Source organism: Hemitrygon akajei, chromosome 15 (assembly GCF_048418815.1).
Source record: "Hemitrygon akajei chromosome 15, sHemAka1.3, whole genome shotgun sequence".
In the NCBI taxonomy this organism is placed as follows: domain Eukaryota; kingdom Metazoa; phylum Chordata; class Chondrichthyes; order Myliobatiformes; family Dasyatidae; genus Hemitrygon; species Hemitrygon akajei.
The window spans coordinates 28,675,431-28,747,519 of NC_133138.1; the positions used below are offsets into that span (position 1 = coordinate 28,675,431).

Below are 72,089 nucleotides of genomic sequence, written 5' to 3' on the forward strand. Positions count from 1 at the left end.
AGCCAGTGGATGTGGTATATTTAGATTTTCAAAAAGCTTTTGACAAGGTCCCACACAGGAGATTAGTGTGCAAACTTAAAGCACACGGTATTGGGGGTATGGTATTGATGTGGATAGAGAATTGGTTGGCAGACAGGAAGCAAAGAGTGGGAGTAAACGGGACCTTTTCAGAATGGCAGGCAGTGACTAGTGGGGTACCGCAAGGCTCAGTGCTGGGACCCCAGTTGTTTACAATATATATTAATGATTTAGACGAGGGAATTAAATGCAGCATCTCCAAGTTTGCGGAAGACACGAAGCTGGGTGGCGGTGTTAGCTGTGAGGAGGATGCTAAAAGGATGCAGGGTGACTTGGATAGGTTAGGTGAGTGGGCAAGTTCATGGCAGTTGCAATTTAATGTGGATAAATGTGAGGTTATCCACTTTGGTTGCAAGAACAGGGAAACAGATTATTATCTGAACGGTGGCCGATTAGGAAAAGGGGAGATGCAACGAGACCTGGGTGTCATTGTACACCAGTCATTGAAGGTAGGCATGCAGGTACAGCAGGTGGTGAAAAAGGCAAATGGTATGTTGGCATTCATAGCAATAGGAATTGAGTACAGGAGCAGGGAGGTTCTACTGCAGTTGTACAAGGCCTTGGTGAGACCGCACCTAGAATATTGTGTGCAGTTTTGGTCCCCTAATCTGAGGAAAGACATTCTTGCCATAGAGGGAATACAGAGAAGGTTCACCAGATTGATTCCTGGGATGGCAGGACTTTCATATGAAGAAAGACTGGATCGACTAGGCTTCTACTCACTGGAATTTAGAAGATCGAGGGGGGATCTTATTGAAACGTATAAAATTCTAAAGGGATTGGACAGGCTAGATGCAGGAAGATTGTTTCCGATGTTGGGGAAGTCCAGAATGAGGGGTCACAATTTAAGGATAAAGGGGAAGCCTTTTAGGATGGAGTTGAGGAAAAACTTCTTCACACAGAGAGTGGTGAATCTGTGGAATTCTCTGCCACAGGAAACATTGAGGCTGGTTCATTGGCTATATTTAAGAGGAAGTTAGATATGGCCCTTGTGGCTAAAGGGATCAGGGGGTATAGAGAGAAAGCAGGTATAGGGTTCTGAGTTGGATGATCAGCCATGATCATACTGAATGGCAGTGCAGGCTCAAAGGGCTGAATGGCCTACTCCTGCACCTATTTTCTATGTTTCTATGTTTCAAGCCAGTGTAGGACTTGCACTGTAAATGGTTGGGACCTCAGCAGTAAAATGGAACAGAGAAACCTTGGATTACAAGTCAGTTTGTTGAAAATCGAGGATGTAATTTGGAGACTTTATAAGGCCTCACTTGGAATATTGTGAGCACTTTTGGGCCCCTTATCTTAAGAAAGGATGTGCTGAAACTGGAGAGGGCTCAAAGGCAGCTCACAAAAATGATTCCAGGATTAAATGGCTTATCATGTGAAGATCGTTTGATGGCTCTGTCTTCACTAGAATTCAGAAGGATGAGGGGTGACCTCATTCAAACCTATCGAATGGCGAAAGGCCTGGATGGAGTGGATGTGGAGAGGAGGTTTATGATAGTGGGATAGTCTAAGATCACAGAACACAACCTCAAAATAGAGGGGCATCCTTTTAGAATGGAAATGAGGAGGATTTTTATTTAGCCAAGGAGTGGTGAATCTGTGGAATTCATTGCCACAGGCAGCTGTGTAGTCAAAGTCTTATTGTATATGTAAGGCAGATGTTGACAGACTCTTGATTGGTCAGGGCACGAACAGTTACATAGAGAATGCAGGAGACTGCATCTGAGAGGAAAATTGGATCAGTCATGATGAAATGGTGGAACAGACTTGATGGCCAAATATCCCAATTCTGCTCCTAGATCTTAGTCTTAAATTAGTGTCATAGACAGAGTGCATGGTGAAAAAGGCACTTAGCCTGTTGGCATTCATCAGTCGTGGTGGTGAATATAGGAGCTGGAACATTATATTGTGGTTAGGTAAGTTATTGGTGTGACCACTGTGTACCCTTTTATAGGAAAAATATGCCTAAAATGTGCAGTAAGATTTATAAGGGTGTTGCTAGGACTAAAGGGCCTCAGCTGTAGGGAGAGGCTGACCAGGCAAGGTTTTTATCTCTTGGAACATTGGAGAATGAGGGGGCAAACTCACAGAAATATTTTGAATTATAAAAGGCATGGATAAGGTGACAATCTTTCCCTCAGGGTGGAGGAATCAAAACCTAGATGCATAAAGAGGAGATATACTGAAAAGAGACCCAAAGAGTAATTTTTTCATGCAGAGAGTGATAGGTACAGTATATGAGATGAGCTGCCATACGAAGTGGTGGAGCAGGTACACTGGTACCATTTAAGAAGAACTTGGATAGGTGTGAGGAGGAATAGGGTTTAGTGGGATATGGAAAGCAGGAAACAGAGACTGGCTGGATGCACAATGTGGTTGACATAGACTGGCTTGGAGGGCTTGTATCCATGCTGTTTGCTGTACAAATCCATGACACTAAAGATACGCACAAGTAATGTGCATGAGGTCTCTCAATGGGAGGTTCATCCAGATGATTTAAGATGCATATGATCCACAGTCACTTAGCTACTTGGATTTAGAAATGGCTTGCAAATAAAAGACAGAAGGTAGGGGTCAATGGGACTTAGTCTGGCTGGAGAACCATGACCACTGTGGTTCTGCAGGGATCTATACTGGGACCTCTTTGTGATATATCAATGACTTGGATGAAAACGTGGATGGGTAAGTTAGTATGTTTGCAGACAATACAAAGATTGGGGGCATTGTGCATTCTGGAGGAGATTGCCTAAGGATATAGATCAGTTGCAGATATGGTTGGAGAAACAATTCAATCCACTAAAGTGTGAGATGATTCACTTTGTTTGATCAAATGCAAAGGACAATACACAGTTAATTGAAAGACACAAGTGTGTTGATGTACAGAGGGATCTTGGGGTCCAAGTCCAATATTCCATGAAAGTGGCTGCACAGATTAATGGCTAATAAAGAAGGCATTGGGTTCAAAAGTCAAAAGGTAATGTTGCAGCTGTATTAAACTCTTATTAGGCTGCACCTGGAGTGTGAATTCAGATTTGATCACTTAATTATAAGAAGGATGTGGTGGCCTAGGATAGGGTGTAGAAGGCTTTATTAGTCAAAGTATTGAGTTTAAGAATCAAGAAGTTATCTGTCAGCTTTATGTAACACTGATTGGGCTGTTTCAGGAGTATTGAATTAATGTCTGGTCGCTCCATTAGAAACATAGAAACATAGAAAACCTACAGCACAATACAGGCCCTTCGGCCCACAAAGTTGTGCTGAACATGTCCCTACCTTAGAAATTACTAGGCTTACCCATAGCTCTCTATTATTCTAAGCTCCATGTACCTATCCAAAAGTCTCTTAAAAGACCCTATTGTATCCACCTCCACCACCGTTGCCGGCAGCCCATTCCATGCACTCACCACTCTCCGAGTAAAAACTAACCCTGACATCTCCTCTGTACCTTAAACCCATGTCCTCTTGTGGCAACCATTTCAGCCCTGGGAAAAAGCCCCTGACTATCCACACTATCAATGCCTCTCAGCATCTTATACACCTCTATCAGGTCACCTCTCATCCTCCGTCACTGCAAGGAGAAAAGGCCGAGTTCACTCAAACTATTCTCATAAGGGATGCTCCCCAATCCAGGCAACATCCTTGAAAATCTCCTCTGCACCCTTTCTATGGCTTCCATATCCTTCCTGCAGTGAGGCAACCAGAATTGAGCACATTACTCCAAGTGGGGTCTGAGCAGGGTCCTATATAGCTGCAATATTACCTCTTGACTCCTAAATTCAATTCCACAATTGATGAAGGGCAATGCACCATATGCCTTTTTAACCACAGAGTCAACCTGCGCAGCTGCTTTGAGCATCCTATGGACTTGGACCTCAAGATCCCTCTGATCATCCACACTGCCAAGAGTCTTAACATTAATACTATATTCTGCCATCATATTTGGATGGAAATATATACCATTATAGGAAAGACGTGGAGGTTTAGGAGACAGTACCAGGATGGTGTCTGGATTAAAAGGCATGTGCTATAAGAGGGGTTTGGGCAAACTTGGGTTGTTTTCTCAGGAGCTGTGGAGGCTGAGAAGAAACTTCATAGAAGTTTATAAGATTATGAGAGGCATAGATGGAATAGACAGCTAGGATTTTTCTCTTGCAGTTGGAATGTCTAATACTGAAGGTCATATATTTAAAGTGAGAGGGAGTAAAATGAAGGAAAATGTTTGGGGCAATTTTTTTTTTACTCAGACAGTGGTGGGTGTCTGGAATACACTGCCAGGGATGGCAATGGAGGCAAATACAATCGAGGACACAAAAGTTAGAGGTGTTATTGATAATGAAGAAGTTTAATATAGATCACAAGGCATTCTTGATCTGATAGGGAATTGGGCTGAGTGCAGCAGAATGGATTTCAAAAGAGATAAATGCAAGGAGATGCTTTTTGCAAAGTCAAGCCAGTGTAGGACTTGCACTGTAAATGGTTGGAACCTCAGCAGTAAAATGGAACAGAGACATTAGATTACAAGTGCAGTTTGTTGAAAGTTGAGGATGTAATTTGGAGACTTCATAAGGCAATTTGGAGATGTCAATGGAGGCAACTACAATCGAGGTGTTCAGCAAGTTCTTAAGTAGGCACATGAATGAGGAATATGGATACAGTGTAGACAGAGGGATTAGTTGGGAGTCCAATTATAAACTCAGAACAGCACAGAAACCTGCCCTTTGATGCATCAAGTAAGTGCTAAACTATTATTCTGCTTAGTCCCATCTACCCGCAGCTGGAGCACAGCTCTTTATACCCCTCCCATCTATGTACTTACTGCACCCAAACTTTTCTTAAGTGTTAAAATTGTATTGATATCCACCACTTCCACTGGTAGCTCACATCATTAGTGTACTTAGTTTGGTACAACAATGAAGACCAAGGGGCCTGTTTCTGCTCTACCTTCCACGTTCTATGTTCTATTAAGAATGGGGAACTATTTTTCTATCTATCTCAAATTCCCTTCCCAAAGACATCAGGATCATTAAACAGTGGGAGATAGAGAAACAGATATGTTAAAAGTTTATGGAAAAGCATTAAAGCATTTGGGTAGTTGAGAGGGTAGCTTTAGTTTTCCCAATATTGTCTGGGCCTTCTTTAGTGCCAGAGGCATAGATGGAACAGAATTTGTTAGGTGTATCCAGAGGGTTTCTTGAAATGGATCAGAAAAGAATGGATTACTTTCCTCACTATTTTAATTACTCCTCATCTACCATGTTCTCATTTGTTGGGTGAGAAGTAAGGATGTGAGCAGATGTTAAAATACTATTGTTTAATTATAAATGTCATTGACCTGAAATGTTAAAAACATAAGACATAGAACGTTATAGCGCAGTGCAGGCTCTTTGACCCACTATGTTGTGACAACATTATAACCTACTCTAAAATCAATCTAACTCTTCCTTCCTACACAGCCCTCCATTTTGTTACCATCCATGGTGCCTATCTAAGAGTTTCTTAAGTGTCTGTAATGTATCTGCCTCTACCACCGTCCCTGGCAGGGCACTCCACACAGTCACCACTCACTCACTGTGTATAGAACTTACGGTTGACATTCCCCCTATACTTTCCTCCAATCACCTTAAAAGATGCTCCCTCTCTTCTTTTCTCTTCACACCTGCCATCTGACCTCTTCTTCGCCTCTGCCATCCGATTTCTGAATGGACATTGAATCCATTAACACTTCCTCACTACGTACTTACTTTTTTCTTGCACTACCTATTTATCTATTTAATATACTTATCGTAATTCACATTTTTCCTTTTATTAAGTATTGCATTGTACTGCTGCTGCAAAGGCAACAGGTTTCATGACATATGCCTTGATATTCAACCCGATTCTGATTCTGCCGTTACTTTGTTCTGTAGACTCTGCCAGGAGGGAGACAATGACAGTGAGAGGAGAATAATAACATGGGAGTAATCTGTGGTGAGTGTAAATGGAATGTTGATGCGGACCACTTCGTCGAGCACCTCCACATCATCTGCCGCAAGCAGGAGTTCCCAAGTGCTCATGGGAAGAACGTATAAATGTTCTTACATTGTACTCCAAATTCCGATGCCCTGGAACGTAATAGCTCTATGCGACCATAATTGCTCATACGGTCTTTACTTTTTGGCTCTTAGATACAGTCTTGATATGGTGTTGCATTCTAAATAACAAACATACAATTGACAGCATCAAAAGTTACTCCACTGAAGATCTATTTTTGTAAAAAGTTATTTACATGTTGCTTCAATTCTGTAGCATCTCTGCAGTTAATCTGCAGTTCTTTAATCTTAAAATCACAAAACCAAAGATATTTATCACAATTTACAGAAAACTCAGCAACAGAGTACAGGAAGGAAAACTGGGAAGAATGTCAAGCAATGTCTAATCGTGAGGTACCTACCTTGTTAACCCACATCCCAGGATTACAAATGTCTTTTGATCAACAAATCAAATCAAAATCCTCTCAGATTGGTCATTAATTGTGGTTGATATTTAAACAGCAAACATTCAGAGTAATCTCCAAGAATGTCCCTATCAGTATTGGTATTGGTTGATTAATATCACATGTACTAAGATGCAGTGAAAAGCTTGTTTTGCATACTTGTCTCACAGACCAAACCATTACACAGTGCATTGAAGCAGGGAGAACAATAATAATGCAGAATAAGTTTTAACAGTGTGGTGAACTACATATACCTGTCTGGACATGCCCCCCCACTGCTGACTGCTCCTGTGGCTCCTCCCACAGACCCCTGTATAAAGGCGATTGGAGGCACTGCTCCTCCCTCAGTCTCCAGGATGTTGTGTGGTGGTCTCTTGCTGCTGATGGTGCTTTCTTCCAGCTAATAAAAGCCTATCTCGACTCACGTCTCTGAGAGATATTGATGGTGCATCAAACAGCTAAAGTTCAGATAGACAATAAAGTGTAAATGCATCAAAGATACTGCGCTCAGCCCAGGAGTCCTGATAGTGTAGCGGTTAGCATGATGCTGTAACAGTGCCAGAGACAAAGGTTCAGTACTGCTGCTGTCTATAAGCAGTTTGTGCATTGTTCTCATGACTGCCTGTTTCCTCCCTGTGCTCTGGTTTCCTCCCATGTTCCAAGGACATACAGGTCAGTAGCTTAATTGCCCATATAAGACCATAAGACAAAGGAGCAGAAGTCAGCCATTTGGCCCATCGAATCTGCTCCACCATTTCATCATGATCTGATCCAATCTCCCCTTTAATCCCATTCCCCTGACTTCTCAACATAACCATTGATGCCCTGACTACTCAGATACCTATCAATCCCTGCCTTAAATACACCCAATGACTTGGCCTCCACTGCCCCCATTGGCAACAAATTCCATAGATTCACCATCCTCTGGCTAAAATTTTTTTTTCACATCTCTGTTCTGAATGGGCGCCCGGCAATCCTCAAGTCATGTCCTCTCGTACTAGACTCCCCCACCATGGGAAACAACTTTGCCACATCCACTTGTCCATGCCTTTCAACATTCGAAATGTTTCTATGAGGTCCCCCCTCATTCTTCTAAACTCCAAGGAGTACAGTCCAAGAGTGGTCAAACGTTCCTCATATGTTAACCCTCTCATTCCCAGAATCATTCTAGTGGATCTTCTCTGAACCCTCTCCAATGTCAGCACATCCTTTCTTAAATAAGGAGCCCAAAACTGCACACAGTATTCCAAGTGAGGTCTTACCAGTGCCTTATAGAGCCTCAAAATCACATCCCTTCTCCTATACTCTATTCCTCTAGAAATGAATGCCAACATTGCATTTGCCTTCTTCACAACTGACTCAACCTGGAGGTTAACCTTAAGAGTATCCTGCATGAGGATTCCCAAGTTCCGTTGCATCTCAGAACTTTGAATTCTCTCCCCATTTAAATAATAGTCTGCCTGTTTATTTCTTCTACCAAAGTGCATAACTGTACAATTTCCGACATTATAATTCATTTGCAACTTCTTTGCCCATTCCCCCAATCTATCCAAGTCTCTCTGCAGACTCTCTATTTTCTCAGCACTACCGGCCCCTCCACTTATCTTTGTATCATCAGCAAACTTAGCCACAAAGCCATCTCTTCCATAATCCAAATCGTTGATATACAACATAAAAAGAAGTGGCCCCAACACGGACCCCTGTGGAACACTACTGGTAACCGGCAGCCAACCAGAATGGGATCCCTTTATTCCCACTCTCTGATTCCTGCCAATCAACCAACACTCTATCCACGTATGTAACTTTCCCGTAATTCCATGGGCTCTTATCTTGTTTAGCAGCCTCATGTGCAGCACCTTGTCAAAGGCCTTTTGAATATCCAAATACACAACATCCACTGCATCTCCCTTGTCTAGCCTACTTGTAATTTCCTCAAAAAATTGCACTAGGTTTGTCGGGCAGGATTTTCCTTTAATGAAACCATGCTGAGTTCTGCCTATCTTGTCATATGCCTCCAGGTACTCCATAACCTCATCCTTGACAATCGACTCCAACAACTTCCCAACCACTGATGTCAAGCTAACAGGTCTATAATTTCCTTTTTGCTTCCTTGCCCCCTTCTTAAATAGAAGAGTGACATTTGCAATCTTCCAGTCCTCCGGAACCAGGCCAGAATCTATCGACTTTTGAAAGATCATTGCTAATGCCTCTGCAGTCTCCACTGCTACTTCCTTCAGAACACGAGGGTGCATTCCCAGGAGATTTATCTACCCTTAGACTATTCAGCTTCCTGAGTACTTTCTCTGTCGTAATTGTGACTGCACATATTTCTCTTCCCTGACACCCTTGAATGTCCGGTATATTGCTGATGTCTTCCTCAGTGAAGACTGATGCAAAATACTCGTTCAGTTCCTCCACCATCTCCTTATCTCCCATTACAATTTCCCCAGCATCATTTTCTATTGGTCCTATATCTACTCTCACCTGTCTTTTACTCTTTATATACTTGAAAAAGTTTTTAGTACCCTCTTTGATATGGGTGTAATTGGGCAGACTCTGGGCCAGATGGGTCTTTTATTGTGTTGTATCTGTAAAATAAAATTAAAATTAAGCAAGGATAGTCCTTCTCAACTTTTCACCATATACATGAGCCATTTTTAAACTAATTTGTTTCATTCAACTCAAAAGCAAGAGATGGGGTCACTGGATTCAGTGAGGGCTGTACTGAGACACTATCCCAGCTATAGTTGAAGACATGTGCTCCTGAGGAAGCCATGCCTCTAGTTCATTTAAAAAAGCTACAATACTGGCATCTACTTAACAATATTGAAAATTGCTGTGGTACATCCTGCTCATAAAAGACAAGAGAAATCCAACCTTGTTCTTATCACCCTACTCTCAGTCATAAGCAAATTGATGACAGTCATTATTGAAAGACTAGCAAGCAGCACCTACTCTTCATTAATATACAGTACTTACCAATACCTAGTTTGGATTTCCAAGGAGCAGATGGTTCTAGACTTCATCCAACCATGGACCAAAGAGGCAAGTTGACATCAAAGTGACATTGACTGGTAAAGTTAAAGTCAATGAGTATGTTTGCCTTCACGGAAAAGATGGGTCATAGTGGTTGGTATTTAATCATTGCAGACCAAGAGTATCATTGCTGGAGTTCTTCAGGCAGTATATGGGGCCCAACCATTTCCAGTTGCTTCAGAATGACCTTCCTATCATGAAAAGTCAGGTAGAAAAACTTGCTCTTCATTGTACACTGTTCAATTTCTAGAGTCATAGAGCTATGGAGTCATATTTTTTCTCCATTCTGATGTTTGATCTGAACAATAATGGAGCCTCTTGACTATATGCTTTTATGCATTGAGTTGCTGCCATGTGATTACCTGATATTTGCATTAAGGTACAGGTGTACAGGTGTACCTTATGAAGTGGCCACTAAATGTATATATATTATCAAACCCATGACAAGGTAGATTGGTTGATTGAGGGTTCTGTTTTTGTATGTGAGAGGTCTATTAAAGGATCTGGACTGAAGCTGTTCTTGAGTCTGGTGGTAATGTACCATCAAGCTTTTCTAACTTTTGCCTGATCTCAGAGAAGAGAGAATGACAGAAGTAGGAAGGGTCCTTGATGAAGTTGCCTGTTTTCCAAAGGCAGTGGTAACTATAGATGGAGTCAATGGAGGGAGTAGAACACTTGCAATGGCTTTCTATGGTGCATATGTGAATGCAGTAACACAATGGAAATCAGATTCACGAGAATGCTTGCTCTCCATTGATCAAAATTCAAAATAAGTTTATTATCAAAGTATGCATATGTCAGCATATACTGCCCTGAGATTCATTTTCTTGTTGGTATTCACAGTAGAACAAAGAAATACAACAGAATTTATGAAAAACTATACATAAACAAAGACTGACAAACATCCAATGTGCAAAAGAAGACAAACTATGCCAATAATAAAAAAATGAACAAAACTGAGAACATAAGTTTCAAAGCCCTTGAAAGTGAGCCTATAGGTTGTGGATTCAGGTTAGCAAAGTTATCCACCCTGGTTCAGGAGCCTGATGGATTAGGGTAATAACTTCGTGAACCTGGTGTTGTGGGACCTAAGGCTCCTGTACCTCCTTCCCTATGGTAGTAGTGAGATGAGGACTGGTCTGGATGATAGGTTTCCTTAATGATGGATGCTTGTTTCTTGTGGCAGCACCCCTTGTAAATGTGCACAGTAATGGGGAGGGCTCTGCCTGTGTAACAACGATATCTATTTCATTGGTGTGCAAAATGTATTCATTTTTGACAATGGATTTTAACTCCCTTGATTGGAGTTCATTACAGTGTTTGCAGGGACCAATGGGAATAATTATTTTTTGAGGATATCATGCAAGGATCATAGCAGACTGAGCAAATGTAGTTACGAAAGTAATTCAGAACCTTGTCGCTTTAGGACAAAGAGCCTGAAATGAGAAATAGGTTTAAATTTACTCTGTTTCAATGCTATATCCGCAAAACAAATTATCCATTCCAGTATCAAAGATCCTATCAGTGAAAACAACATATTTTTGCATTGAAGTGTGACTTAGCGATAACTCAGTCATCACACAATTAATTGACAAATGATAAAATGCACTATTGCCTTATGTTGAAATTAGCCAGTTTTATTTGGAAGTAAGACATAACTTTGAAAGAGAACAAGGGAACTTCCTGCAGAGTTTTGACCAATAGATCATCCTTTAACTAAAGTTGTTATAACCAGTCATTATTAAGTTGCATAACATTTGCTGTAGGAACTCAGCCTGGGACGATGGTGGAGCCAGTTACTGCAGTGTGATATACAGGACCACAATGGCTTTGTGCTCCTGCTTATCAGTGGTTATCTCCACCTTCTCCCCACCCCACTCTGCTCTATCTGAATTCCTTTTTTTTTCTGCCCCCACCCTTCATCCTATTCTCCTCTCCCCTCCCTACTCAGCCTGCCATGTGGCTTCACCCGTCCACAGTCCACCTATCCCATCAGTCTACTATGTCACTACATCTCCTTCTCCTCTTCAGAGCCTCTTCTCAGGCCTGATGCAAGGTTTCAAACCAAAAAGTTGACAATTCCTCCCCCATCCCACTAGATAGGCAATGAGACAGTACAATAACAACTTCTAAAAGACTATTGGACATGTGCATAGATTGTAAAGGTTTAGAAGGCTACTGGCCAAATGCTGTGTAATGGTGCACCTTGGTCAGCATAGATGCTGCCTGACCTGCTGAGTTCCTCCAGTACTGTGTGTTACTCTGTCTCTCTGTTGATACAGAAGACAGCCAACTATTACATTGTTTAACCCCCATCCTAGGACTATTGGCGATCATGTAGCCCCCTAGGACAATGTAAATTTCAAATGTTTGAAAGGCTGAATTATCTTCAGTGCATCCCTGAGCACTTACTCCTACAGCCTAGAAAATGCCAGTTGGCAGAAGTTTAGACATCCTTTTATAATGGAAGACCAGCAATTTTCGGCCAGACCAAAGTGCATCTTTCACTGAGTAGATGATCTTCCAGCTGCACTTGATATTTGTCTTATAATCAGAATCAGGTTTATTTCATGAAACTTCCATTTAGAGGCAGCAGTACAGATAGCATTAAAATACTATCAGTTACAAGAAGAAATGTATAAATAAAATAAATAAGTAGTGTGAAGGGAGAGCAAAATACTGAAGTATTGATTAAGGATCCATGGACCATTCAGAAATCTGATGGCAGAGGTGAAAAAGCTGTTCCTAAAACATTAAATGTGTGCCTTCAGCCTCCTGCCATCCTCCCTGATGGTAGTGAGGAGAAGAGAGCATGTCCTGCGTCACGGGGGTCCTTAGTAATGGATGTCGTCTTTTTGAGGCTTCACTTTTTGAAGATGTCCTAGATACTTCTGATAGATTAGAGGGTATTCTATGCACAGCTAAGCGGGACAAACCACACTAAGCACCATATATCCTTTTGCACAGTCTAAAAGAGGGGGCCAACCAACTTGTACTCATTGCAGCCATCACAACGGCAGCATGCATTGAGAGTGAGACTCAACTATGTAGGAAGGATCTGAAGGGGAGGGCCGGACCCTCTCACTGCAGTCCAAGCAGGGTCTTGGTTCTTGTTGTTGAGTGTTGCCTAAGGGGGAATGTGGACATCTTGGGCTAAGATGAATGGTCTCAGACTGAAATATTGACTGATTATTTCCTTCTGTAGATGCTGCCTGAGCTGCTGAACTGCTGACTCTTGCATTCTAAAGTTCAAAGTCCAAAGTATATTTATTATCAAAGTATATGTATGTCACCATAAGCAACCCTGAGATTTGTTTTGTTCTGGGAATATTCAACAGATCTACAGAATATAACTATAATAGAATCAATGAAAGATTGGCCAACTAGGGTGTTCAATCAGAATGCAGAAGTCAAAGAAACTGTGCAAATGCAAAAAGAAGAAACAATGGTATAAATAAGCAATACATATCGAGAACATGAGATAAATAGTCCTTGAAAGGGGGTCCATTGGTTGTGGGAACGTTTCAATGATGGAGCAAGTGAAGTTGAGTGCAGTTATCCCCTTTGTTCAAGAGCCTATGGTTAAAGGGTAATAATTGTTCCAAAACCTGGTGGTGTGAGTTTTGAGGCTCCTGTACCTTCTTCCTGATGGCAGCAATGAGAAGAGAGCATGTCCTGGGTGGTGTGGGTCCCTGATTATGGATGCTGTTTTCTTGATATATTTCATAAAATAAACATCATCCCATGCTGCCATGCTGGTATGTCTCTTAATCAATGATCCAAGATTTTCCAATGGTCCAAGTCCATTAAAATAGCCACTATATTAACATACACAAGTGTTTACACAGTGGTCACAGTGGTGCAAGGGTGGCACACTGATGCTGCCAGTAAAGTTGCTGCATTAGACTCGCTCACCTCAGGTTCAATCCTGCCTGTGTGAAGTTAAGCATACTGCTTGACTTGCTTGAGTATTCTGCTGAATGACTTTGCTGGTCTACTCAGAGAACCATCCCACAAGATTCATCAGTAACTAAGTAAGTCAGGCAGCATATATGGATGGGGAATAAGGAGTCATGGTTCAGGCAAAAACCCTTCATCTCAGCCCAAAATGTCAACTCTTTATTTTGTTCCATGGATGCTGCCAGGCTGACTTGCTGAGTTCCTCTAGCATTTTGTGTGGTATTGGTCAGGATATGGCTGAGGTTGGGTATGCTTTTCCCATGTTATCGTAGGACTTATGATACTCTCCTTCAGATCAGGCAATCAAAGAGAGACTCTCTTTAGTCCCTCAATCTTCTCTTTGGTCAATGATGTAGGAGCAGAATTAGGCCATTTGGCCCATTGAGACTACTTTGCCATTTCATTATAGCTGATCCAATTTTCCTCTCAGCCCCAATCTCCTGCCTTCTCGCCATATCCCTTCATGCTCTGTCTAGTCAAGAGTCTATCAAACTCTCCATTAAATATACATAAATACTTGGTCTTCACAGCTGCCTGTGGCAAAGAATTCCACCAATTTACTACTCTCTGGCTAAAAGAATTCCTCCTCATTTCCATTCTGAAAGGATGCCCCTCTATTCTGAAGCTGTCCTCTGGTCTTAGACTCTCACATCATAGGAGACATCCTCTCCACATCCACCCTTTCACCATTTGGTAGGTTCCAGTGGGGTCACTCGTCATTCTTCTGAATTCTAGTAAATACAGGCCCACAGCCATCAAACGCTTTTCATAAGACAAACCATTCAATCCTGGAATCATTTTCTTTGAAGCCTCTCCAACTTCAACAGATCTTTTCTAAAATAAGGGGGGCAAAACTGCTCAAAATACTCAAAGTGAAGCCTCACCAGTGCTTTATAAAGTATTATCATTACATCCCTTGCTTTTATGTTCCAGTCGACTTAAAATGAATGCTAACATTGCCTTCCTCACCACAGACTCAGCCTACAAATTAGCTTTTGGGGAATCCTGCAAAGGACTCCCAATTCCCTTTGTATCTTATTATAATTACAAACAATAAAGAATGATATAAAATAATTTAGAGTTAAGCTACAGATATGGAATAGCATTTGCAGAAATACATAAATCCTGCTATATAAAAACTGGTTTACGGTAATAGAGTGTGTAATAGCATGGGTGGGGATGGAATTCTACTGGAATAACTATCAAGTTAATTGCCTGAGGGCAGAAACTTTAACAATAGTGTGAAGTCATTGTTTTCACAGCCCTGTTTTCCTTTCCAGTTGTGTATAGCCTCTATGTCTTTCTGCTTGCCTTCCAGTTTTCCTGTAGGTGACATGTTGTCCTGAACAAGGCAGTGGCTGGAAAAGAATACCAGGGTGGCATTGGCGGATCTGACTGTGACTGCCTTCAACACCAAAAGGAAGTGTGTTTGATTCAGGATGAGCCGTTCTGCTTCAACTGGCTACATTGCTGCTATTTTCAAACTGCATGCTTGCTGAAGGCACCCCGAAACATTTGCATCTCCTACCGTTTTGACCAGGGTTCTGGAGCAGACTTCCGGCCTGCTGTCATGACTGCCAGCTCACCTAGCCACTTTGACAATGCAGGTTAAGTCACAGCGAGAATGATCGGCTGAGGCATGGTGGGAACGGCTGGAGAACAACCTGCAGCTCACTGTGCAGGGGCAAGGTAGAGGCACTGATTAATTTGATCAGAGTGTCTTGGAATGTTTTAACCACTGTGAAGAGGTACCATCTGCCTCTTTGACTCTGGTGACCCTTCATTTCAAGTTCTTGATATTTATTGCCTATTTCTTAACAGTATTATTATTTTTCTCTCTTTTTGTATTTGCACAGTCTGTAATTTTTGCACTTTGGTTATTGTCTGTTCTGTTGGGTATGGTCTTTCATTGATTCTATGGTGCTTCTTGTAGCTACTATGATTGCCCACAAGAAAGCGAATCTCAAGTTTGTATATGGTGACATATATGCATTTTGATAATAAATTTGGTTTGAAGTTTGATTGAGAAGTTATCTCCTCACAATAGGGATGATATTGAATAATTGTTCAGATCCTGTGAACAAGTAAAAAGATGCTATTTTAACCACAAAAGTATGCATTAGCAAGCAAATTATGACGTAGTTAATGGAATATAATACTGTGACAACAAATTACTCATGAATGCTTATTTTTGCTGCTGCAACTATTTAGAGATAAGTTTGAAAGTGACAGGTACATTTCCGATGTGAAGATATAAAAAGTTTGATTCTAACTTCCTATGCAATGATAACTTAAGAGACGGTGTTGAAGAACAGCTCCTTCATTAACAAAAATGTTCTACATTAGTTTGATCTTATTAACCTGCTATGCTCTTGGCTGCCATGCTAACAAAATTGTTGAAGTTTTAAACCAGATTGAACAATTGACGCCAGAAACCTTCACTGTAAGTTTAATCTCTACCAATTATATTTATTTCTCACATCTGTTGAGCAATATAATTTAAAACTGCTTATTTTCTAGCTTGAAACATTATTTCTGTTTCTGTTTCTACAGATCATGCATGACTTATGTTTTAATTTCATATTTTTAGAATCTGCAGGTTTTTTTGATTATGTTTGTTAAATTTGACATTAGTATTTTGAAGGATTGAAAAGTTTGCATTCATGTGTCTTACCTCCTTTTTTATATAAAATTTTGAAATGCTTTACAGCCATTTAATTGTTATTGAAGCATGTTAGGATATAGGAATTGTGGCAGATAATTCAACAATGCCTGAAACAGAACATAAAACTATTGACACGTGACCCACTAACAGTGGAAACTGAAGGATAGACCTTCCTAGGAACAGTAACAGAAGAGATTCCACAGATACTGGAAATCCAGAGTAGCACATACAAAATGCTAGGGGACCTCAGCAGTTCAGGTAACATCTATGCAAATGAATGAACAGTCAACGTTTCTGTCCAAGAACCTTATGGACCTTCTGAGATACCGATGAAGGATCTCAGCCCAAACCGTCAACTGCTCATTCATTTCCATAGATGCTGCTGGACCTCCTGAGTCCCTCCAGCACCTTGCATGTGTTTCCCAGGAATAATGCCCTGTCCTTCCTCAAAATACTAGCATGGGATGTTTTAAATCCACAAGATAAGGAAAACAAGAAACAGTTTACCATGATGCCTGAAGGAAGGCAGTACTAGTAGCTCCAGTCTAGATTAGTGTGCTTACTTCTTCAGAATGTGACTTAGAGGCAATAGGTTACAAGCTGACCTGACAACCAGCAGACTATTGTATTGGATTCTCTTTAAATTACTCATATTTTTCATCAGCACGACAAAATGTAAATATGAATATATTGTCTCTTTTCCCAGGTTTTGATACTTCAAGTACCAAAACATGTAAGTCTTTATTTATTTGTAAATACAATATAATTTTCATGTGAGTATTGTTCTCTCAAATCAGTAAAACTGTGACAATCCAGGATCCAGATATTCTGAAATCCTAACTGGTCAAAATCTCGCTCATTCATGCATCCCGAGTGTGAACCAGGATCTGGAAAAGAATATGTCTTCGCAACCATAGTAAGGGTTGAAAGCACTAATTTATTTTATATTCTCTTAAAACACACTGAAAACTTCATTATACTGCTGTGTAACAAGTAAAAGTTATACTAACAGAAGTGTGCTGGGTATCAATAGCAAGTAACACCCAATCATCCAGAAAGCTGCTCGTATGCACTGCAGAAATATCAGGGATACAATATTTGGATAGCAATATTTCATCCATATGGATACATGTATTGAATGATTGGATTAATTCATGCTATTTGATTACAGCATTTAATGACACAGTCATTGATTGTATATGCTTAGTGTTATGTACCCCGTAACTGGGTGTCAGACCAGCAGAGAAAGAAGAATCCGTTGGAGTCTGGTGGTACCAAACTAAAGGTGTTTATTAGTAAACTACACAATACAATATCAAAAATGCAAATATACATATAAAACAAGTTAGCAGTAATAAACCTAAAAGTGTAGGAATAATAATAATCAATAATAAACAAGCTCTATCGATGTCTAGGGGTAAATGAATTGTCATAGGAAATTATAGAGTTCAGTTCATAAATGCTGAAGTAGTTATGGTTGTTGTATTGAAATCGTTGGAGAGAGAGCGAGAGCGAGTGACTTTTGTGACTTTCTTAATCCGTCGTGTCGTTGTGGCCATTCAGTTATGATCCCTCTGGTCTTCAGCTAGACGATTCTTCTGTGGTGAACTCATCACTCTGGCATGAGTGGACACACACACAAATCCCCACCAGCCCTGCTGTAACACTGTGAGCTTTACTGACTGATCTCCTGGTTTGGTCTCTGAAGCCCCACCTTTCTGTGGGTTCACAACACTCAGTCAGTGTCCACTGGTGTGTCTGCAGGGTGTCTCCCCAGACCTGTCTTTTATCCCCACTCACGGGGTCTCAGCTATCTATCAACTCTGAATGACCGTGTCCATCAAATCAGGCCACTCCTGCTATCTCCTGAGGAATGTTAACGAGCAAAGTAAAGTCCTTGTAGTGGAAGGTAAATAATCCAGGAAGAGTCAAAATACAGTAAATCAACAGTCTCTCTCCCCCTCTTATCTGTAGCAGATGTTCTTGCCTGGGCTTTATCTCTCTCTCTCTCATGAGCATCATAGCAACAGCAATAGTTCGTAGTTCTCAGGAAGGGGGTTGGGAATGGTTAACTCTGCATCCCATTGACCATCAGGTTTGTTCATCACTCATAACACCCCCATCCTTCCGGAAATTTTCACTAGAGTGAAAATTAACTAATAAAGCACATTACTGAATTACAGAGTTTAACAAAATACAGAAGTGGTCTTAGCTACAAAAATAATAATACAGATACACTTTCAAATTAACATCGGGATAAACAATCAGCAATTACATTATCACTCCCCTTTACATGTTGTATTTTAATATCGAATTCCTGTAACAACAGACTCCAACTTAATAACCTCCTATTTTTATTTTTCATGTTAGCCAAGAACACCAAAGGGTTGTGATCAGTATAAACAATTAATGGTCTCTGTGCTGCACAGATGTAGAGCTCAAAATGCTGAATTGCCAAGACATATGCTCAGTTAATCAATATGTTTGATTCTGAAAAGTAACCCTTAATAATATTTATCTCATTCACCAATCAGTTCAGATTATATTAGTTTATGGTCAAATACAGTCTACAAGCATGCAGTGTAATTCCTTGGTTGTGTGAAGCTCACAGAGTAGAGCAAGCCCTAAATAACAACTAATGCAGCAGAGTGCAAAAACAACAGTATAGCGAGACAGTGCAGTGAAAGTGAGGTAGTGCAAAAAATATTAAAGTGACAATAACAGAAGAGGTAGAACTTGAGGGTTTAATAGTGTGAACGAGTATGAAATGTGAAAGAGGTGATTGGATCAGTTTTTCACAATAGGTTTGATTCTTTGAGAACTAGGACCTATCTAGCACACGACTGCCCCATCTTTCTGGGGTTGGGACGCTCTGACTCTCCGAAATATGGATAGCTAGGGTGGCCCCTTTAAAGGTTCAGACCCGCCGCGCTAATTGGCAACCATGTTTTGGTGACAGGATTTTAATATTTAAAAAGCAACTGAACTGAGTTTCAGTGTTCAATCATCAGCTGTATTTTGGATTCTCATCTAGTGTCTAGTTTAGAACCCTGTCCTCATCTCAGTCTTGCATCAGGTCTTGATTTTAGTCTCAGATGTTCTAGCACGTGGGTCCTTATCATCCTTGCCTAGGTCTCTCATCACATTAGTCTCAGAAATTCCTTCCTATCCAACAAGTAATTGGGGAAGGTAATAAATGTTTACGGAAGGGATACACGCGGCTCCTGCAAGTGTTTTTTGGATTTTCACTTAAAACACACTTGTTTATTCATGCTTCCAATGAAAGAACATCAACTTAAAACAATAACTTCCACTCTTCATAAATATTGTCCTGAATCACCAGAACTTCCCTTTTTATTAATACCGGATTTTCATGTGGATCTCCTTTTTAAGGCATTTTAAATGCACCTTATAATTTGTTAATTTATTTGCAGTAATATTACTTCATGTGTTTGCATGTGAGCTGTGCCTACTATGCTGTGCAACTTGATTCAGAGGACCAATTCTGATTCCCATTGCCATTCCAACCTGTCAGTCCATGGTCATCACTTCTGCCAAGATTAGGCCACCTTCAGGTTTGAGGAGCAACACCTTATATTCCATCTGGTTAATCTGCAACCTAATGGTATAATATCGATTTCTCCTTCTGGTAAAACAGTTTTTTTCCCTCCCCTCCTCTCTTTTATTCCCCACCCTGGCCTTTTATCTCTTCTCACCTGCCTATCATTCCCGCTGGGTCCCCTCTTCCTTTCTTTTCTCCTATGATTCAGAGCCCACTCCTATTAGATCCCTTCTTCTCCAGCCCTTAACCCTTCCCACCCACTTGGCTTCACTTGTCACATTCTAGCTAGCCTCCTTCCCCGCCCCCACCTATTTATTCTAGCATCTTCCCCCTTCCTTTCATGAATATCAATTTCTCCAGGGAAAAAAAAAATCCTACATCTTTTGCTTTTATTCTATTTCCCACTCTGGCCTCTTATCTCTTCTATCCTGCCTATCATCTTCCACTGGTGCCCTTCCTTCTTCCCCAGCCCTTTACCTTTCCCACCCACTTGGCTTCAGCTATCATCTTTTAGTTAGCTTCCTTCCACTCCTCCTCCTTTTTATTCTGGTGTATTCCCTCTTCTTTTCCAGTTCTGAAGAAGAGGTTTGGCCTGAAACATCGACTGTTTGTTCATTTCCATAGATGCTGCCTGACCTGCTGAGTTACTCCAGCATTTTGTGTGTGTTGCTTTGGTCCAGAGGAATGTTTGTTTGGAGGAATATGGTTGAATGACAATAAACTTGAACTTGAACTTAAACTTGATTTACAACACATACTGACTTTTGCTTGTTATGGGATCTTGATGGGTAAAGATGTAATGCTGAGGCTTTATAAAGCACTGGGGAGGTCTCATTTAGTGTATTGAAAGTCGTTTTGGTCCCCTTATCCCCATGAAAAGGATGTGGAGCTGGTTCAAAGGAGGTTCATGAAAATAATTCCATGATTGAAAGGCTTATCATATGAGGAACATTTGATGGTTCTGGGCCTAAAGTCATTGGAATTCAGAAGAATGGGGGGGGGGGGATCTCATTGAAACCCATTGAATGTTGAAAGGCCTTAATAAAGTGGATGTGGAGAGGATGATGGTTGAGTCTAAGACCAGAAGACACAGCTAAGTATAGAAGGATGTCTATTTATAAAGGAAATGAGGTGGAATTTCTTTGGCCAGAGAGTGGTAAATCTGCAGAATTTGTTGCCATGGGTGGAGGCCAAGTCTTTATGTATATTTAAGGCAAAGGCTGATTGGTTTTTGATTAATCAGGACATAAAGAGACACAGGGACAAGGCAGGAGACTGGGGTTGAGAGTGAAGTGGATCAGCTATGATGAAATGGTGGAGAAGGTTTGATGTGGCAAATGGCCTAATTTTGCTTCTATATATTATTGTTTTATAGTCTTATAACTTGTATATCAAAAAGAAACATCTGCAGATGCCAGAAACCTAATCAAAAGGAATATTGGAAATACTCAGCAGATCAGGCAGCATCCAAGGCAGGGAAACAGCTAATATTTCAGGCCAAAGACCATTCAACAGAACTGAGAAGGAGTTAAAATAAATATGTTAAGCTGGAAGGTGAATGAGTCTCTTATACCATAAAACAGGGGTGACCGTGAGAAAAGCTGGTTCGAGTTGCTGCTCTTGGAGATGTTATCAAAATTCTGAGATTTAATCGGGACTGTAATTCAAACTAACTATAGTTCATATTGGCCTCTTTCAGTTCTATGTTCTTTTTCTGTGTTATCACTCTTTCTTTATTGTTGCTGAGAGTGGGCTGAGGATTTGGGATTTGATGTTCTTGTTGCTGTTTCTGCATATGGGTGATCTGTTAGTATTTGTGTGGGAGGGTGGGGTTGGGGTTTGTGAGGTTTTGTTTCTTTTTGTTTTGTGCGGAGGGAGGGATTCATGTCTTTCTTTCAACTATTTCTATGGTTTTCTGCATTTTATGGATATCTGGAGAAGACTAATCTCAGAGCTGTATTCTGCATATGTACTTTGATGATAAAATGAACCTTTGAAATCAATTTATCTGCTCAGTGAGTAAATGGCACTAATTATAGAGTAAGACATAGTCAACAGAAAGTAGGAGTTGCAAAAGAAAGAACAGGAAGACATGCCTGGCAAGTCATGTTGATCACGGCAAGAAAAGGGGTAAAAAAAATATAAGCAAGTCAGAATATGCAAAGTGCTGGAGGGACTCATATATGGAGAGGAATAAACAGTCAATATTTCGAGCCAAGGTACATCATCAGGACTTGAAAGGAAGGGGAAGAATCCAGAGTAAGTAAGTCGTGGGAGGAGAAGGAGTACAAGCTGGCAGGAGTTAAGGGAAGCCAGGTGAGGGGACAGGTGTGATTGTGAGCGAGAAAGGATTAAGTGAGAAGCTGGGAGGTGATAGATGGAAGAGGTAAAGGGCTGAAAAAGAGGGATCATGATAGGAAAGGACAGTGACCATGGGAGGAGGAGGTGTACCAGAAACGCAAACTAAAGGAACAGCATCCCATTTTCTGTCCAGTTAGTCTACAGTCTGCTGGCATGAACATTGAATTCTCCAATTTCAGCTTAACTGCTTCCATTGTATCACTTTTATCTCTATCTTCCTGATCTACCCAATTCCCTCCATACCTTCACCCTGTTCCGTTACTCTCCTCTGCCCATTCTAATCATCACCCACACATTCCTTCCACAGGATCCCCTCCTCCTTCTTTACCCATCTGTCCTTCCCACCTCCCTCATTTGGTTCCATGCTTCAGTTTCTTTATTGCCTCTCATCATCAGCTCCCAGCGTTTGTCATGATTTCCATTTTCCCTTCTTCCTTCTGTCTATTACCCTTCCTCACTTGGATCCACCTATTACCAGGTAGTTCTTATTTCACTCCTTCTATGCACATTTCTATACTAGGTCTATTCTTCCCTCTACTCTTTCAGTCTAGCTCAGGGTTTCCCAACGTTCTTTATGTCATGGATCCATACTATTGGCTGAGGGGTCCAGGGACTGCAGAGAACTTTCGGTCTTGATAAATGGTCTTGACATGAATTGTGTTGACAATTGCCTTTCTCCCAGTACAGATTCTGTCTGGCCCATTGAGTTCCTCTAGCATCTTATTTGTTGCTCCTGACAATTTATAAGATGATAAGATATAGGAGCAGAATTAGGCCATTCAGCCCATTGGGTATGCTCTGCCATTCCATTCCATCATGGTTATTGTTATGAGCAGAGAGACAACATCTGCCGGAAGTAAATTCCTTGTATGTGCATAGGTACTTGGCGATTAAAGTCTGATTCTGATTCTGATGGCTGATTTTTAACCTCCCCCTCCCCTTCAGCTTTCTCCTGCCTTCTCCCCATAACTTTTGACAATCTTTCTAATCAAGAATGTATTGACCTCTGCTTTAACTATCCCCAATGACCAGGCTTCCACAACGATCTGTAGCATTGAAGTTCACAGATTCACCACACCTGGCAGAAGAAATTTCTCTTCTTCTTTGTTCTAAAAGGATGTCCTATCATTCTGGGGATGTGCTCTTGGGTCCCCCACTTGAGGAAAAATCCTCTCCAGAGCCACTTGATCGAGGCCTTTCAATATTGGATAAATTTTAATGAGATTCCCCACCCCCCCCCATGTATTCTTCTGAACTCCACTGAGTACAAGTCCAGGACCATCAAATACTCTTCATACATTACTCTTTTTATTCCCAGGATCATTCCCATGAAACTCCTCTGGATCCTCTCCACAGCCTTTCTTAGATAAGAGGCTCAAAACTGTTCAGAATACTCCAAGTGTGGTCTGACCAAAGCTATGTTTTACCCTACGGAATACATAAAGTCTTCTCTGCTCTCCTGCAGATTTATGAATGTCTTTTCTCACTTTGCCAGTTCTAATGAAGGAGCTTTAAGCTGAAATGTTAACTTTGTCTCTCTTCCCACAAATGCAGCCTGAACAGTTGAGTATTTCCAGCAATTCCTGTTTTAAATTTTGATGAAATATTTTATTTGTTTGTATGATTAAATCATTTGAGTAATCCTCATAAAATAGATGGAAGCCTAGTTGATAATTTTCTAACAGAAACATTTTATTTATCCTTCTCCCCAGTCTAATGATTGCATGAGTACTTCAATTGATATATTTTCTAAGGCGATAAAAAGCAAGAACAACAAAATACCCCTGAATATTAAAGACATCATACTCACGAACTTAGAGGCATTGAAGATGAACGAAGTAAGTATTTGACATGATCCTTCAAGTGTCATTAAACATTGGACAATGAAAGGAATGAGTCTAGAAATTGGAATACACTCTTTTTGATGTGTTTAAACAATATTACATGCTTGTGCTAAAGCTGAATTGGGACCCTTCAAAAGTGCACAATTAGTGTCGTATAGAACAGAAGCAAGCTCTTTAGCCCATCATCTTTATGCTGATCATTGTACTAATCTGCACCAATCTCATTAACATTCATTACACCCTTGGCCTTCCATGCCTTGGCAGTACAAGCTATTGACCAGATGCTGCTTAAATTGTGTAAGAAAATCTGCCTCCGCCACCCTTTCAGACAGCAATTCCACACTCCAACTACCTTAGAACCCCATTAAACTCCCCACTTTCACCTTCAGGGTGGAGCAGCAAGAGTGTGTCACAACGAAGCAGGTTCACGGGTTTGATAAGTGAGACAGAAGATACTGATTATGAATAAGCACACAAGTCATTTTTTTATGAACAGTAAAACATTTGACCAAACATCCAAGCCACCCAAAGACACACAATCTATGATACTAAACATTCAATAACACTTCAAACTCAACAGGTACCTCATTAAGTCTCCCCAACTCCAAAACTAAACATTCAACAAACAGATACTTAGCTAAATGTGCATGAGGCCTGCCCACCTCCAACTATATCTGCAGCATTCTTTCCCAATGGTTCTTAAGTACTGGTCGAGACTTCAGGGTGAAGCTGAGTGCCCGGAGACAAAGTAAAGCACCTAAAACTGGACACCAGTACCCTGGCACACAAGGCAACCAATGGCAAAGAGCTGCTGAATTCTTGAAATGCGCCAGTTGATGACTAGCACAGTAGAAGTGGCTTTCAGCCAACAAGTAAAATCCTTCACTTTGCAGAGTGAAATCCGAGCATTAGTGGGAACCATTAAAAACCAGCAAGTTTTGTTGCATGTGCATTTCACTTGAGCCAATAAGGAGAAGTTAAGTTTAAGCAAAGTGGCCATTGTGGGAACAGCCCATTGTTTGTGTGAGCAGAGTTAGAGTGGGGAGCTGGCTCATTGGCTTAAGAGGCTTTGGAGACAGGCACAGTTGAGTATCAGGTAAGAACTGCTTTTTAAATTACATAGTATTAGTTTTATATAACTAAAAAGATACAAAAATACAAGAAATTAAATAAAATAGGGATGCAGGATCAAATTATGTGTTGTAGCTGTATGATGTAGGAGCTGGTGCACCCATTGTGGTTCCTGGTAACTATATCTGCAGCAAGTGTCAGCTGTTTGAAGAACTCGGGCTCAAAGTAATGATCTGCAATTAATCAGAGTGGGAAGAATTACCTAGACACTGTGTTTCAGAGGCAGTCAGACTTGTTAGATTAATGGCTTCAAATTCAGTGTGTGGTCAGGGGCAAGTGCATGTAAGCAACTGAGGCAGGTAGGGGGATCCCAATGTTGTTCTGGAGGACTTTGAGTTTCCCAAACAGAGCTAAGATGGTATCCTGATGAAGGATCTCGGCCCAAAACATAGACTCTTTACTCTTTTCCATAGATGCTCCCTGGCCACTGAGTTCCTCCAGCATTTTGTGTGTGTTCCTCGGATTGTGACCCCTGCAGTGACGAGGGTGAGGGCTCAAGGAAGTATAAGCAATTGAACTGTAGCACTGTGGTTCAGGGAGCCAATCAAGTTCTAGGAGAAAAGAAAGCTGCAGCTCTAAACGGGAATAATATAATCAGGAGAATAGACACAACTCTGTCAGCCAGCTGTTGTGGTCCATGTGGTAACCAATAACATAGGAAGGACATGGAAAGATGTTCATCTGAGGGAATTGAAGCAACTACAGACAAAATCAAAACAAAAAAACCAAGAATGTAATAATCTTTAGATTGGTGGAGCCATGTGCAAATTTGCACAGTGTTAATAAGGGTAGAGAGCGGAAAGATTGGTGTTTCAGAAGTGGGTTTGAATTTGTGGAATATTGGCACCAATATTGGGGAAGAAGGGGGCTGTTCCAATGTGGTGGGCTCTACCTGAACAATGCTGGGACTAGGGTCTTGGCAAATTGCATAACTAGGTCTGTGGATAAGGCTTTAAACTAAATTGTAAGGTGTGGAATTCAACAGTTTGGAAAAGTAAGGATAAAGGAAAAGGGAAAGAGAGTGAAGGAGAGGTTACAGAAGTCTCCAGAATAAAAGAAAAATTCAAAGTTTAGAAAGAGATAGGAATTTAACTTCTGGTAACATTGAGACAAAGTTGAAAAGGTGATGAATACAGGACTGAAGGTGTTATACTTGAATGCACACAGTTTAAATAGTAAGGTAGTTGATTTTGTAGTGCAGTTATGACACGGTAAACAACACTGACTCATGGCTGAAAGAAGATAAAAGCTGGGAGCTTAACATCCAGTGATAAGCATCATATCAAAAGGACAGGCAGAGCAAAATCTGTTGGTAAAAATGAAGTGAAATAATTATATCAACAAAGTGAAATGACAGAAGATGTAGAGTCCTTATAGGCAGTGTTAAGAATAGGAGATAGAAAAAGGCATGTAAAAAGGGCAATATTACATGGGGGATTTCAATATGCAGCTAGATTAGGAGAATGAGATTGGCACTGGATCCCAAGAGAAAGAATTTGTAGAATGCCTACTAGATGTTTTTTTAGAGCAGCTTGTGGTTGAGATCACTAGAGAAGAGGCAATTCTGGATGGGTGTTGTGTAATGAACCAGATTTGATGAGGGAGCCTATGGTAAAGGAACCCTTTGGAGGCAGTGATCATAAAATGATAGAATTTACCCTGCAGTTTGAGAGGGAGAAGATAAAACAAGATGTGTCAATATTACAGTGGAATAAAGGTAACTACTAAGGAATGAGAAAGGAGTTGGCCAAAGTTGATGGGAGGGGACACTAACAGGGATGATGGCAAAGTCTCAATGGTCGGGTGTTTGGGGAGCAATTATGCAAGAGGTAGGATCAGTTCATCACAAAGAAGAGGATGCACTCTAAAGGGAGGATGGGACAACTGTCAGGGGAAGCCAAAGACAGCATAAAAGCAAAAGGGATATCATACAACATAGCCAGAAATAGTGGGAATCTAGAGGACTGTGATGCTTCTAAAAGAAAATGCAACTAAAAAGACACTAAGGAGATAAAAAGATTAAATATGAAGGTAAGCTAGACAATAGGCAATTTTTTTTGGGATATAATAAAGAGTTAACCAAGATTGGATATTGGACCACTGGAAAATTACGCTGGAGTGGTAGTAACAAGTGACAAAGAAATGGTGGACAAACACAATAAGTATTTTGCGTCAGTCTTCACTGTGGAAGACACCAGCAGTATGCCAGAATTTTCAGAGTAACAGGAGGCAAAAGAGAGTACAGTTATCACTAAGGAGAAAGCACTTGGGAAGCTGAAAGGTCTGTAGGGAGATTAGTCACCTGGACCCGATGGACTATACCTCAGGGTTCTGAAAGATGCAGCTGAAGATTTTAGAGGTATTAATGGTGATCTTCCAAGAATTACTAAATTCTGGAATGGTTCCCGAAGGTTGAAAAATTGCAAATGACACTTCACTATTTATAAACAGAGGGAAGCAAAAGATAGGAAATTTAGGCTCATTAGTTTGACTTCACAAAATGCTAGAGTCTATTAGTAAGCATGGGGTTTCTGTGTATTTGGAGGCACATGATAAAAGAACCTGAAGTGAGCATAGTTTCCTTAAGAGAAAATCTTGCCTTGTATTTTGAGGCTGTGCCCTTTGATCTAAGACTCCACCACCATTGGAAGCATCCTCTCAATGTCCATTCTATTTGAGTCTTTCAATTTTCATTGAAGATCCCTTCTTCTTTTTCTAAACTTTTTTTCTACAGGACTTGAATATAACTCATATCATTAGCATATTTACAGATGTCATCAAAATTGCTGATTCAGTGGAAAGTGAAGAAAGTTTTCATAACATAAGTTATGTTAACATAACTGGGAAAATTAGCAAAGGAATGGCAGATGAAATTTAACTTGGACAAGTGGAAAATGATGCATTTTGGGAAGCATCAGGACAGGACATTTAATGTGAATGGCAGGCCCTTTGAGTGTTGTAGAACAGTGATAGGATACAATTACATAGTTTGATGCCTTCTTGATCACTTTGTCTACCAGTATTAATAAGATAGATAGATAGATAGATACTTTATTCATCCCCATGGGGAAATTCAACTTTTTTCCAATGTCCCATACACTTGTTGTAGCAAAACTAATTACATACAATACTTAGTAAAAAAATATGATATGCATCTAAATCACTATCTCAAAAAGCATTAATAATAGCCTCACGTCTTAATAAGCTGGTAAGGAAGGCGGGCTCTGTCGTGGGCAAAGTACTGGAGAGTTTAACATCGGTAGCTGAGCGAAGGGCGCTGAGTAGGCTACGGTCAATTATGGATAACTCTGAACATCCTCTACATAGCACCATCCAGAGACAGAGAAGCAGTTTCAGCAACAGGTTACTATCGATGCAATGCTCCTCAGACAGGATGAAGAGGTCAATACTCCCCAATGCCATTAGGCTTTACAATTCTACCGCCAGGACTTAAGAACTTTTTAAAAGCTATTATTAATGCTTTTTGAGATAGTGATTTAGATGCATATCATATTTTTTTACTGAGTTAAGTATTGAATGTAATTAGTTTTGCTACAACAAGTGTATGGGACATTGGAAAAAAGTTGAATTTCCCCATGGGGATGAATAAAGTATCTATCCATCTATCTATCTATCTATCTATCTTATTAATACTGATAGACAAAGTGATCAAGAAGGCATCTGGCGCACATTCCTTCATCTGTCAGAGTATTACATACCGGACTTTATTCCCTGGCGTACAGGTCAAAGAGGGGAAACTTGGTAGAAGTGTACAAGCTTATGAGGAGTGCAGGTATAGTAAATGCAAGCAGGCTTTTTCCACTGAGGCTGGGTGAGCCTAGAACTAGAGATCATAGGTTTAGGTGAAAGCTGAAATATTTAAGGGGAATATAGGAGAGAACTTCTTCACACAGAGGGTTGTGAGAGTGTGGAATGAGCCGCTAGTGGAAGTGGTGGATGTGGGCTTGATTTCAACATTTAATCGAGGTTTGGATAAGTACATGAATGGGAGGGATATGGAGGACTATGATCTAGATGCAAGCCGATAAGACTAGGCAGAATAATAGTTTGGCATGGACTAGATGGGCAGAGGGCTTGTTCCTGTGCTCTAGTGTTCAATGACTCTTTGCCTCTAGATCGAATTTCTTGTTACAGCTATGCATGATGATATGAGATCTCATTTGGAATAATCTGTGCATTTCTGGTGATCACAATACAGGAAGAATGAGTTTAAGCTAGAGAGAGCAAAAAACACAAATCAAAGCAAAGTTCCCAGGACTAGATGGCTTGAGTTAGAAGGATAGACTGGATATGTTGGGGATGTTTTTTCTGGAGTGAAGAAGAATGAAGAAGAATGAGGATTTTATAAACCATATAGAGATTAATAAAATCATAAGGGACATAGATTGGACAGGTAACCACAGATCAATTTCCCAGGGTAGGGGTGTCTGAAATTGAAGGTTTAAGATGAAAGGTGAAATATTTAAAGTTCTTCACCCAGAAGGTGATAGGTATATGGAATGAACTGCCAGAAGAAGTATTACAGGCAAGTACAGTTACAAGGTCTAAAAGATATTTGGGTAGGTACAAGGATTGGAAAAATTTAGAGAAACATGGACGAAATACAGACATACGGGACAATCTGAGGTAGCTTGTTTGGTCAAAAGGACTTACTTCCGTGCTGCATAATACAATAGCTTGATAAAATAATCCGGATATCATCAGACTTCTCTCTCTGTTCTTCAATGCTGACACATCCACACAGTCATACACATACACATAAAAATGTAAATACACAGGCAGACACAGAAGCAAATGCACACAAACACACCTCCCCACTATTTAGAACATCCTCAAGGTAGCACCTATCATTAAGGACCCTCACCATACAGAACACGCCCTCTTCTCTTTCCTACCATCAGGAAGGAGATAAAGAATTCTGAAGAGCCACATTCAATGATTCTAGAACAGCTTCTCCCCCTCCATCATTAGATTTCTGCATGGTCTATGAACCCATGAAAACTATGTCATTACTCGTTCTTTTGCATTATGTCTTTGCACTGAACTCCTGTCAAAAAACAATAAACCTCACATCATGTATATGACTATGATAATAAACCTGATTCTGATTTTGACACAAGGAAACTTAAACATATCCACACCTTGTGCTATGCATCAAACATATACTTGGATTGTTATTCACCTCAAGGCCTGACTTATTCCCACTGCAATTCCCCACTCAAAGATCAAACTTATAAGTAAAATTAGAGATAGCATTTCAAATTATATTACATTTGCTTGAGGTTCAGTAAATAAAATTATGAAGGGTATAGGTGGGATTTTCAACTGAGGTCATGGGTTAAGGTTGAAAGGTGAAATGTTTAAGGGAAATCTGAATGGGAGCTTCAGAAGACAGTGAATGTGTGGGACAAGTTGTCCACAAGAAATGATGGATATGAGTTCGATTTCAACATTTAAGGGAAATTTGGATAAATATATGGATGGTAGGCATATGGACGGCTATGGTCTGGCTGCATGTTGCTGGGATTAGGCAGAGTAATAGTTTGGCATGGAATAGATAGGCTAAAGGGACTGTTTCTGATTTCATGACTCTGTATTATCTAGCGAGACAAAAACCCCCATGATAAGGGAGAAGGTTAACTAAGTGATAGTGATTCTTTCTGACACAGTGCTTTTCCAAACTACAGCAGAAGCTTCAATATTAGCAACTGAACGATGATAGTCTCCAATATGCTTTTTTGGAGAGAACTTGGATATGAGTCTAAGCTAGAGCTCACAGTTATGTTCCTCGCATATTTGTGGCAGCCTGATACCTGCCATTTTCTGGACCTGGATGTTCCACTTTATTTTGTGAAGGCTTCAGATGTACATTGCTTGTTTTCTCACATTAGGTATGAAACCAAAAGTAAACCATACACATTTTCCATGCATCCACACAGAAAATTCCCAATCCCATTCTGGAAATGTTTGTTATTACACATTTTACTTTGTGTTGTTTTGATCTTTGATTGCATTATGCTAAGTTAAATATTGTTTATGCATTGCAATGTCTAGACAATTATCTAGGTGTCTCCTCTATAGGAAGAAGACTCTATCGCTGTGTACTGCAGGAAAACTGAAAGAGTGCTTGCATCTACATACCTGAAGAAATTTAAGAGATTTCTGAGAATGATATTAAGGACTAGAAAATGAATAAAGAAAATTGCTTCTGAAAGTAAACAGACACAATTGTTCATAAATGAATGTAACCACCGCCAAAGCCTGTGATACGTTGGAAAAATCACTGGATTTAATATTATTTTGTTTTATTTAGTTTAGGAATTGAGAGAGAAGTTATCGATCATAATATTTGTTGCATATTTTATATAATCATTTATTTATTAAAGCTATGTTGTTAAAACTCATACTGTGCTGTAATGTCATAGACTCTTTTTGACCAATCAACTGACAGATAAGAATGAGTTTAGAGTCTCCTAAGATTTTCTCTGTTCAATTACATTCAAGAAAAACATCTAAACCACCACTTAGACCAACAAACATGTCATCCATTCATCTTGCAGAATGTTAAAAGTATGAAGATGTGCTAGAAATTTCAAAATGAAACACTTTCTTCCAGTACGATGCTTTGCTAATATTTTGCATCACTGAGAATTTCCTTTTCCATCCAAATTCTTTGAAATTATGATGGAAATCCCAGGCTTGCATCAACATTGTGTGAATGCCAATACACCTCCACGTCCCTATGGCCAATAAGTGACATCAGTATTGTTCATCTGTCCAAAAATAGAAGGCAGGAAGTTTGTTAATACCCTGTGAGTCATTTGGTGAGTCTTGTTTGTCACGTTGGAGGTTGTATTCTCAAGCTCTCCTCTTATCTTTCATTTGAATAAGACATTTATTTGATCTTCTATTGTCTAGAGAGTTTCCAGGGCAATATCAAAACGAGAGAATGTTTTTCAGTAGCTGTTCTTCCTCAACTAACACAATAAAAAATGAACAACCAGACAATCATCTCATTGCTCCATGCTGGAAATTGCTAGGACCATTTTCCCTAAATAGCAGTATTTACACTTCAAAACTGGGTGGTACAGTAGCCTCGTGGTTAAGCACAATCCTTTACATTACCAGTGACCAGGGTTCAATTCTCATGTCCTCTGTAAGGAGTTTCTACTTCTTCCCCGTAACTGTGTAAGTTTCCTCCAGGTGCTCTGGTTTCCTCCTATAGTCCAAAGACGTACCAGTTGGTAGGTTAATTGGTCATTGTAAACTGTCCCATGATTAGACTAGGTTTAAATCAGGGGTTGCTGGCTGGAGCAGCTCGAAGGGCTGGAAGAGCCTATTCCACTCAATAGGTACATAAAGCATTAACTTGGATTATTTTGTGCTATCTTGAAAAGCATTATATAAATTTCCATTCACAAAGTTGTCATTATCCATTTCAGTTATCAGGTAATAACAGATCATCTTTCTCCATGAGATGTTTATCTGCTCGCACATCTAGATATATGTTAAGATCACAAACTTCTGTGGGTTTTGGTCGAAAACATTAACTGTTTATTTTGTACTTTATTTATTTTGAGATACAACGTGGGACTGGATCTTCTGGCCCAGTGAGCTGCACCTACCAACAACCCACCTATTTAACCCTAGCCTAATCACAGGACAATTCACAATAACCAATTAAGCCAGTAACCAGTTCATCTTCACACAGTGGGAGGAAACCAGAGCACCCGGAGGTTTACAGGAAGAATGTACACACACCTTACAGTGTCACACAGGTATAACAGAGCAGCAAGGACTTCTTGGGCCAGAAGTGCCTGTTTCTGTGCTGCAGCTCTAAAGACAAATGAAACAATCAAGATGTCCATCTGAGCTAGTCCTACCCGCCCACGTTTCACCCATCCCCTTGGAACCTTTCTTAACCGCTTTGTTTCTGTGAGGGTCACTGGTGAACTTAAATGCTGGAATCACAGAGACTTTGACAATTAAAATAAAACTTAAGATTTATCACAGAACTTAAGAAAAAACTAACAAGAGCTCAGGCAAACTGCAGAATCTTGACAAATTGAAATCATGCACGATACACTGAAGAACTCAGTATGAGTTTCAGCTGACAAGGAACCCTTCTGGTTGTCCTTGTGACCCAGCAGAGAGAGGTTGGCATGTATACACCTTGGCGGACATAGGAATTCTGGACATAGAAAATCTTGTGCTAATTAAATTATTCTAAATTAGTGAAAAGTGATAAACACAAAGAGAGCTTAACAATCCCCGTGATCCCAAATGAGACACCTGCAATACAGACTGAAAACCCATAGACATAACAAGTAAACTATCTGAGGACAAAGCATACCCATGCGGTGATGCTGAGAAAGAAGTCCACATATTAACTGACAAAGTAAAATCTCTTCTTAAGAATATACCCTGGGTGTGAAAGATTCCAAGAGGAGCAGGCGTGATGTTGGGATGCGACATCTGGCAGCATTGCTGGTTTTCCATGGTGCAATCCTCTTGTGTTAATCAGAGCTTCCCTCAGAGATTCAGAGCTTTCCCTTAGCAGAAAACATAAGGTTGATGCACCATCAATAACTCTCGGAGACGGGAGGCGAACGATAGGCTTTTATTAGCTGCAAAAGTGACCACAACATCTTGGAGACTGAGGGAGGAGCAGGGCCTCCAATCGCCTTTATACAGGGGTCTGTGGGAGGAGCCACAGGAGCAGTCAGCAGAGGGCATGTCCAAACAGGTATACACATAGTTTACCACATTCACCCCCCCCCCTTTGTTTTAAAAGAGAGTCCCCATGGGGCGAAGTTTCTCACAAGTATATTGACGGGTCAAGTCTATCAGGCGGTCAAATCTGTCGCTGCGATCTACGTAGCACCGGTGGTGATTGCAGTGGTGACGGTGGTTGTGCTGGCTCCGGCCTGACTTGAGGTGCCAGCCCGTTAGGCATCAGTGATCCCTCATGCGTGTGTGTATGGGAGTGTCGTGAGGAGTCTGCGTAGGGCGTGGTGTGGGCGTGGGCCTCGGCTGAGAGGGGAGTGTGCGCGGGGTCTCGTGGGTATATATATATATATATATATATATATACATCGGTGGGTACGGGGTTCATAGTCACCGTGGAGTGTTCGGGGTAGGGGTCTGGTGCTCCTGCGGGTGCCATGTCGCGGATGGAGACCGTGTCTTCCCGCCCATCAGGTAAGACCACATAGGCATACTGGGGGTTCGCATGAAGTAGGTGAACCCTCTCGACCATTGGGGAGTATTTATTGCTCCTCGCATGTTTCCGGAGCAGCACTGGCCCTGGGGACGTCAGCCAAGCCGGTAGGGTGGTCCCAGTGGCAGACTTCCTGGGAAAAGAAAAAAGTCGCTCATGAGGGGTGGCATTGGTGGACGTGCATACCTGGGAGTGGATAGAGTGGAGTGCCTCTGGGAGGACCTCCTGCCAGCGAGAGACTGGCAGTCCCTTTGACCTAAGGGCTAAGAGTGTGGCCTTCCACACTGTGGCATTCTCCCTCTCCACCTGTCCATTCCCCCGGGGATTATAGCTCATGGTCCTACTAGTAGCAATGCCCCTAGCCAGCAGGTACTGGCACAGCTCGTCACTCATAAACGAGGACCCTCTATCACTGTGGATATAGCAGGGATATCTGAACAGAGTGAAGAGCTGGCACAGGGCTTTTATGACGGACGTGTCATTGAAGTCCACCTCCCCCACCAAATTTCCGATGTCCGTATTGGTCGCTGGTCAAAAGTCTTTTTGACTTTATGTGAGCTAATGAGGAGCCAGCAACACAGATAATTGTCTTTGTTCTACTGACATCATGTTTTCAGGAATATGGCATTCAAAAGATTCAAAGGTTCATTTATTTATCAAAGTATACAACTCTAAATTTTTTCTTCTCCTGATAGCCAATACAGACATCGGAAATTTGGAGGGGGAGGCGGACTTCAATGAGGTTTCCTGCCCAAGGAGCAAGAGGCAGCAGCTGGTCCTGGTGGTAATAATGAGCTTTGAGTAGTGACCAGTTGGTGTTTAGAGTAAACTAGTGGAAGGCAGGAACAAGCACAGTGGCCTTAGCTTTTCGAGGCTTCATCGAAGAGAGGCTTCACTCAGAGAAAGCAAACAAAAGAAAAATTCAAGTTACTTTCTTCCTTTGCTTCTTTATATCTGTTCAGCGAGGACAGTAGAAATGCCAGGCAGGTTAGTTGAATGCTCATTGTGTGGGAAGGCAGGGAGTCCTCCGGTGTTCCTGACAACTATAACTGCGAGAAATGTATCTGGCTGCAGCTTCTAACAAACCACATTTAGTGGGAGCTGAAACTGGATGAACTCCAGATTGTTTGGGATGCTGAGAGGGTGATATATAGAGAAGTAGTTATGCCCAAGGTAAGGACAGAGGAAACTGGTGACAGTTGGGAAGGGGAAAAGGGTTGAGGAGTCAGTGCAGAGTACCCTTGTGACTATCCCCTCAACAACAGGTATGTTATTTTGGATAATATCGGCGAGGATGACCTAACAGAGGAAAATCACAGTGGTCAGGTCTCGGGCATTGAATCTGCCTCTGTGTCTCAGGAGACAAGAGGAAAGAAGAGGTACACTGTGATGATTCTTTAGTTATTGAAAGAGACAGAATGTTGTGTGGGCAAGATCAATATTTCCATATGGTATCTTGCTTCCCGGGTGCCAGGGCCCAGGACATCTCTGATCAAGTTCTCAGCATTCTTAAGTGGGATGGTGAGCAGCCAGAATTTGTGGTCCATGTAGGTACCAATGACATGAGTAGAACAGGTGATGACGTTCTGCAAAGGGAGTTCAGGGAGTTAGGTGCTAAGTGAAAGGGCAGGACTTCCAAGGTTTGCCTTGTGCTAGTGAGGCCAAAACTAGGAAGATTATACAGTTGAAGATGTGGCTAAGGAGTTGGTGTAGGAGGGTGGGCATAAGATTTTTGGATCATTGGGCTCTCTTCCAGGGAATGTGGGACCTGTACAGAAGGGACAGTTTGCACCTGAACTCAAAGGGGATTAATATTCAAGTAGGAAGGTTTGTTAATGCTGCACGGTGGGGTTTAAACTAGAGTTGCGGGGGGTGGGAACCAGAGTGCTAGAACAGTTAGTGGAGAAGTTGTGGAGGCAGATGTCGGTAAGAGCTCAGATAAAGTCAGGAATCAAAAGTTTGAGCATGTTGCAACTAGTGTCCTGAGTTGCCTATATTTCAATGCAAGAAGTATTGTAGGAAAGGCAGATAGTACTGCTGAAGCGGGGTAGCTGGTTTGCAAACAGAGGCAATGTGTAGTTAAGAGAAGTTGTTGATAGAGCAAAATTGCAGTCAACAAGATAAGTTGCAACAGAAAAGGTGGAAAAAAATTGAATTGCCTTGAATTGACTTTATTATTTACATCCTTCATATACATGAGGAGTAAAAATCTTTACATTATGACTCCATCTAAATAAGCAATGTGCAATTACAGTAATTAAAAAATATTATGTATAATAGGATAGTTAATATAACATAGAAATACAATCACGTCAGCATGAATTAAGCAGTCTGATGGCCTGGTGGAAGAAGCTGTCCTGGAGCCTGTTGGTCCTGGCTTTTATGCTGCGGTACCGTTTCCTGGATGGTAGCAGCTGGAACAGTTTGTGGTTAGGGTGACTCGGGTCCCCAGTGATCCTTCAGGCCCTTTTTACACACCTGACTTTATAAATGTGGAAAGGGTGAAAGCAGGACTGAAGGTACTGTATCTGAATGTGTGCAGTATGGAATAAGGTAGACAAACTTCCAGCACAGTTGCAGAATGGCAGGTATGATGTTGTGGGCATCTCTGAATCATGGCTGAAAGAAAATTATAGCTGGGAGCTTAATGTTCAAGGATACAGGTTGTATCAAAAAGACAGGCAGGAAGGCAAAAGGGGTGGCATTGTTCTATTGGTAAAAAATGAACTCAAATCATTAGAAAGATGTGACATAGAGTTGAAAGGTATTGAATCATTGTGGATAGAGTTAAAGAACTGCAAGGGTAAAAAGACCCTGATGGAATTTGGATAGAGACCCCCAAAGAGTAGTAAGGATGAGGCCTACAAATTACAATGGGAGACTCAAAAATACATCCCAAAAGGGCAAAGTTACAATAGTCATAGGGGACATCAATATGCAGGAAGATTGTGAAAATCAGGTTGGTGCTGGATTACAGGAGGGGGAATTTCTAGAGTGCCTACACAATGGCTTTTTAGAGCAGCTTGTGGTTCAGCCCACCTGGTAATCAACTATTCTGGATTGGATGTTGTGCAATGAAACAAGACTGATGAGAGAATTTCAGGTAAAATAACCTTAGGAACAAGAAAACATGATATGATTGAATTCATTCTGAAATTTGAGAAAGTGAAGCTAAAGTCAGATGTATCAATATTACAGTGGAATGTAGGGAATTACAGAGAGAGGAGTTGGCCAGAATTGATTGGAATAGAACACTGGACTACCCATACTGATATGTAACGATCAGATAGGTTTTATTCGACAACGCCAGACACAAGACAATATACGAAGGACACTTCACATTATGGATCATATACAAAAAAAAAAATCAAAGCAATAGCGATAAGCTTGGACGCTGAAAAGGTATTTGATTTGGTTAATTGGAATTTTCTTTACAGAGTTTTACATAGATTTGGTTTCCAAGACACAATTATTAAAACTATACAGACACTATATGACAATCCTACTGCAAGGATTAAAATCAATGGATATTTATCAAATTGTCTTACCCTAGAAAGGGGTACGAGACAGGGTTTTGCATGGTCACCACTACTCTTCATGTTATATCTGGAACCATTAGCTCAATACATCAGACAAAATGAAGATATCAGGGGAATTACTATTAAAGGGATGGAGCATAAATTGGTTTGTTATGTGGATGACATTTTGATCTATCTCGGGCAACCAATATACTCTTTACCTAAATTGATGCAATCCTTTGAACAATATGGTCAATTATCAGGATTCAAGATCAACATAGATAAAACCCAATTACTTTCATATTACTATAGCTCACCAAGAAAATTGAAAGTAGATATCCCTGGGCATGGCAAACAGAGTCTTTCAAATATTTGGGCATCATTATGCCAAAAGATTTGGCAAAATTATCAGAATGTAATTATCAGCCCTTATATAAAAAAATTAAGGAAGATGTGGCAAGATGGAACCTGATTCATTTTTTCAGTCTCAGTTCAAGGATTGAGTCTATTAAAATGAATATACTGCCCAGACTGTTATATCTCTTTCAGTAGAGATTAATCAAAATCAATTCAATGAACGGAACAAGATGCTATCAAGGTATATTTGGCAGGGTAAAAGGCCTAGAGTTCTTCTCAAAACTTTGCAATTAGCAAAGGAAAAAGGGGGATGGGGCCTACTATCTCTTAGAGATTATTATTTTGCAGCACAGTTCAGAGCTGTGATATGTTGGTGCAACCCATCATATGACGCTCAATGGAAAAACTTTGAGGAGCGGGTACTTCCCATCCCCATAGAATCAATTTTGGCTGATAACAACCTGCAAAGGTACATAAATACTATTGATAACCCATGGGTGAAATTGACTTTTAAAATATGGAAAACTACTATAAAAGAATATAATCTAGAGGGAGATATTGCAATTCTTAAATGGTGTACATATGACTCGGATTTTACATCAAATAAATTGGATGCTAGATTTAAGGACTGGACAGCTAAAGGAATAACAGTTCTTTGCAACATAATGAAAGAAGGAACACTGTTCAGTTTTGAAATGCTTAAAGAGAAACACTTATTAGAAAAACAAGATTTTTATTGATATTTACAGATGCGACAATATGTTAATAAGATGTTTAAAAATTTAACCAAGGCAAGTACATGCTTGATAGAGCTCTTTAGAAAAGCATATAGTTCAGATAATGGTAGTAGAATCATTTCAAGCATGTATAAGGGGTGGTCAAATCTTAAAACACATTTGACTTCATACATCGAAACAAAATGGGAGAAGGAAGGAGAGATAATTATATCTGAGGAAGAATGGACAACAATATGGAGGTATCAATGGAAGTGTACCAGTTCACAGAAATGGAGGGAGTTTGAATGGAAAAACTTGATAAGATATTTTATTACACCCTCTCAGAAATCCCATTATGATAGTAACCTCCCTGTTTGCTGGAGAAATTGTGGAAATCAAAATGCAAATCATTATCATATTTTTTGGGACTGCCCTGTTATCAAAGACTATTGGAGGGGGATACACAATGCCCTACAAGACATCTTTAAATGTGAAATACCATTAGAAAGTAAGACCATATATTTTGGATATATACCTCAAGAATGGTTGAAAAGAGATAAATATTTAATGAACATACTGTTGGTGGCTGGTAAAAAGACTCTTACTAGGAAATGGTTATCACAGGAGAGCCCAACTTTAAAGACGTGGATGGAAATTACAATGGACATTTACAGAATGGAGAAGATAACAGCATTTGTTAATCATAAGCTGGAACAATTTGATTCATACTGGGAAAAATGGTTTACCTACATAATGCCTCATAAGCCTGATTTTATTGTCATCAATCAATGAATCTGTTGTAAAAAAAAAGATCACTCCCTACTTGTACATAGTTCTTTCCTTTTGCTTGTTTTTTTCTTTCCACTCTTTTCTGTAAGTGTATACCTCAGATAAATACTTTGTGGAGATTTGATTTATATATGATTATATGATATATATGTACAATGTCTGAAATACATCTTATGGAAATGTTTGTTTGATGATGAACTTCAATAAAAAATAATTTACAAAAAAGAACACTGGCAGGGATGATGGCAGAGCAGCAATGACTAGAAATTCTGGAAGCAATTCGGAAGACACAGAATATATATATCCCAAAATGAAAGAAGTATTCTAAAGGAAAGATGACACAAACTTGGCTAACAAGAGAAGTAAAAGCTATCATAAAAGCCAAAGAGAAGGCATATAATATAACAAAAGTTAATGGGAAATAAGAAGATAGGGAAAATTTTAAAAACCAACAGAAAGCAACTGATTCCATTTATTAAAGAAGGTATCAAAAGTTTATTCAGATACATAAAGTTTGAAAGAGAGGCAAGAGTAGATATTGGTCTGGTGGAAAGCGATGCTAGAATTGTTGTGAAGGGGGGGCAACAAAATGGGGGATGAACTGAAATCTGGAATGGTTCCAGAAGACTTGAAAATTTAAACCGTCATGTCACTCTTCAAGAAGAGAGAAAGACAGAATAAATAAAATTATACTGTAGGTCTAATCTCAGTGGTTGGGAAGATGTTGAAGTCAACTGTTAAGGATGTGGCTTCAGGGACTTGGAGGGACTTGATAAAATAGGCCATAGTCAGCAAAGATTCCTCAAGGGAAATTCTTGCCTGCCAAATTTGTTGGAATTGTTTAAAGAAACAACAAGCAGGAGAGACAAAGGAAAATCAGTTGACGTTGTATACTTAGATTTTCAGAAGCATTTCACAAGGTGCCACACATGAGGCTACTAACAAGATACAAGCCCAGGGTATTAATGGAAAGATTCTAGCATGGATAAAGGTGGCTGCTTGGCAGAAGGCAAAGAGTAGGAATAAAAGAAGCCTTTTCTGATAGACATCCGGTTGAGTAGTGGTGTTCCATAGGGGTCTTTTTAGGTTATATGTCAATAATTTGGATGATGGAATTGATGATTTTGTTGCAAAGTTTGCAGAAGATATGAAGATAGGTGGAGGGTCAAGTAGTTTTGAGGAAGGTTACAGAAGGACTTATATTAGGAGAATGGGCAAATAAATGGCAGGTGGAATACAGTCTCAGGAATTGTATGGTCATGCACTTTGATAGAAGAAATGAAAGGGTTGACTATTTTCTGAATGGAGAGAAAATACAAAAATTTGAGGTGCAAAGGTATGTGGGAGTCCTTGTACAGGATTCCCTAAATGTTAATTTCCAGGTTGAGTCTGTGGCATGGAGGGCAAATGCAATGTTAGCATTCATTTCAAGAGGATTAGAATATAAAATCAAGGATGTAAAGTTAAAACTTTATAAAGCACTGGTGAGGCCTCACTTGGAGAATTATGTGCAGTTTTGGGCCCATTATCTTAGAAAGGATTACCTAAATTGGAGAGAATTCAAAAGAGGTTCACGAAAATGATTTCAGCATTAAATGGTTTGCATATGAAGAGCATTTGATGGCTCTGGGCCTGTATTCACTGGAATTCAGCCGAATGAAGGGAGACCTCATTGAAACCTATTGAGTAGTGAAAGGTCTTTATAGAATGGATGTGGAGAAGATGTTTTCTCTAGTGGGAGAGTCTACGACCAGAGGACAGAGCCTCAGAATCGAGGAGCATCCATTTAGGATGGATATAAGGAGGAATTTCTTTAGCCAAAGTGTGGTGAATCTGTGGAATTCTTTGCCACAGGCAACTGTGGAGATCAAGTCTTTATGTATATTTAGGCAGACATTGATAAATTCTTGATTAGTCAGGGCATGAAGGGATACGAGAAAGCAGGAGATTGGGACTGAGAGAAAAATTGGATCAGCCATGATGAAATGGCGGAGCCAACTTGATGGCCAAGTGGCCTAATTCTGTTCCTATATATTAAGGGCTTATGGTCTTATTACTACTGCTGCAGAATCAAATAGATGTGGAAAACCATACCATGATTTGTTTGTATGTCAACAGGTCTGCACACGTCCAAATAAAACTGCAGAGAGTTATGAAGTCATCACAGAAACCATTTGCTCTGCCACCAACCCCCTTCCCACCTCCAACCAATGGACTCTATCTATACTTCTCACTGCCTCATGAAAGCAGACAGCATAATCAAACTCTTCCACCCCAGATATTCTTTCTTCTCTCCCTCTCATCGGGCAGAAGATACAAACGCCTGAAATCACGTACCACCAGGCGCAAGTACAACCTCTATCCCACAGTTATCAGCCTTTTGAACAAGCACTTGTATGATCAGGTAGACTCTTGATCTCAATATCTACCTCATAATGTTCTTGCTCTTTATTGTCTACATGCATTATTGTCCCGATCATTGAGGACATCTTCAAACCATGAGGTCTCAAAAAGGTGGCATCCGTCATTCAGGATTAAAAAATATATACTTAATAAATATATACAGTACTGTACAAAGGTCTTAGGCACTGTAGATATTTTACATAAACTTTGCTTTAGCTATTTCTTTTTTGTCTTCTGCATTAGTATGTCAGAAGAAAAGAAACAACTTTTAAATGACCAAATATTAGGTTTGCAGAATAGAAAATGTTACAGAGATTTTTTTGTGTTTTGTTAAAGAAAGTAACATATGAATTTAGTCCTGACGAAGGGTCTCGGCCCGAAACGTCGACAATGCTTCTCCTTATAGATGCTGCCTGGCCTGCTGTGTTCCACCAGCATTTTGTGTGTGTTATATAAAGTCATTGACCACTTTTCTAATAAAACATGATTACTTTGTAGGTAGATAGTCCAGAGCATGATTAAAGAAAGTCAGCAAGGAGGATGCTAACGAAAAATGACATAATGAGTTAAATAAACTAAACTGATTAATTGAAGCAGAACTAGATGTGGAAGGAATTAAACTGAGCAAAGGCAGCCAAAATAAACACTGAGTATATGGTAGGTGTGACAGATAAACCTTCAAATCATTAACTCTTAAACCATGGCAAGAGTGAGCATAGCACCAAGACACAAGGTGGTTATCTTGCATCAGCAGAGCCTCTCCCAAGCAGAAATTATGCAGCAGACAGGAGTTTTAAGATGTATTGTCCAAGTTCTTTGGAAGAAGCACAAAGAAATGGGCAAGGCTGAGGACCAGAAACACAATGGTCAGCCATGGAAACTGAATGCAGCAGACGAGAGATACATCAAACTGAGGTCCTTTCTAATTCAGAAGACATTCAGTACTGCTATTAGCTCTGAACTCACAGAAACCACTGGAACCCAAGTAAACCCCTCCACAGTCCAGAGAAGTCTTGTTAGAAGTGATCTTCACAGAAGAATTGCTGCTAAAAAGCTATTCCTTCAAAGTGGTAACAAACCCAAGAGCCTTATTTACAGAGAAAAACACAAGGATTGGAGTGTGGAACAATGGCAATAAGTATTCTGGACTGACGAGTCAAGTTTCAAATTTTTGGCTCAACCAGGAGGCAGTTTGTTTGTAGAAGAGCTGGAGATCTCCACATGAATGAACATCTGCAGCCAACAGTGAAGCATGGTGCAGGCTCCCTGCAGGTTTGAGGTTGCATTTCTGCAAATGAAGTTGGTGATCTGGTCAGAATTAATGGAACGCTCAATGCTGAGAAACCCAAATTCTCGTCCATCACTCAATACCTTCAGAAAGGTGTCTGATCGGTCCCAACTACATTCTGCAGCAGGATAATGACCCCATACACATGGCCAAGTTTATAAGGAACTATCTTCAGTAAAAATAAGAACAAGGAGTTCTGTAACAGATGGTACGGCCTTCACAAAGTTCTGATCTCAATATCATCGAGGCTGTCTGAGATTACCTGGAAAGCAGAAGCAAATGAGACAACCAAAATCTGCAGGAGAACTGAGGCAAGTTCTCCAAGATGTTTGGAACAACCTACCAGACAATTTTCTTATAAAGCTGTAGAACAGTTTACCTAAGAAATTTGTTGCAGTATTAAAGGCAGCAATATTTGGGTTGATTTTTTTTTACTGTTTACTGTTCTTTATAGTAAATCTTTTGATCTTTAGAAACTGTTCATTTCATTATTTTTGAAAGTGTCTTAGCTTTACATAATTTTTTCATGTGTCTAAGGTTTGTGCATAACACTGTATATTTTTCTTATCATAATTTATAGTGTATTTATGTATTGCATTGTTCTGCTGCCTCAAAACAAATTTGATGACTTTATTCTGCATTGCTACTGCTTTACCTTGTTATGTCTCACTGCACTGTGTAATGTTTTGATCTGTGTGAATAATAAGCAAGACAGGCTTTTCACTGTATCAGTGTTTCGCATTTGACAGTGATAAACCAATACCACACATTGGTTACCATGGTCCTTTTGAAGCTGCCTGTGTCAGACTGGGGCGAGTAGTGTAGTGGAGCCAAGTGCAGAGACTCTATCGCTGTGTACTGCAAGTTCTACATTTTTGAAATCCAGTAGGGTTTTGCGGTGTCGGAGGAAGGACAGCTTGCAGTTCTGGAGACCGAGGACAAGCAGGCAGAGGCTGTGGAGCTGCAGGAACAAGAGGCAGGAAGAACAGAAACATCTCCTAAAAGAGTTGAGGAAGGAAGCATTGACTATACATCCTGGCAGAGAGGTAGTTCTCAAATGGAGTCTGCTAAATCACAATCACAAATACAATCAAAGCAAACCTTGCTTAAACAAATGCCACCTGAGAGTGGATCACTTCAATGACACCAACACTGAACTAATTCCACAACCTATCGACTCACTTTCAAGAACTCTATAACTCATGTTCTCAATATTATTAGATCTCAGAATCAGAATCAGAATCAGGTTTATTATCACCAGCATGGGTCGTGAAATTTGTTAACTTAGCAGCAGCAGTTCAAAGCAATACATAATATATAAGAAAAAAATAATAACAATAAATAAATAAGTAAATCAATTACAGTATACGCGTATTGAATAAATTAAAAATTGTGCAAAACACAGAAATAATATATATTAAAGAAGTGAGGTAGTGTTCAAAGGTTCAATGTCCATTTAGGAATTAGATAGAAGAGGGGAAGAAGCTGTTCCTGAATCGCTGAGTGTGTGCCTTCAGGCTTCTGTACCTCCTACCTAATGGTAACAGTGAAAAAAGGGCATGCCTTCGGTGCTGGAGGTCCTCAATAATGGACTGCTCTGAGACACCGCTCCTTGAGGATGTCTTGAGTACTTTGTAGGCTAGTACCCAAGAAGGAGCCGACTAAATTTACAACTCTCTGCAGCTTCTTTCTGTCCTGTGCAGTAACCCCACCTCCCACAACCCCATACCAGACAGTGATGCAGCCTGTCAAAATGCTCTGAACATTACATCAATAGATTTTGAGCATATTTGTTCACGTACCAAATCTCTTCATACTCCTAATGAAGTATAATCACTGTCTTGTGTTCTTTATAGCTGCATCAATATGTTGAGACCGGGTTAGGTCCTCAGAGATCTTGACACCCAGGAACTTGAAACTGCTCACTCTCTCAACTTTAGATCCCTCTATGAGGATTGGTATATGTTCCTTCATCTTACCCTTCCTGAAGTCCACAATACTCTTTCGTCTTACTGATGTTGAGTGTCAGGTTGTTGCTGTGACACCACTCCAGTAGTTGGCATATCTCACTCCTGTACGCCCTCTCATCACCACCTGAGATTCTACCAATAATAGCTGTATCATCAACAAATTTATAGATGGTATTTAAACTATGCCTAGCTACACAGTTATCTACACATGACCTTAGCCAAAAGGGTGCAAAGAGATAACCATTGATTCTGTTATTATTCTATGGATTTATTAAGCATGTCTGCAAGAAAATAGATCTCTGGGTTGTAATGTTGACATATAGGTAATTTGATAATAAATGTACTTTGAATTCTGAACTTTATTTATTATTTAGTTGTTATTCATTATTATTCTGTGTTTTTTTCTTTTTTGTATGTTTTTCTTCCAACCCATTGGAGATATTTGTCAGGAACACTGCTAGCACATGGCCCTGAGCATTGTCAATGATCTTTCCCATTTGTCAAAGAAGCACTTTGACCCACTACCATCAGACAATAAGTATTCCAGCATTAGGACAAAGACTGTTAGGATGGGAAACAGGGCTTCACCAGGCATTGAGACGATTGAACTCTCTGCCACCACCAAGGTCTCATCACGAATGAAGCACCAGTGCATTATACTCTTTACTTTTCAACGTGTCGTAAATGCACCTATGATTTGTTAATTTACTTGTGGCACTATTACTTTATGTGCTGTGTGTGAGTCATATGTACCGCATCTGCACCTTTATCTGGAGGAATGTTGTTTCATTTGGTGGTATACATATGTACAGCTGAATAACAGTAGACTTGAACTTGACTTGATTTGCACAATTTGTTGTCTTTTTCACATTGTCTGTCTTTCCAGTTTTTCATTGATTCTATTGTGTGTTTTTTTTTCTTTTTACTGTGAATGCTGGCTAGTAAATTAACCTCAGGACAAAACATATGGATTTTGATAATAAATTTACTTTGAACTCAGAAGCTTTTAACAGAATACTTCAGAGAAATTGGTGTGTGTGTGGAGATAGCCTGAGAACCAGCAGGGTGCAGCAGAGAGCACATGGAAAAATGCATGGGAGATAAATCACAACAGATACCAATGTCAGAGGTAACCTTGGTAATGCTATGAGAGCAGGAACTTTAAAGTCAACAGAATTAGGAACTACTGTGTATCAGAAAGTGCTGTGTTCTCCAGGGTAAGCAATTTTTTTCTCAGCGGAAACAGTGAGTGCAAACAAGGTTGCAATGGCTATGAGAAATGAAAACACATTATAATCGCAAGTAGCATACTCCACCCACTGTACCCACAGCAAGACAATAGTACTATTCCTGCATTTTGTATATAAATTGAATTACAGATGTGTATATAAGCCATAACAGCTGTGTAAAACAAGTACTTATCCAGCATCTTTCGAACATTGTGGCAAGATGATCGGTCTATACCTACTACTTTTGTTTGGATATTGTAACTATAGTGGCAATGCTTCTTCAAGGATTACTGAAATTTTACAAGACATTAGAACCAACGAAGATAAGATTTTAAAGGTAAGTTCAAGTTGCTGATGACTGAATTTTTTTGTTAGTTTTGAAGCTGGAAAACTATCCAGAAGTTGTGATAAGTCTATTTATAGCAGTTTATTTAGTTGCTTTCATCCTGAGTTTGTCACTGGTGAAAGTAACCTTTAGTCAGGAGATTGGGCTGAAGAGGCAGTCGCTCCCTCTCGTGCCAAGAGTGTGTGCAAGAGCAGACGGTACATTATTGTCCTGGCTTTTGCCTCCCTTCCTGAGGGGGAGTGTCCGACGTTCACTCTGTACCTCCCCCCACACTGACAGCTGTGATTAGGAAATTCACCCTGAGGTGACCACACGGTCCCTGATCACTGTTCGTTGAATTCTAATCCACCTTCTCCAACGAAACCTAATGCTTCATGGAGACTAAGACGTGCCTAAATTTCAGCTGCACTTAATATTTTCACCTTTATTATGAGACTTAAAGATTAACAAGTATCATTCTTTTTAGGCCTTACCAAGAAATATGGACACACCAAGAACTAATCTGGTAAGAAATCGAGTTTTTTAACTTTGCAAGGATATCTTTGTACTAAGAAATCTAATTTATGTACTAGCCCTGAGTAAAAGGTAGTTGGTCTTTATTTTCAGCCAGTCCAATGTAAAATGTATGTGACAACCTAAAGCAACACACACAAAATGCTGGAGGAACTCAGCAAACCAGGCAGCCTCTGCAGAAAAGGGAAGAAGCCAGAATAAGAAGCCCCCTTCATTTCCAGCCCAGATAATGGATCTTGGTCTGAAACCTTGACTGTTTATTTCTCTCCATAGATGCTGCCTGGCCTGCAGAGTTCCTGCAGCATTTTATATGAGTTACTCTGCATTTGTAGTATCTTTAGAACCTCTTGTATTCATGACCACCCAGTTGGGAGAGAAGGAACTAGAGGCAGGGACCCAAAATAATGGGAAAAACGCAGAGAGAAGAAATTTTGTTATTGTTAATCAGAATTCCCTGGCTGAAAAAGTGACCTATCAAGGATTCGTAGAATCATTGAATGCTTCCAGCCCGGCAGGAGCTCAGTCATCACTTCATGTCTAGATTGCTCCCTGCCAGGCCCCCTGCAGCTATTGTTGACCGCTAGTTTCAACGGATGCTGCCTGACCTGCTGAGTTCCTCCAGCTTGTTTGTACGTGTTGATTTGACCACAGCATCTGCAGTGTACTTTGTGTTCCCCTGCAGCTATTGCTTTGTGATCTTCTCATTTTTTCTCCACTGCCTTTGTGAAGGCCTCAACAAAACCTGGCAACACACAAATGCAAGTAGTGCTTTCCAAATTCCAACCATGCGTTGCACAAAATAAGTTTTTTTAATTTCTTACTTCACTCCTAAAGCTCTTCCTCTTTACTTTATACCTGTGAGGTCCAGTCGTTAAACTCTCCACTAAAGGGAATAACCTCCCTCTGTCTATCCTGGACAGACCCCTCATTACGTTGTATACTTTTATTAGATCTTATCTCAGCCACCTCTAAACAGAATAGCCTCAGCCTCTCTAACAGACCCTTATAACAATAATTCCTCATCCCAGAAACTATTCCGTTAAATATTTTTTAGACCATCTCTAATATTTCCACGTGATTCTCATAATGTTTGGTTCACAGTGTACTAAAAGCTTTTTAAAACAGAACAGAGCTTTTATGCAGTCTATAAGTCTCTAATTTTACTCTTGATGTGATCTGATTTTCAAAGTGATGGTCTTGAGATGCTCTTCCATTATCACAACTATTTCTCCATTACAAATGCTGGATTTTTAAAATAGTGACCTGTATCTTAAAGCACCATTCACATAGAAAAACATGCTGAGAGCATAATTAGAAAAAAAAACAGAAATAAAACAAAATCTGCAGGTGTTGGAAAGTTGGAATAAAAATAGAATGGGTAGGACAATGGAAATATCTGCAATAGAATGAGACCAGGATTGCCATGAGGATTTGTCAACGTCCACTTTGCAATTGATAACAGGGAAATTTGGATCATACAAAGTAATGCTAAATATTGTGAAATAGAGGACTATACCTTCCAGGTCAGGCTATGCAGGTGGAGAAAGAATAATTAAGCCAATATCATAAATGGATGACTTGCAGCAGAAATCTGATTGACTAAGGTGATCAGTAGTAAGTGTTTTAATATCAATTCACTGTTACTTTTCCCATTAGGATATTAGATGTAGTAATCAAGTTCTTGGCAAGTTTTATGAAGGACTGAAGAAAGTCAACATGTCCAGTGACAGTCACAGCGAACTCTATGTTGTTATGGAACGTATCCTGTCAAACTTAGAAATAGAAAAGGGAAACATGGTATGTCACATTTCTTCAGTCTATCTACTTTCAGAAACACCATTTTGAATTATCCTTTCACTAATGATACATTTTAATACCTTTTAGTCAAGGACAATAGACTGCCAGCAACCTCAAGTGGTGAAAGTGAGGTCGACAGAGTTCCTGACAAGGTTCACTAACCTTTTACAAGTCATTAACAGAAACAGCCGGGGCAGAAGGCATTTAACCCCAAAATAATATTGGATTTTGGTCAAACTGAAAATCCTTGAAAGGGTAAAGCTGCCAACAAGTTAATCAGTTATTTGATTCAAATCAATACAAATGCATATAATGTTTCCAAATTAATGAATGAGATTTATTGAATAATTTGCCTTTTATGCATTGTGTTTCAAAAGAACATAATAATTAAGAATTATATAGTATTTATTTATTTATTATGTCACTCATGGGAGTTATTCAAATGGTAATAAGAAAATATTTTTATATTATGTATAGTAATTGATGTTACTGTTGTCCATATTTATATCTGAATAAATTATTTTTGCTTACTTTCTATTTTCTAAAAAATATACATGTAATTAAGAAGTTTATAATTGTTAGTTAAAAGGTCTTTGGCTGCGGGAAAGGGCACCCTCCTTAGATTAGAGAGTATACTAGATTTGATTCATTACCAAGATCTGACTAAAAACCTATTGCCTAGAAACTGAATGGCAGTAGAAAAGATGTGTTAGATTGTCAATTTATGGTGGAGTTTTAAGAATGCTTAACACTCTATGTGCACTAGCCTCTGAAGTATCCAGGACATTTTCAAGGAGCGATGTCTCAGAAAGGTGGCAACCTCACTACGGACCCCCATCACCTAGGTCATGCCTTGTTCTCATTGCCACCATCAGGAAGGAGATACAGAAACCTAAAGGCGCACATTCAACAATTAACTTCTTCCTCTCTGCTCTCTGATATCTGAATGGACATTGAACCCTTGCACACTACCTCACTACTTTTTTATTTCCATTTTTGCTCTACTTATTTAATTTACTATTAAATATATATATATATTTACTGTATTTTGCTGGTTTTTCTCTATTATTATGTATGTGATTGCAGTGCTGCTGCAAAGTTAGCAAATGTCACTGTATATGCTGGCGATTTCAAGCTGATTCTGATTCTGATTCTGACGGGAAGCTTGCTGGAAAATTTAGCAACTTACCAGGCTTAAGCATAAAGCACAGAACGTAGAAAAGTACAGCACAGTACTGGCCATTCAGCCCAAAATGTTGTACTAACCTATATAAACCTATGTCCATGATCAATCGGACCCATTCATCCATTTTTCCTATATCCATGTGCCAAACTAAAATGTCCAAAATTCCTCAGCTTCTACCACCAACCTGGCTGCTGCAACACCTGCCAATCTCTGTGTGAATATCCTACTTCTGAAATCCCCCCCAAGCTTTCCTCCACTCACATTTTAACTGATGTCCTATCGATCCCATGCACTCAAAAAATTAATATTGCCTAGAAATGAACCGGTGAAAGCCACATCAGCTTTCAGGCCTGTTTTGTATAACAAAAAAGAACAATATTAATGTGGTCAGGTTTTGTGTTAACTTTGAGAGTGACATGGATCAATTGATAAGCTAATAAAAAGTTAACTACATTGCCAAGAGGAAACATAACCCCTAGAAAGAGTGTGAGATTATAACTAAACTGATAAAGTGTGATGACATAGAATATGAAAGTGAACAGGAAAAAAAAAACAAACTTTGAAGAGATTTTGCAGTTATGCGAAAAGGTGAGCTGAACTTAACAAAATTAAACTTAACAAAACTAAACATTGGTTCTTTGATGATCAGACACAGAGAAAAAGATAATGGACCCTTCTCATCTTCTAAAAGACATACTGACTTAGACATGAAACAAGTTCCTTGTTCCTTTGCCTTTATAGCAAAACAGACACAGAACATGCTAAATGTAAGATAAACCAAGAATCTATTGAGAGAGTAAAATATTTGATCCTCCTAAGCAAAATGTATGAGGTGAATTATTGGGTGTGACTTGGAGCTCAAGAGTTACAGACATTTGATTCTGGAAGGGAAATGGTTAGAATAGTTTGCAATAGCTTATCTTTCCCTTTTAAAGTGTATTTGCCTGCCTAAGACAGAAAGCAACAAATGGCTATTAAAGCAACACACACAAAATGCTGGTGGGACACAGCAGGCCAGGCAGCATCTATAAGGAGATAAGCACTGTCGACGTTTCAGGCCGAGACCCTTCGTCAGGACTATTAATGGCTATTAAACTGCTTCTTGGGGAGTACGGGTTGATCTGCAAGGAGAGGTTAAGTAGACCACAATACCATAAGACATAGAAGCAGAATGAGGCCACTTAGCCCATCAAGTCTGCTCTGCCATTTCAACATAGGTGATCCATTTCCCCCTTAAGCCCATTCTTCCACCTTCTCCCAATAACCTTTCATGCCCTGACTAATCCAGAATGTATCAATCTCTGCTTAAAATGCACCCAGTAATCTGGCCTCCACAGCTGCCTGTGGCAATGAATTCCAGGGGTTTACTACCCTCCTGCTAAAGAAATACCTGCTCACCTCTGTTCTAAATGGATATCCCTCAATTTTGAGGCTGTGCTTTCTGGTCCTAGATTACCACTCCTCTTCACCTTCCCTCTACCTAGGCTTTTCAATATTCGATAGGTTTCAATGAGATTCCCCCCTCATTTTTCTAAATTCCAGTGAGTACAAGCTAAGAGCCATCTATCACCATTCATATGATAAGCCTTTAATTCCTGTAACCATTCTCATGAACCTTCTCTGAACCATCTCCAATGTCAGGATATCCTTTCTTAGATAAGGGGCTCAAAACTGTTCACAATACTCCAAGTGAGGCCTCACCAGTGCCTCATACAGATCAGCATTACATCCTTACTTTTATATTCTAGTCCTCTTGAAATGAATGCTAACATTTCATTTGTCTTCCTCACCACCAACTCAAATTAACCCTCAGGAAATCCTGCACAAACACTCCCAAATCTCTTTGCATCTTAGATTTTTGAATTGTCTACACATTTAGAAAATAGTCTATGCTTTTATTCTTTCCATCATAGTGCATGACCAAAGACTTTCCTACACTGTATTCCATCTGCCATGTTTTTGCCCATTCTTCTAATCTAAGTCCTTCTGCAGCCTCTCCACTTCCTCAACAGTACCAACCCCTTCACCTATCTTTGTATTGTCTGCAAACTTGGCCACAATGCCATCAATTTCGTCATCCAAATCATTGACATACAAAATATTCTGAAGTGGTCCCCAATACAGACTTCAGTACAACACTACTGGTCATCAGCAGCCAATTGGAAAAGGATCCATTTATTTCCACTCTTTGTATCCAGCCATTCAGACAATGCTCCATCCAAGCTAGAATCTTCCTGTAATACCCTGGCCTCTGATCATGTTTAGCAGCCTCATGTGTGACATCTTGTCAAAGACCTTCTGAAAATCTACGTAAACAACATCCACTGATTCTTCTTTGTCTATCCTGCTTGTTATTTCTTAAAAGAATTCCAACAGATTTGTCAGGCAAGATTTCCTCTCAAGGAAACCATGTTGACATTGGCCTATTTTGTCATGTACCTCCAAGTACCCCAAAACCACATCCTTAACAATAATCTCCAACATCTTCCCAATCACTGAGGTCAGGCTAACTGGCCTATAATTTCCTTTCTTTGGCCTCTCTCCATTCTTGAAGAGTGGCATGACATTTGCAATTTTCGGGTCCTTCAGAACCATGCCGGAACCTATTGATTCTTTAAAGTATATACTATCTCAGGTTTAGAAGGTTGAGGATAATTATTTTGAAGTGTACAAAATTATTAAAGAATTAACAGTCAACATGCTCAGTGTATTTCCCCTGCATGGATTGTCAAGATCTCTGGGTCATGGTCTCAGAACGGAAGATCTTCCATTTAAGTTTGAGGTGAGAAGAAATTTATCACTGGGATAAACATTTTTAATTCCTCTGTTCAAGACAGATACAGATGCTTATCTGCTGGCTAAATTCAAAGTTCAACATTCAACGTAAATTTATTATCAAAGTACATATATGTCATCGTGGACTGTACTACTTCAAGATTCATTCTTTTTGCAGGCATTCACAGTAGGATAGAGAAATACAATATAATCAATGAAAAACTGGTAACAAATGCTGACAACCCATATGCAAAAGAAGACAAACTGTGCAAATAAAAAATATATAAATTGATAAATAACTAATATAGAGATCATGAATTGTAGAGCGCTTGAAAATGAATTCATTGGTTGTGGAATCAGTTCAGCATTGAGGTGAGTGAAGTTATCCACACTGGTTCAGGATCCTGATAGTTGAAGGGTAATAACTGTTCCTGAACCTGGTGGTGTGGGACCCAAGACTTCTGTAACTGCTGCCCAAAGGCCCAGCAAGAAGATGGTGGTGGGGTGGTTGGGGTGGGGTGGTATTACGTTCGGGATGGTGGGGTGATTGATGATCATTACTGCTTTTTTTGTGGCAGCACTCCTTGTAGATGTACTCAAGTCTATGATCAACAGATTTCGGGCACTATGGCAAAGGATTGAGGTCTGGCAGAAAATGTGGTTGGTCTAGTAGCCTAACCATGATCTTAAAGAACCAAAAAGAGACTGAATGGCACACATGTTTAACAACCATTCCAATTCTTCTTATTTTCTTCTGTCTTATAAGACACTGAGTAAATAAAAATTATCTCTCTGATTGTGGGCAAATCTCATTTGAAACTGGCTTCCAAATAATGATCTCTGATGTCGCAAAGAGAGCTTTAATCCTTCATAAATCAAGCTACTGATACAGTAAATAGGTTGTTATGTTGAAATTGTATAAAACTTTGGTGAGCCCTGATGTGGAGTATTGTGTGCAGTCCTGAGACTAGAGTAAAAGAAAAACTCAATAGCTCATGCAGCTTCTCTGGAGGCCATGGGATGGCTAATGTTTCCTGCTGAGACACTGTGTTAGCACTGAAGCAGACATATTCTGTTTGGTGTTTGCCCTGGACATGAGGACTAGATCATTGTTAGCATATTTTCAATCAAGACTTTGCTTCCTATTCCACTCACAGAATGAAAATCTGACTCATTACCAAAGAACAAGCAATTCACTTCATCTTTCTAAAATTCTGAGGTTGGAAATGGAATTGGAATTGGTTTATTATTGTCAAATGTACTCAACGTTACAGTAAATATAAACTAAAAACAAAAACAAATGCAAATAACTGGAAACCTAAAATAAAGATCAATGTATTACACAGTACATTGAGGCAGTATTAGGTAAAATAATAACAGAACACAGAATGAAGTGTAACAGCTTCAGGGAAAGAGCCGTGCAGGTAGACAATAAAGTGCAAGATCATAATGAGATAAATTGTGACATCGAGACTCCATCTTATTGTACTAGGGAACCACTCAACCTTCAAGTGGTAAGCACTTTCAGGCAGCCGTATCTTCAGCCTAATGGGAGAGGGAAGAAGGGAAAATGACCTGGGTGGGTGGGGTCTTTGAGTCTGCTGTATTCTTTACTGAAGCAGCAAGAGAATAGACAGGGTCCCCGCAGGGGAAGCTGGTTTCTGCGATGTGCTGATGTTACAGTCGTGGGAAGAGCAGTTTCTGTACAAAGCCTGACAGGATTTGTTCTGCAGTACCTAGAATGCATAAAAATGGAAAGAGGCCAGTGAGTGAGTGGGCCAGTGAAAGAGTGGAGATTTGAGGTTTTGACTCGAGAGATTCTGGCAGTTTTGGCAGTTGGACTGTGCAATGAAGTCAATCAAGATTTGAATAGCTCAGCAGAAAGCCGTTGATTAGACAATCAAGATTTGAATAGCTCAGACTCAGCAGAAAGCAGCTGATTGGGCAATCGAGGTCAGATGACCAAGCAGTTTGAAAAGCTCAAACAAATAAATAGAGGGTTACCTCAAACGGAGTGGCCTGTGGAAAGTGGCCAATGAGTGAGTGGGCCAGTGAAGGAGTGGAGATTTGAGGCTTTGACGAGAAGCGGCGGAGGACAAGCTTGTTCCCAGTTAGTCTTTACAATGATTCATGAGACGACGATGTGCCTCTCCTGTGAGATGTGGCAGTCTTGGGGGAGCTCCCCTCTCCGCAGAGTCACATCTGCCAGAAGTGCTTGCAACTGGGCAATCTGGAAGACCTTGTGAGGAATCTGGAGCAGCAGCTGGATGACCTTTGACTCATAAGGGAGAATGAGGCAGTCATAGATGAGAGCTACAGGGAGGTAGTCACACCTAGGCTGCCGGAAGCAGGTCATGGGTGACAGTCTGAGGGGGGAAAGCGAAGGAGAGTAGACAGGTAGCACAGAGCACCCCTGTAGCCATTCCCCTGAATAATAAGTTTACCGTCCTGGATGCTGTTGGTGAGGATGACCGACCAGGTGTGAGCCACAGTGGCAGGGCCTCTGGCACTGAGTCTGACCCTGTGGTGCAGAAGGATGGGACAGAGAAGAGGAGAGCTGTCGTCATTGGAGACTCTATAGTCAGGGGAGCAGACAAGAGATTTTGTGGACGTGAGAAGGAAACCCATATGGTTTGTTGCCTCCCGGGTGCCAGGGTCCAGGATGTCTCTGACCGGGTGCATGACATCCTGGTACGAGAGGGAAAGCAACCAGAAGTCGTGATACATGTTGGGACCAACGACATAGGCAGGAAGAGGGATGAGGTCCTGAAATTTGAGTTTCGGGAACTAGGCAGAAGGCTGAAGAACAGGACCTCAAGGGTGGTGTTCTCAGGATTGCTGCCAGTGCTACATGATAGTGATGGTAAGAATTGGAGGAGATGGCAATTGAATGCGTGGCTGAGGAGTTGGTGCAGGGGGCAGGGTTTTAGATTCTTGGACCATTGGGATCTCTTCTGGGGAAGGTGGGACCTGTACAGATTGGATGGGTTGCACCTGAACTTGAGGGGGAGCAATATCCTTGCTGGTAGGTTTGTTAGCATGGTTCGGGAGGGTTTAAACTAATTTGGGATGGGACTCGGAGCGATAGAGCAGTGAAAGAAGTGCATGGAGTAAAGCCAGATCCAATAAATAGAGAGGCTTTGAAGAAAGAGAAGCAGATTAAAGGGTGTAAAGGTAGTAAGCTAGAAGGGCTAAAGTACATGTACTTCAATGCAAGAAGCATCAGGAACAAAGGTGATGAACTGACAGCTTGGATACATACATGGAATTATGAGGTAGTGGCCATTATGGAGACTTGGCTGGCACCAGGGTAGGAATGGATTCTCAATATTCCTGGATTTCAGTGCTTTAAAAGGGATAGAGAGGGGGAAAAAAGGGGAGGAGGGATGGCATTACTGGTCAGGGATACTATTACAGCTACAGAAAGGGTGGGTAATGTAGCAGGATCCTCTTTTGAGTCAGTATGGGTGGAAGTCAGGAACAGGAAGGGAGCAATTACTCTACTGGGGTTATTCTATAGGCCCCCTGGTAGCAGCAGAGATACCGAGGAACAGATTGGGAGGCAGATTTTGGAAAGGTGCCAAAATAGCAGGGTTGTTACCATGGGTGACTTTAACTTCCCTAATATTGATTGGCACTTGATTAGTTCCAAGGGTTTAGATGGGGCAGAGTTTGTTAAGTGTGTCCAGGATGGATTCCTGTCACAATATGTTGACAGGCCGATTAGGGAGAATGCCATACTAGATCTAGTATTAGGTAATGAATCGGGTCAGGTCACAGATCTGTCAGTAGGTGAGCATCTGGGGGACAGTGATCACTGCTCCCTGACCTTTAGCATTATCATGGAAAAGGATAGAATCAGAGAGGACAGGGAAATTTTTAATTGGGGAAGGGCAAATTATGAGGCTCTAAGGCTAGAACTTGTGGGTGTGAATTGGGATGATGTTTTTGCAGGGAAATGTACTATGGACATGTGGTCGATGTTTAGGGATATCTTGCAGGATGTTAGGGATAAATTTGTCCCAGTGAGAAAGATAAAGAATGGTAGGGTGAAGGAACCATTGGTGACAAGTGAGGTGGAAAATCTAGTCAGGTGGAAGAAGGCAGCATATATGAGGTTTAGGAAGCAAGGATCAGATGGGTCTATTGAGGAATATAGCGTAGCAAGAAAGGAGCTTAAGAAGGGGCTGAGAAGAGCAGGAAGGGGGCATGAGAAAGCCTTGGCGAGTAGGGTAAAGGAAAACCCCAAGGCATTCTTCAATTATGTGAAGAACAAAAAGATGACAGTAGTGAAGGTAGGACCGATTAGAGATAAAAGTGGAAAGATGTGCCTGGAGGCTGTGGAAGTGAGCGAGGTCCTCAATGAATACTTCTCTTTGGTATTCACCACTGAGAGGGAACTTGATGACGGTGAGGACAATATGAGTGAGGTTGATGTTCTGGAGCATGTTAATATTAAGGGAGAGGAGGTGTTGGAGTTGTTAAAATACATTAAGACGGATAAGTCCCCGGGGCCTGACGGAATATTCCCCAGGCTGCTCCATGAGGCGAGGGAAGAGATTGCTGAACCTCTGGCTAGGATCGTTATGTCCTTGTCGTCCACGGGAATGGTACCGGAGGATTGGAGGGAGGCGAATGTTGTCCCCTTGTTCAAAAAAGGTAGTAAGGATAGTCCGGGTAATTATAGACCAGTGAGCATTACATCTGTGGTGGGAAAGCTGTTGGAAAAGATTCTTAGAGATAGGATCTATGGGCATTTAGAGAATCATGGTCTGATCAAGGACAGTCAGCATGGCTTTGTGAAGGGCAAATCGTGCCTAACAAGCCTGATAGAGTTATTTGAGGAGGTGACCAGGTATATAGATGAGGGTAGTGCAGTGGATGTGATCTACATGGATTTTAGTAAGGCATTTGACAAGGTTCCACATGGTAGGCTTATTCAGAAAGTCAGAAGGCATGGGATCCAGGGAAGTTTGGCCAGGTGGATTCAGAATTGGCTTGCCTGCAGAAGGCAGAGGGTTGTGGTAGAGGGAGTACATTCAGATTGGAGGGTTGTGACTAGTGGTGTCCAACAAGGATCTGTTCTGGGACCTCTACTTTTTGTGATTTTTATTAATGACCTGGATGTGGGGGTAGAAGGGTGGGTTGGCAAGTTTGCAGATGACACAAAGGTTGGTGGTGTTGTAGATAGTGGAGAGGATTGACAAAGATTGCAGAGAGACATTGATAGGATGCAGAAGCGGGCTGAGAAGTGGCAGATGGAGTTCAACCCGGAGAAGTGTGAGGTGGTACACTTTGGAAGGACAAACTCCAAGGCAGAGTACAAAGTAAATGGCAGGATACTTGGTAGTGTGTAAGAGCAGAGGGATCTAGGGGTACATGTCCACAGATCACTGAAAGTTGCCTCACAGGTAGATAGGGTAGTTAAGAAAGCTTATGGGGTGTTAGCTTTCATAAGTCGAAGGATAGAGTTTAAGAGTTGCGATATACTCATGCAGCTGTATAAAACTCTAGTTTGGCCACACTTAGAGTACTGTGTCCAGTTCCGGTCGCCTCACTATAGGAAGAACGTGGAAGCATTAGAAAGGGTACAGAGGAGATTTACCAGGATGCTGCCTGGTTTAGAGAGTATGGATTATGATCAGAGGTTAAGGGAGCTAGGGCTTTACTCTTTGGGGAGAAGGAGGATGAGAGGAGACATGATAGAGGTGTTCAAGATATTAAGAGGAATAGATAGAGTGGACAGCCAGTGCCTCTTCCGCAGGGCACCACTGCTCAGTACAAGAGGACATGGCTTTAATGTAAGGGGAGGGAAGTTCAAGGGGGATATTAGAGGAAGGTTTTTCACTCAGAGAGTGGTTGGTGCATGGAATGCACTGCCTGAGTCAGTGGTGGAGGCAGATACACTAGTGAAGTTTAAGAGACTACTAGACAGGTATATGGAGGAATTTAAGGTGGGGGTGTTATATGGGAGGCAGGGTTTGAAGGTTGGCACAACATTGTGGGCCAAAGGGCCTTTGATGTGCTGTACTATTCTATGTTCTCTATGTTCTAAAATTAGTAATGGTTACCAGGAACATGCCAAATTTCCTTATCCTCCTGAGGAAGTACAAGCATTTGGTGAGCTTTCTTGGCTGTTCTATTTATGTGACTGAATGAGGATTCATATGCTCACTGCCAGGAATTTTGAAGCTCTCAACCCTTTCGACCTTTGCTACATTGATGTAGACAGGAGCATTTGTACCGCCTCAATGATCAGCTCTTTTGCTTTGTTGACGTTGAGGGGAAATTTGTTTTCAGGACAGCACGTCACTAAGCTCTCCATTCCTATCCAGTAATCTGACTCATCATTACTTCAGTTACGGCCCACCACGACGGTATCATCTGCAAACTTGTAGAGGGAGTTAGAGCAGAATCTGGTCACGCCGTCATCAGTGTCCAGGGAGTAGAGTAGGGGGTTGAGAACACAAGGTGAGGAACACCAGAGTTGACAATAATCATGGTGAAAGAGATGCTGCCTATCCTTACTGTTGGACAGGATGTTAAGGATCCATTTGCAGAAAGAAGCATAGAATCCCAGGTTCAGGAGTTTGGAAATGAGTTTGTTTGGAACTGTAGTACTGAAGGCAGAGCTGTAGCTAATGTACGATAGTCTAACAAATTTGTTTTTACTATCCAGATAAACCAGAGATGAATGTAGGGGCAGGATGATGGTGTCCATCTGTCTTGGCGGTCGGCAAATTGCAGTGGGTTGGGATTATCTGGGAGGCTGAAGTTAGTGTCTGCCATAACTAGCCTCTTGAAAAACTTCATGGTGTGGACACTATACCCATTGTGCAGTAGTCATTAATGCACCTTGCTTTTCTTAGCCACTGGGATGATAATAATCTTCTTAAAGTACATTGGAACCTCAGATTCAAGCAGGAAAAGGTTGAAATTGTATGCAAATACCCCACTAGCTGATCTGCACAGGATGTAAGCACATAGCCAGGGGCATCATCCAGTCTAAATGCTTTCCATGTATTGACCCTCAGGAAGGCTGACCTTATATTTGTAATGTGACTCTAGGTTCAGGTGTACTGGAGGCTGTTGGTGTCAGTTGTAAGATATTAATTCCTTCTGTTCAAAATATGTTAAGCTCATTGGAAAGTGATGTACTGTTATTGGCCATGCTGTCTGATTTTGTTTTGCAGCCCACTATAGCATGCAATCTCTGCCAAAACTGATGGCTGGTCTAGGACTTGACTTTGGACTACAACTATCTTCTGAAATCTCTGGAAGAGATTTATGAAGGTCATATCTCGATTTCTTGTTAAGGTCAGGGTTACCTGATTTGAATGCTGCAGTGCTAGACTTCAGTAGGGAGTGGTTCTCCCAGTTCACCCATGGTTTCCGATTTGGGTTTCTAAGATTTCATCTGATGTTCTGTGCAATCATACAGTAATTATCTCACAATTCCAATGGTAATACTGAAATCTCCAGCTCCTACTGTGAATCAAACTTGTCCATAAGTGATCAAGCATTATTCAGTTTAATCAAATCCACCTAGACCCATCTACAAAAGAAAGGCAGTTACAATATTATTGATTTCATATTATTAGGGTATCAATAATTACTCAAAAGTTGTTATATTTTTGGTGTATAATCACTTCTGTGTTATGAGGAAATGGTGGAGATACTGTATTTGTAGATATTAAGACTTGGCAATTACAGTATTGTCTGATTAAATTGTTTCACTGAATTTGGTGAGGGGTCTCAGAAATGTGATCTTGCATGCTAAGGATTAAGGATAAGGATCTTGCAAGCCTTATGGTTATTTAGCAAACTGAAAGACCAGATGGAGAAATTGAAAATGTCTAACTGAGTGCAACCAGTGATTTAAGTTTGATGTATCAAGCTGTGCTAATTAGGCGATGTTGTAATCTAAGGCTGCTGTGATGACAATGTGGTTTCTTCTGATTATTATGTCCATTTCTGGTCACCTCATTATAGGAAAGATGTGGAAACTTTAGAAAGGGTGCAGAAGAGATTTACCAGGATGCTGCCTGGATTAAAGAGCATGTCTTATAAGGATAGATTGAGAGAGCTAGAGCTTTCATCTTTGCAGTGGAGGATAAAAGCTGACTTGGTAGAGGGATATAAAATGAGATGAAGCATTGATAGAATGGACAGTCAGCATCGTTTTCTCAGGGTGAAAAGGGATAATATTAGAGGGATAATATTAAGGAGATTGGAGGAAAATATAGGGTGGATGGCAGAGGTAAGTTTTTTACGAAGGGAGTAGTGGATACATGAAATGTGTGGTAATAGAGGCAGATATTGTATATTAAAGACATTTAAGAGACTCTTAGATAGGCATATGGATGTCAGAAAACTGGAAGATTATTTAGGAGAGAAAGGTTTGATTGTTGTTGGAGTAGGTTATAAGGTTGGCACAACTGAAGAGCTTATACAGCACTGTACAGCACTGTCCTATGTTAAAGAAGTAAAACACAGACTGGGGGCTGATTGCTTTGTGGAGCACATGTGTTCATTCTGCAGAAATCACCCTGAGTTTTTGTTTGCCAATTCTCCACCCAAATCCCACATTAACCTACCAGCCTACATAGTTCCAAAAAAGGCCCAATGCCTGCATGAAGAACAGCAGCTCATCTTCCATTTGAGCATGCCAAAGTTTTCTGGACTGAGCACAGAATTCTCCAACTTCTTCAAATGTAATTACTTTGTCTGTCTGTATTGGAGTGGGCCATTTATTCTTTAAGCCATCCGCCTGTGATTATGACTCAATTTTTCTCTCTATTCCAGTTATGTTCCGCAGCCCTGCTATCACCCTCTAGTTGCCCCCATTAATCTTTTTGACTGGTAGAACCCGACAACTCAGAAAGCCTACCCTCATCCTATCACACATCTTTCTTTTGTTCCGTCTATCAGTCTTGCCCCTTCTCTGAAACTGAAAGCTACCAGTAAATCTGAAAGCTATCAGTAAAGGGGCTTCAATCAGAAACTTTAAATCTGATTCTATCTCCACAAGTTCTGCTTAACCTGTTTCAATGTTTCCAGTAGTTTTAATTATCTCCAAATTTCAACATCTGTAGTATTTTTAATCTTATTTCTAATTATGCTATCCCTTGCTTGAAACTGATCCCAAAAAGATTTAACGAATAGCTTGATTTGTGAAACATTGAAGCATGCAATGAAATGAGTCATTTGCATCAAAGTTCAACATAGTCTGAGGATGTACTGGGGGCAGCCTGCAAGTGTTGCTAACATACAGCATATATCCATAAATTAGTAACCTTTATTAACCCATGTATTTTTGGAGGAAATCAGAGCACTTAGAGGAAACTCACATGGTCTTGGGGATAACATACAAATTCCAAATGCTGTGATGATGATTGAGAAGGACTAGTAAAAAGTTGTGAACATGTAGCAGAGCTGAAATGAAGTTCAGTTCAGATGGGTGGCCATTAAATAAATGCTGCTTGACTTGCTAAGTTCCTCCAGCATTTTGTGTGTGTTGCTCTAAAAATATTAATATTCAATTTAGAAATGGTAAATAAAACAACTTGCCTCTGAGTGGAATTCAGATTGATTTGTATAGCAAATGTACCCATCCCCACAAAAAGGTTATTCACCAGCACATTAAAAATACTTCAAGGCACCTTCTCCTATTTATCTTGCCTGATGGAGAATATAATAATACCATTACAATGTCAAAGAGACAGTTTGGCAGTAGCGGCGTCACAGGAATTGTCTGTCTGCGTTGAACTCGACATAAGATGCCTTTGGGGCCCAGGCTCTGCACATTTCCTCAGGGTTCACTCCTTAAACCTTTGCCATGAGTAAATGTGGCTGCAAGGCAGCAGAGGTTGGAGATCCAAACAACACACACAGTATGCAGGAGGAACTCAGCAGGCCGGGCAGCATCTGTGGAAAAGAGTACAGTTGACATTTCAGGCCGAGACCCTTCTTCAGGACTTTTCCTTGTCCAAGATGAACTGACACCCATGGCTGATGAGCCCCATCTGTTGCTCCTTTGGATTCATTGGCTGCGTGAAGAGGGGACCCTACTGTATGGATAACAGTTTGTTCTCCATATTGGATTGCCCTGGCTTGCGTATTGACTTGTGTATAACAGCTAGGATGACCCATGAAGGACCCCAACAAACAGAGGCCTCTGGGAGACAAATCAAGAGCTTTGCAAATTTTATTTGTCCAAACACCTTGTGCCTCACCATAAATGCAAAGCAAAGAAACAGAAGAAAGGGAAACAACTTATGTTTCAGAGGGAACTATTTTAAATCCATTGGTGATGTGGTGGAGATAGGTCTCTTCCAAAGGAAGTGTGAGGTGCTCCTTTCTTCCATTAAACTACAGGTCACCCTGGGGCAAGGTGTAGCAACTACTTAGCCCCCAAATCAGGGTCATGTAAAGCCATAGAAGCAGGTAGTGGATGGTCATGCAAGAAGCTGGTACGTATCACAAGTCCTGGTTATGTGACCACTGATGCCAGCAGACAATCTCTGAAGAACATTGATAATGGCTGGGGTCACCCATCTTGCAAAGACACTGCCCAGAAGAAGAATTTAGAAAAAATTTGCCAAGAACAATCATAGTCGTGGAGCCATGATCACCCACACCATATGACACAGCCTATAGTCAATGAAGGAATCAACTAAAAATCCCATCTAAATTGCCAGGTATTTGTTCCTCAGAGTTGTGAGTGATTGGTGACGTATAGTTACACTGGAAATTCCTCTGTGCCCAAGAACAGGAGAGCACAGTAAACAAATTAACTTCTTGCTTACAGCTATGCATACCTGATATTGTTACTCATCTTCCTTTTCGACGCTTAAAAGAAATTCTCACGGGAAAAGACTCAGGAAATCCAAGGTCATAGCTCAAGTTTCAAAAGCAGACACAGAAAACTTATCAAGTGATGACAAGTTTTGTATAATTGAACGTATCTCTGACACATGAGAACGGTTGTCTTGAAGGCTAATTAAAGTTGGAAGGAATGGATTGGCCTGACCAAGGTTGCAAGATGGCGGCCTCCATGTCTCACATGCAGCGCTGCCCGACCCCGCTCATGGTTTAGACTTACAAACCTTGGCGAAATGGCCCTTCTTCCCGCAGCTGGAACAGGTAGCTTCTCGGGCCGGGCAGCGTTTTCGGGGGTGCTTTTTGAGTCTGCAGAAGTAACACAGCTCGGGCTTTTGCCTGGCCGCAGCCATGGTCGAGTTTGGGGAGTTCGTGGAATCGTGGCTGGCAGCGGCCTTGGCGAATTTGCTCGCGGGAACCGGCGGCGGCGGGGTCTGAGGTGTCCACAGAACCGGCGGGGGATCATGCAGCTGGACAGCCTCAGTGTTGTGCAGAGCAGCCTCCAGCGTGTCGGCTGTCTCGATCGCCGAGCGTAAGGTAAGATCGGCATTTTCCAGCAGCCGCTGGCGTACGTACACTGACCTAATTCCTGTAACAAAGGTGTCTCGTACTAGCAGCTCCGCATGCTGTTCCGCCCTGAGCGTTTTGCAGTCACAAGTCCTGACGAGTGTCTGTAGAGCTCGGAGAAATTGGGCGCTCGACTCCGCAGGCCGCTGTCGTCACGTAGCTAAGCGATGCCTTGCGTAGACGGTGTTCACTGGCTGCAGGTACTGTCTTTTCAGGGCGTCCAGTGCCCCTTCGTAGGTCAGCAGGCCTCTGATAAGTGAATAAACTTTTGGGGTGACCCTCGAGAGGAGAATTCTGTGCATAACAGTGGGGTCAGTTGCACGAACCTCCTCCAAGTATGAGTAGAAGCATGCAAGCCAGAGTTCAAAGGCAAGAGCTGCTTCAGGGTCCTGGGGGTCCAAATCCAATCTATCTGGACATAAAACGGTTTCCATGTTTTAAAACTTCCAGTCAATAAAATTGATGCACCATCAATAACTCTCTCTGAGACATAAAGGTGAGATATTGGCTTTTATTGACTAGAAGAAGGAACAGCAGTGGTTGACCACCATACTACATCCTGGAGACAGAGAGGCCGGGCTCAGACCTCAATCGCCTTTATACAGGGGTCTGTGGGAGGAGCCACAGGAGCAGTCAGCAGGGGGAATGTCCAGACAGGTATATGTAGTTCACCACATTCACCCCCCCCTTTGTTTTAAAAGAGAGTCCCCATGTGGGACTAGATGGGTATAGATAGAGTGAATGCAAGCAGGCTTTTTTCCACTGAGGCTAGGGGAGAAAAAAACCAGAGGACATGGGTTAAGGGTGAAGGGGGAAATGTTTAAAGGGAACATGGGGGGGGGGGGTGCTTCTTCATACAGAGAGTGGTGGAAATGTGGATATATTTCATATTTATTATTTCACAGTTTGGATATTTGTCAGTCTGTATTATAGTTTTTATAAATTCTTTTATTTTCCTGTAAATGTTTGCAAGAGAGGAAGTCCCAAGGTAGTATATGGTGATAAAACATACTGTAGGAATAAATTTCCTTTGAAATTTGAAACTTACTTTGAAAGTTAACGTTAAAATAATCACCTTGTAACAATGAAGTTGTAGATATTGTTATGAGCATTGAGCATTGAAACCTGCAGCCATAGAAACTTCAAAGATGGGAATGAGGAAAAGTACACATATTAAAAACACCGTGCAATTGATCAGATACACACAGCTCATCGCTGACTTCAACACCCTTCTAAAAAGAGGTTTGGTGGGTTATCATAAATGCAAACAAGAGAAAATAAGCAGCTGTTGAAATCCAAGCAACACACACAAAATTCTGGAGGAGCTCAGCAGGCCAGGCAGCATCTATGGAAAAGAGTACAATCGACATTTCAGGCCGAGATGACTTGAAAGTTTGAGAATTTTCAGTAATAGCCATACCCCCCCATTAACCATTCCCCATCCCCTCTTCACTCTCTTACCTCATCTCCTTGCCTGCCTGTTGCCTCTCTCTCTGCTGCTCTTCCCCATTTTCTTTCTTCTATGGCTTTCTGTTCTATTAGATTGCCCTTTCTCCAGGCCTGTATCACTCTCACCAATCAACTTCCGAGCTCTTTACTTCAGCACTCCCCTCCCCTCCCCTCCCCTTACCTCCCGGTTTCACCTATCACCTATTACCTCCCGGTTTCTCCTTCCCCTCTCCCCACCTTCTAGCTCTGACCCTTCATCTTCTGTTCTCCAATCCTGCTGAAGAGTCTCGGCCCGAAACGTCGACTGTACTCTTTTCCATAGATGCTGCCTGGCCTGCTGCGTTCCTTCAGCATTTGTGTGTGTTGCTATCATAAGCATACTTGGCTAATGATGAGGATGCATTCAAGTGAGGTCTCTGTTGGTCAGGATCGACCAGTGATGTTGCGTCCTTGCTCTCTACATACACATGCCTGGGCAGTACAATATGGAGAGCCCATTTACCAAGCTCCATGAGTACGTACAGCCACAAGGCAGCGGAGATTTGAGATCAGAGTTTTCCTTCGCTCAGGTGAGCTGCCAACTAAGGCTGAGGAGCTCCATCTGCCCGAAGTGACTGGTTTTAAGCCACCAGTAATCTGCCTTTGCTCCTTCACCTGTCAGTAGGAACGGTTCTGCGGGGCTTCATAGCTAAGCCACACATCAAGGCCAGGAGCTGGATTTGGCTTTCAGAGCTACTTGAGGTGCACGCCATCACATACAAGAATCCATCACTAAATGCATGTTGCACTCCGCAGGGGTGGAGGATAAGGGTAGGTATGTAAGGGCATTTAGTCACATGGGTGACAGAAAAATGGAGCGATATGTAGAAGGGAAGGATTGGTTTGATTGACACAATATCATGAGCCAAATAGCCTGTACTGCAACACGCTGGAGGAACTCAGCAGGTCGGGCAGCATCCGTGGAAACAAGCAGTCAACGTTTCGGGCCGAGACCCTTCATCAGGACTGAAGAGGGAGGGGGCAGGGGCCCTATAAAGAAGGTGGGGGTGGGTGGGAAGGAGAAGGCTGGTCGGTGCCAGGTGAAAAACCAGTAAGGGGAAAGCCTGTACTGTGCTGTAGTGTTCTATGTTCAATGTTCAAAATAAATGCATTATCAAATTATGTATATGTTGCCATATATTACTCTGAGATTCATTTTCTTGCAGGCATCCACAGCAGAAAAGAAGAGGGGAATGGCCTAAGGGGTACTCTGCATTGGCTGCCCATTCTCCCCACCTGTAGTCACCCAGTTACCTGTCTCCTTCAAACTAAGGGTGACTCATATCTATCATTTCCTCAGTCTCCCATATGAGCCAGAGGTCATTGGTTACGTGTGTATAATTCTGGGAGTAGTTTCCCTAGAGTGCATGATGCTGCTCGGTGAGCTTTTAGAGGTTTATACAATTGCGAGTGGCATAGATAAAGAGAATGGTCAGTCTTTTTCCCACAATTGGGGACTCTAAAACTAGAGGGAATGGATTTAAGGTGGGGCGATTTAAAGGGGAGCTGAGGAGCTCTTTTCTTGGACACAGAGCGTGAGGTGGGTGCATGGAACAAGCTGCCAGCAGGGATGAGTTAAACTGACAGGCTTGTTTAATCACACTGTGACTCCGAGTATTGGGAAACGATGAGCAATGGGGAATGCCAAACAGCATGGTTGTCAGCAGCACTACACTCCTACATACAGCTCTTTCATGTAGATATCTTGTAACCAAATAATGGTCAATCAACAGTCTGTATATTTGTCTGAATACTTTCCTAGATGCGCCTCAGCCTGGTAATTCTGTCATACAATGTGAGAGATGCAGAAGTGGCACAATAATCCTTATGAACTGGACTTACTGGCAAACAGCTGCAAGTGTTTCATCTCTAAATATTCCTGAAGGATTAATCCCAAAATACATAACCTGCTTTTTAAAAGTTTCTATCAAAGCAGCTTGTTGTGTTTTCCATCATCCCAGTGGCACTAGCACGTGCTTACGATTGGTTTTACTGATGGCATCATAACAGTGAGAGTGAGGCTATTACAGTTCGGGGTGCTGGAGTTTGCAGTTCAGTTCCGGTGCTCTCTTTAAGAAGTTTGTACATCCTTCCTGTGATTATGTGGGTTTCCTCCCTCAGTTCAAAAGATGTATGGGTTAGTAGGTTGATTGGTCACTGCAAATTGTCCTGTGTTAAGGCTAGGGTTAAATAGTTGGTTGCTGAGTGGTGCAGCTTGTTGGGCCAGATGAGATTATTCCCCACTGTATCTCTAATTAAATAAATAAAACAAGATAAGAAATTTCCAGATGCACCAGGAACTTTGTGTAAACAACAGGACTCTAGTATTTCTTCACTGTGGTTACTAAGTAAAAATATTGAAGTCCAGCTTAATTTTTTCCTTAACTCAAGACCACACATAGAGGCTTCCAACCATGCCCACTGACAGCCTCTTGAAATGATTTCCTTCCCTTAAAGGAGTACATTAGTGACCCAGAAGTTATTTTAATAACACACACAAAATGCTGGTGGAACTCAGCTGGTCAGGCGGCATCAATGGAGAGGAATAAACAGAAAGTGTTTTGGGCCAACATCTTCCATCAGGACTGGAAAGGTAGGGGAAAGAACAAAATAAAAAGGTAGGGTGAGATGAAGGAGTACAAGATGGCAGGTAATAGGTGCAACCAAGTAAGGGGGAAGGTGGACTGGTGGGGGAAGTAGGATGAAGCGAGAAGCTGTGAGTTGAAAGGTGGAGAGATAAAGTGCTGAAGAAGAAGGCATCTGATAGGATAGAGAAGCTGGAAGTGAAATGTGTTTTATTAACAGAAGAACAGAAGGAATTAATAGAAAAGTGGGCTAATCGACCGCACATGTCTATTCACACAACTCATAAAATCATGGGTGATCCATTCCCTCAGCATCAGTTTGTCTCTTGACTTCCTTAATATTCAAAATATTGACATCTTTCCCCTGAGCACCCATAGAGCATAATAACCTTCTACATCAGAGGTTCTCAACCTGGGGTCCATGGCGTAAAAAAGGTTGGGACAGCTGCTCAATATCCTCCTTGGGTGGAGCATTCCAAAGATTTACCACTCTGGTGAAATTTCCTCTTGCTTTATTATTTATTTATTTATTTATCCAGACACAATGCAGAATAGGCTCTTCCAGCGCTTCAAGTCTTGCCGCCCAACACACCTCCATTTAATCTGAGCATAATAACAAGACAATGTACAAGGATCAATTAACTTAACAATCAGTAGGTCTTTGGACTATAGGAGGAAATCAAACTACCTGGAGGAAACCCATGTGGTCATGGGGAAAATGTACAACCTCCTTATAGACAGTGGTGGGAATTGAACCCTGTTTCTCTGTACTTTAAATCATTGTGCTGACTACTACACTGCTGTGCCGCCCCACAACTAAATAACCAGCCTCTAATTTTCAGTCTCTAACATGACTTCTAAATAACACAGCTGCTAAAAATCATTAGATATAGGACATCTTTGTCAACACAAATGAGAACCAGACTTGATAAAAAACTTGTAGAAGCCATAATCAGTTTTGTAGTTAAAAGGACAGCTGTGTAAACACAATACTCTGCTTCTGGCAGTTTGAGAGATATGGTTTATAAATGGATATAATATTGAGACATCCTCATATCTATCAGCCATACATGAGACAAAGGGGCTATGTGTCCTGTCTTAATCAATTTAAGCATCAAACATCTTCATCGGCAAAAGAGTTTACAGTTACTGCAATTTTCAGCTACTTTATTTTGCAGCAATGTGACAAAGGTCAAGGAAGGTTCCACAGCAGACTTATGTTATCACATAGTACAACAAACATGGCCATAGGCATATTTGGTCTGTCAATAATTGGGATATTTGTACACCCAGAGAGTCAGCCCTTACATTAACCATTGAGATTCCAGGCACCTGCTGTTATCATTGCTTGCCAGAGTGTAAAATCTTGATGTGCTTTGAGTTTGGGCTGATTCTCCTGGGTTTCTCCAGAGGGTCTTCAAGAAAGATTGTCCAGAATGCTTGCTTGTTCCAGTCTTCATGTGTCATTCTGAGTGACAATACGAGCCATGGAAAAGAGCATCTGTGTCAACTCTGCAAGCCCTGTAAGAATTGTCTTTATTTCAATGAGATCCCTACTTATTCCCCAAAATTTAGGTGAGCATTAATTACACCTTGTAGAACAAAGACCTGCACACTCTCAGCAGGGGAAAAAAAATAATCCTTTCAGAATTTATTAAAAATTTTGTAAGTTTGAAAAATGAGATTACATGTTATGTTTTCTTAAAACTAGAGTATATAGGTCTGATCTATTGAATCTCTCCTCTTGTGGTAAATTAGCCATTTGAGAAACCAATCGTGAGTGGTGTTGCAACAGTAACCTTGCATGCAACATCAGTAAGACCAAGGAATTGGTTCTGGGCTTCAGGGAAGGGAAGTCAAGAGAATGCACACCATTCACCATTCAGGGCTTAGCAGGGCAAAAGGTGAGCAGCTTGAAATTCCAAAGCATCGTCATCTCAGAGGACCTATCCTGGGCTGAACACATTGATGCAATCATGAAGAAGGCATGCTTCCAGCTTTACTTCATCCAAAGACTGCTGAACATTTCTACGGAAGTACTGTGGAAAACATTCGGACTGGTTGCATCACCGCTTCGTATGGAGGCTCAAATGCACAGTGTTGAAAGAGGCTGCAGAGAGCTGTAGGCTCAGCCCACTCCATCACGGGCACAACCCTCCCCACCACTGTGGTGCCTCTTGAAGGCAGCATCTATCATTAAGGACCCTTACCATTTGGGACATGCTCTGCTCTGGTTAGTGCTGTCAGAGAGGAACTACAGAAGCCTAAAGCCCCACACTCAACATTTGATGAACAACATCTTCCCCTCTGCCATCATTAGTTCTGAACGGTCATTGAACCCATGAACACTGCCTCCCTATTCTTCATTTACACTATTTACTGTAACTTGCAGCAATCTTTATGTCCTGCACTTTTCTGCTGCCAAAAACCAACAAATTTAATTACATATGTCAGTGATAAGCCTGACTGTGATTCTGAGTCAATCCAATGAGTCTTCACTGCACTCCTACTAAGGCGAGCACGTCCATTTTTAGCTGTCTCAGCACGATATGTGCAGTCTCAACAAGGCTAGAGATAAACGCAGAACTTTATTCCGGTATTTACAGCCTGTCATGGTGAAGACCAATGTATCATTTGCCTTCCTAAATTGCTTACAGTGAATTGTATACAAAGACATACAGATCCTTATGAATGTCAAAATTACTTAATCTGAAACTATTATTCTTTAACATAAGAGATTCTACAGATCCACAAACACGAGAAATCTTCAGTTGCTGCAAACCCAAAGCAACATACATAGAAACATAGAAAATAGGTGCAGGAGTAGGCCATTCAGCCCTTTGAGCCTGCACCACCATTCAGTATGATCATGGCTGATCATCCAACTCAGAACCCTGTACCTGCTTTCTCTCCATACCCTCTGATCCCTTTAGCCACAAGGGCCATATCTAACTTCCTCTTAAATATAGCCAATGAACCGGCCTCAACTGTTTCCTGTGGCAGAGAATTCCACAGATTCACCACTCTCTGTGTGAAGAAGTTTTTCCTCATCTCGGTCCTAAAAGGCTTCCCCTTTATCCTTAAACTGTGACCCCTTGTTCTGGACTTCCCCAACATCGGAAACAATCTTCCTGCATCTAGCCTGTCCAATCCCTTTAGAATTTTATATGTTTCAATAAGATCCCCCCTCAATCTTCTAAGTTCCAGTGAGTATAAGCCTAGTTGATCCAGTCTTTCTTCATATGAAAGTCCTGCCATCCCAGGAAATAATCTGGTGAATCAATCTCTGTACTCCCTCTATGGCAAGAATGTCTTTCCTCAGATTAGG

The 72,089-nt window shown here is 41.0% G+C and overlaps 1 long non-coding RNA gene across 1 annotated transcript; it reads left to right on the top strand.

The window, feature by feature from the left end:
• Window positions 1-16,836: 16,836 nt before the first annotated feature.
• On the top strand, window positions 16,837-31,438 carry LOC140739572 (uncharacterized). Its single transcript, XR_012101675.1, has 3 exons — window positions 16,837-16,947; window positions 23,850-23,975; window positions 31,215-31,438. It is a non-coding gene; the product is annotated as an uncharacterized lncRNA (long non-coding RNA).
• Window positions 31,439-72,089: the final 40,651 nt, after the last annotated feature.